Source organism: Triticum urartu, chromosome 4A (assembly GCF_056163025.1).
Source record: "Triticum urartu cultivar PI428250 chromosome 4A, HENAU_Tu73, whole genome shotgun sequence".
Classification (NCBI taxonomy): Eukaryota; Viridiplantae; Streptophyta; class Magnoliopsida; order Poales; family Poaceae; genus Triticum; species Triticum urartu.
In genome coordinates, this window is record NC_141876.1 from 424,709,391 (window position 1) to 424,781,479 (window position 72,089).

Sequence of the window (72,089 nt, forward strand, 5' to 3'; positions counted from 1 at the left end):
TGGCCAGACTCCTATTTTTGCCCGTTGTGTCGACGTAACCTGGAAACGGCGGAGCACCTCCTCATCACCTGCAACTGGGCGACGCAGCTCTGGGCGCGGGTAGCCAGTCGCTTCCATCTGTCGGGCTCCTGGCGACCATGGACGTCGCCTCATGAGTGGCTCTTCAACCTAACGGCAGGGGCGGCGCACGCCAAGCGCGGCAGGTCTATGGCCCTGCTAGGTCTTTGGTGCATTTGGAAGGAACGGAACGCCCACATCTTTGTGGATACGGAGCTACAAGTGGAGCAGGTTCTTGATCTACTGATCGACGAAGCTAGGCAATGGGCGCTGGCCAGTGGCCAACACCTTAACTGGGAGGAGTAGCATTTCGGCTCCCCCTTTTTTCTTTTCTTCTTTTGATCGTTGCTATGTTGCTTGCGGTCATCCCTGTACAGTTGGCGTCCAGCCGCTCTTCCGCTTAATGAAATCACAGTTCTCCTGCGCTCTTTCAAAAAAACACGGGAGCAACTAATTAAGTGTATCTCTTGTCAAAGCCCCGCTAAGGTCACTTTGATAAGCTCAGAGTGGACCACTTGATGCGCTCTGAGCTGCCGTCACATGACATGCAACACGAGAAGCATCGATTTACTTTTCATGAAGGCACAATCATGCCTCTCTTGAAGGTGAAATAACGCACGTGTGCACGTGCACGCTTATCAAGAGGCACAAATTTGCTTCTCATTGAGGCAAAGATTTGCTTTCGCGTGAGGCATAATTGTGCCTGTCAGAAAGGAAATGAAGATATTTTTTCTTTCATGAGAGGCACAAATTTGCTTTTCATGTAGGCACAAATTTGCATCTACAAGATGAACAGTTATGCCACTCGAAAAATAAAAAAATGTTTTTCTTTTTTGCTTTGATGAGATGCACAGATTTGCTTCTCATGCACGCACAAATTTGCTTTTGCGAGAGTCATATTAGAAAGCGAAAAAACATGTTTTTCTTCCACAAGAAGCACAATTTTGCTTCTCACGTGTTCTTCTCAAAAAGGGGGGAAACGAGTTGTTTTTGCTTTCACGAGAGACATGGATTTACTTCTAGTGGAGGCAAAGATCTGCTTCTGCGAGCTCGGAAAGGGAAAAATGTGTTTTTCTTTTCTTTCACAAGAGGCATAAACTTGATTATTGTGTAGGCACAGTTTTGTTTCTCATGAAGGCATAGATTTGCTACCGCGAGAGGCACAGTTGTTGTGCCTCTCGGAAAAGGAAAATAAATGTTTTTTCCACGAGAAGAACTGATTTGCTTCTCTAGAGGCACAATTTTGCTGATATTTTTGTTGTTTGCAGAGCGCCTTGTTCCTTCAAGGCCGACGTGGCCGATTTCTCTTTGAAGTCCACCTCTCATACTAGAGAGAATTCCTTATTTGACACTTTCTTAAATTTTGCTTCTTTTTTTGGCCCTAAAAAATTATTCTTTCCTTTTTTACATTCAAATTTTATATTGTTTCTTATATGACACTTCCGTCAGTTTTGCCTAGTAACGGTGTTAAGTCTGATCTAAAAAAACTGTTTTATCCCTAGTGTAGTATGTGACAATATTATTTACATGCAAACACAGAGGTAATGTGATATATATTTTGTTATGGTTGAATAAACAAACAAAAATATTACTAATCATAAAATGATATCGCAGGGGTCTAATAATTATTATTATATTATGAGTGGAACAATGACGACTCATTCAGTCACATTGTAGCGTATAAATTTGTAATACAGATTAATATTATGGTTAATAATCATCTAAACTACGCACACGAATCAGTGAGTCACTACCCATATGGCCATATATACACGAATCCGTAAGATAGTTATGAGAGTATTCCGTCCGGATCGAATCGATCCAATTGATTGAGAACTAGCTTCTACCATCCACGTACGCACATGAGACGAGCGTGCACTCTTTCGTTTCCAGGCAAATCAATCAAGCTGCTAGCTTCCTCTTGTGCTAGCTTTGCACGTACCCGTGTGCTAGCTCCTCTGACACGTCCAGGATCAGCGTGTCCCCAAATAATACGTTGCAGATACATTCGATACGGCGTCAATACAGCTTTTTTAGAGGAGGCACCAATATAGGTATCCGTGCAATATCACGTTGGGGACACGGAAGCCCAATACAAGCCCACGGCAGCAGTAAGCCTAAACAATTAAACATGCAGCGCACTCTATTCGTTAGTGCATGAGTACCATGGAAGGCTCTCATGGATAGAGCTGCAACACGATTGTGTGTATGGGCGGTAGAGGATATGGATATTTGAACGTGAGCTCTCCAACGTACAACACTTTCATTCATTTGTGTTCACGCGCCTTCTCTTCCTTTTTTTTCTGACACACTATCATTAGGGGTAAAATTATCTTTGTACGTCAAAGTTAACACAGCTGGATGAAAAGTTGGATGAAAGTGTCACATAGGGAACAAAATGAAGTTTAAGTGTCAAAAAAGGAAATATAAAGTTTTTTAGGCCAAAAAGGAAAGCAAATTTTAAGAAATGGCCAAATAAGGAATTCTCTCCTCATACTAATACGGAGGCGCTTATGTAATGCCCGTGTTTATTAGAAATAATAAGGTTTTGGTATTTGGTAATTAACAGAAATTAGCACACGTTGGAGTAGTAATTATTAGCCAAATTAGATAAAATCAATCATTGGAGATCATTGGTTAGTACTAAGTAAGAGTAGTCAACTAAATTGTTTAGTGTGGAAGGATATGCATTAGAAGAACATGCTTGTAGAGCCCTCGGGTAGGAGGGCCACATGTGGATGTGGTACAAGATATTTTGCAGCTCAAGCTTGCACTTATCTTTAGTATTTAATATTCAGTTGAGTCAGTGAGGGATGTATGATGTAAAAGTACAAGCAGCTATAAAATCTAGGGACACGCGGGCTGTAGATATTTCTAAGTTATGTACACCCTCCGTCCGAAATACTTGTCATAAAAATGAATAAAGAGGGATGTATCTAGAACTAAAATACATTTACATATATTCCCTTTTATTCATTTTGATGACAAGTACTCCCTCCGTCCAAAAATACATATCGAAGAAATGGATAAAAATGAATCTATTTATAACTAAAATACATCTAGATATATCTATTTCTCTAACAAGTATTTCCGGACGAAGAAAGTATTTCCGGACAGAGGGAGTACTTATCTGGCTCAATCCTTTCCCTACCATGCCTATAAATAGAGGAGCAAGAGCACGATGTAGTACTCATCCCAACATATAAACCAGTTCACTTGCTAGCTTTGCATGGAATAGAATCACACTGACCGGAAAGAGCGCTCGGAGGAAGCAGCGAGTTAGGCAAGCGGCAAATTTGACAATTTTGATCTCGGAATGAAATCAATTCACAAAATGAACTACACGTAAAACTATTTCACGGCACTGACCCTTTTGTGTAGCGCCTGCCACGCAGGCGCCACACACTACGATGCAACGCCCCGCTCTGGGGCGTTGCACGCCAGTCTACCGTGGCAGCCCTTGGGCCCGCACCCAGCAGTGCAGTGCCTCCGAGCTAGGCGCCACACATGTAATGTGCAGCGCCTAGCGCTCGGGCGCTACACTGTGACTTAGATAGGGGCTGGCCCCCCGTCCCCCACTACCCCACCCCACACACCCCAACCCGAGCTTTGCCCCCTCTCCCACTCTCTCCCCCTCTCAAATCCTCTCCCAAATCTTGCAAATTTAAAGAATTTGTCCGTGGATTTCGAAGTCAAACCCTCCCTCAAGGTAATCTTCTCCGATCCCCTTGTTTTGATCCAAGTAATGCTAGTTTGGGGAAACCCTAGTTTTGTTTGGATCTAGAGATTTGCATGGAGATGTGAGATCTTTGTTTGCCAATTTCCTATGATTAGGCTTTGTTAGTATGTTAGGGTTATTCTTATGGGTGTTCTTATGTTGGTGCTAGGGTTATGGTTAGGGTTAGGGTTATTGTTAGGGTTATGGTTAGGGTTAGGGTTATGGTTAGGGTTAGGGTTGTTGTTTGATATATATTTTAGGGTTTGTATTCCGTGTTAATCCTTAAATTAGTACTCATGGAAGCAATGTTACGTTGTGTTGTTTGAATGCTTATAGGGATGGGAAGAACATGTGTGTTTGTTCATCATGGGGACAAAGGTGCCTTCTTGAAAGACAATATTGAACCGGACCCGGATGAGCTTGATATGGTGTTTGATAGTAGTCCTAGCTATGCGAGAGCTCTTGCAACAAGTGAGGAAAGATTTGAATTGGATGGACCCTAGTGATATCGTTGAGTTGGAGGGAAGGCATAATGTAGGTTTTGGAATGCACATCTGTTGGAAGACAATGCGTGTCAACTCAGAGCAACGTTGGGTTGCATACAACGAAACAGTGGCCGATTCACTTGACAAGGCTCTTGAGTTATTTGCAACGAAGAAAGTTGATTCAAGTTTGCATTTGGACTTGAACCGGAAACCCTCCCCTTTGGTTGCTAGTAGACCCCCACCCTTGAAGCGAGATGAAATTGTTGAACCTCTTTTGACCCAAGAAGTGAGGCCAACATTGAGCCCGTTTGCAAACAACCAAGATGAAGCTTTGCAAGAGGACAATGATGAGTATGCGGACGATGACAATGAAGTTGATCTCCATGAAAACAATGTGGGTGATCTTGGCAAATATCATTTGCAAGAGACAATGGACCATTCCATCCCTTTTTCCCGTGCATATGCATCGGATTTGGATGACGAAGGTCCCGATGAACAAGTTGATGAGGAGGGGTTCACGGTGGAGGAGGCCGAAGCTTTCGAGAAGGTATTCGGTCGGGATCACAAGACACCATTGTTCAAGGATGTTAGTCTCGCGGATGAAGCCGTTGTGGATGGTCGCAAAACTATATCTCTTGGGGTTAGGCCAAGCTCTCACCGTGATTTGGGAGATGACTAGAACCGGATTGCTAAAGGGTCTAAGTTTGAAACCTTCTTGGAATTGAAGATGTGGCTCGACAACTACTCGGTTACGCATTATCGTCCACACAAGGTGGTGCACTCGGACGTCAATGTGCGCTACACGGTTGCATGTGCATGTGAAGATGAAATATGTCCGTGGATTGTGTGTGCAAGACCATGGAAAGGAGGTCCCACTTGGCACGTAGTGAGTTGTGTGCCAACTCACATGTGCCGAGGCAAAAGGGTGGATGGCAAGATTGTGTCCCAAGACCACAGACAACTCACGTCCGAGTTCATCGCTTACAGGCTCTCCAACTCAATATCCACACTTCCAACAATGAGCGTCCAACATGTCATTGACCTTGTGAAAGCCATCTTTCATTACAAGGTGAAGTACGACAAGGCATGGAAGGCGAAGCAAGCCGCATTTAAGATGCTGTATGGTACTTGGGAGGAAGCATACAACCGAATCCCTAGGTTGTTGTTAGCCATGGCCGCCACAAACCCGGGCATGGTTCATGTGGTCGAGCCTCATGGGCACCAAACAACGGTTCATGAAGGAAGGAAAGTCCGAGTATTTGGCCGTGCATTTTGGGCATTCGAGCAATGCGTGAGGGCTTTCGAACACTGTAGGCCGGTCATCGCCATTGATGGCACGTTCTTCACCGAACAATACAAGGGCACCTTGTTGGTTGCGATAGCAAGTGATGCCAATAACCGGGTGTTGCCATTGGCATTTGCTTTGGTTGAGGCGGAGAACAATGACAACTGGGAGTGGTTTCTGCGTCTTTTGAGGACGAAGGTGTTACCCGCTCAAAGGGAAATTTGTGTCATATCGGATCGGCATCAAGGAATTCTTAACGCGGTGGATATTGACATTCCCGGGCATGCTCCGTTGCACCATCGATGGTGCATGAGGCACTTTTGTTCGAACTTCTATAGGGCATGTGTAGGATCGAAAGTATGTCTAGAGGGGGGGGGGGGGTGATTAGACTACTTGACCAAATAAAAACTTAACCTTTTCCCAATTTTAGTTCTTGGAAGATTTTAGCTAATTTAGGACAAGTCAAGCAATCATCACATAATTCAAGCAAGCATGCAAAGAGTATATAGGCAGCAGAAAGTAAAGCATGCAACTTGCAAGAATGTAAAGGGAAGGGTTTCGAGAATTCAAACGCTATTGGAGACACGGATGTTTTTCCCGTGGTTAGGATAGGTGGTGCTATCCTACATCCATGTTGATGGAGACTTCAACCCACGAAGGGTAACGGTTGCGCGAGTCCACACAGGGCTCCACCCAAGGGTAACGGTTGCGTGAGTCCACACAGGGCTCCACCCACGAAGGGTCCACGAAGAAGCAACCACCCACAAAGGGTCCACGAAGAAGCAACCTTGCCTATCCCATCATGGCCATCGCCCACACAGGACTTGCCTCACTAGCGGTAGATCTTCACGAAGTAGGCGATCTCCTTGCCCTTACAAACTCCTTGGTTCAACTCCACAATCTTGTCGGAGGCTCCCAAGTGACACCTAGCCAATCTAGGAGACACCACTCTCCAAGAAGTAACAAATGGTGTGTAGGTAATGAACTCCTTGCTCTTGTGCTTCAAATGATAGTCTCCCCAACACTCAACTCTCTCTCATAGGATTTGGATTTGGTGGAAAGAGGGTTTGAGTGGAAAGCAACTTGGGAAGGCTAGAGATCAAGATTCATATGGTAGGAATGGAATGTCTTGGTCTCAACACATGAGTAGGTGGTTCTCTCTCAGAATATATGAGTTGGAATGGTGTGTGTGTTCTGATGGCTCTCTCATCGAATGAGAAGAAGGTGGAGGGGTATATATAGCCTCCACACAAAATCCAACCGTTACATAGTTTTCCAATCTCGGTGGGACCGAATTGATAAGCTCGGTCGGACCGAAAATGTAAACCTAGTGACCGTTAGAGATTTTCGGTGGGACTGACATGCAACTCGGTAGGACCGATGTGGTTAGGGTTTGGGCATAACGTAATCTCGGTGAGACCGATTACACAAACTCGGTGAGACTGAATTTGGTAATTAGCTAACCAGAGAGTTGGTCAGGCAAACTCGGTGGGACCGATTTGCTCTTTCGGTGAGACCGAGTGGAACTCGGTGAGACCGAAAAGTTACAAAGGGGAAACACTGAGTTTACATTGCAATCTCGGTGGGACCGATTCGCTCTTTCAGTGGGACCGAAAAGTTACGAAAGGGAAACAGAGAGTTTGCAACCCCATCTCGGTGAGACCGAGATCCCTATCGATAGGACCGAATTGCTAGGGTTTGGCAGTGGCTAATGACAAGTGAAACTCGGTGGCGCCGAATAGGAAGAATCGGTAGGACCGAGTTTTGCTTAGGGTTTAGGTCATATGTGGATATGGGAAAGTAGTTGAGGGTTTTGGAGCATATCACTAAGCACATGAAGCAAGAGGCTCATTAAGCAACACCTCATCCCTCCTTGATAGTATTGGCTTTTCCTAAAGACTCAATGTGATCTTGGATCACTAAAATATAAAATGAAGAGTCTTGAGCTTTTGAGCTTGAGCCAATCCTTTGTCCTTAGCATTTTGAGGGTTCCACTTTCACATCCATGCCATGCCAATCATTGAGCTTTCCTGAAATAATCATCTTGGAATAGTATTAGCTCAATGAGCTATATGTTGTTATGAATTACCAAAACCACCTAGGGATAGTTGCACTTTCAGCATGTGGCATTGTTTTGTTCACATCTTTAGAGTTGCTTTAGCTCAAGTCTTAGAGTAAAGCTCCCCCTAGATGTGATATCCCCCCTAAGAGGGATGAACTAACCTTGGGTTTTGTCGATGATGACTTCATGTAGATGTTGAAGATGTGGATGCTCAATGTTGATGTAGATCTCTTGGAGCTATCCATTTGAGTGAATTGCACTTTCAATACCTACATGGGTTAGTCCCACAAGGAACAAGCAAGGATATCCATAGACATAGAGTGATGCACACAAAAGATGATGTCCATGAAAACTTTTAGGTTACCTTGTCCCTTGTCTTACCAACAAGAGGGTTTGTGACTCCTTGAACTAGTGCAAGATGTGGAAGTTGATTGCACTTGTTCTTGCCAAAATGATAAGAGTGAAGTATGTTGGCGGAGTCCCCCTCAAGAACTCTCTAGTTCTTCTTCTTTTGGATCCACACCATCTTTATGGGAATCCTTGGAGTTGTAGTCATACTTGATGAAGTGGAACTTGAAGTAGTCTTGGGAATCCACTTGACTAAGGTCTTTGGAGCTTCTTCAAATGCATAAATTTCCTCTTGAAGCTTGTCCTTGCCTTTTTGCTTGTAGTCTTGTGGTGGAAGATCATCTTGAGCTTGTGTCCCCTTGAAAGAAGTATACTTCTCTTGTTGAGGGACAAACTTTGTCTTGGGGTATTGATCTTCTTCCCACTCAACTCCATTGGCATTGAACTTTCGTTCAAAACCAACACCTTGATTCTTCCGGTGCATTCCTTTCTTGCGCACAATTTCCTCGAATTGCTTACTCCCGGCAAGGCTTTTGTACACTCCTTTCTCTATAATTCCCTTCAATAAGCTATTTTCTTGCTCAAGTGTAACTTGGCTAAGAGTATCATTAGTGGAATCAAGAGAACTACTAGAAGCAACAATATTGGATTTAGCATGATCATTGTTACTACTAGAGGAAGAATCTTTCTTGTTAGACTTGACTTGAGGCATGTAAGTGGATAAGAGTAAACGCTTGGCAATGTAAGAAGAACTTTTCTTGCGGAGATCATCATTGATTGCTTTTAAGAACTCATGCTCTTGCTCAAGATTGAGATTTTCAAAGCGTAATTTCTCATGAGCTCTTAAAAGTTCTCGATGATCTTCGAAGATAGTGTCATGAGCTAACTTAAGAGTTTTTAGTTCTTTAGTTAGAGCCTCAATCTTCTCCTTATCATTGTCATTCGTTTTATCTTGATTAGCATGATTAATTTGTCTTTCATCATAGTATTCATCACTAGAGTTGTCAACAAGCAAATCATCACCTAACAAGTCATCTTCATCACTATTGAAATCAACATACAAGGGGTGTGTTACCTTAGGACCTTTGGCCATGAAGCATCTTCCAATTCCTTCATTTGGTGAGTCAAATATGTCGTAGGAGTTGGTTGACACAAGGGCTAGACCGGCAACACCTTCATCTAGAGTATCTTCGGAGCCGGAGTGATAACTTCTCTCGGAGTGGCTGTCGGAGTCGGAGCCGGATACCCATTCACCAACATGAGCTTGATGTCTTCTTCTTGTGTAGCTCCTTGATGATTTTTCCTTCCTCTCCGAATCCTTGCTTCTCCATGAGTATCTTTGTTCATAACGATCATCTCTACTCCTTCTCTCTCTTGGTGGTGATTCTTTGCTTCTTCTTTTTGGAGAATCTTCTCTTCTTTTGTAGGGAGCCGTACACTCATTGGAATAGTGTCCGGGTCTTCCACAATTGTAGCAGTTTCGCTCTCGACTAGAAGATCTTTTGTCATTGTAGGACCTTGACTTGAAGCTTCTATCTTTGCTTCTACTCTTGTAGAACTTGTTGAAGTTCTTCACCATTAAGCTCAATTCTTCATTGAAGTCTTGTTTCTCACTTGATGATGTAGGGGCTTCACATGAGGCTTTATAGGCACCACTTGATTTGTTGTGAAGTTCCTCTTTATCCTTAAGTGACATCTCATGAGCAACAATTCTTCCAATCACTTCCGTTGGCTTGAGATCTTTGTAATTGGGCATCATTTGGATCAATGTGCACACGGTATCATATTTTCCATCCAAGGCTCTTAGAATCTTCTTGATGATGAATTTATCGGTCATCTCTTCACTTCCTAAGCCGGCAATCTCATTTGTGATGAGAGCAAGCCTAGAGTACATTTCGGCGACACCTTCACCATCCTTCATCTTGAACTTGTCAAGTTGGCTTTGAAGCACATCCAACTTGGATTCCTTGACGGAGTCGGTACCTTCGTGCATATCAATCAAAGTGTCCCAAATTTCCTTTGCATTCTCAAGACGGCTGATTTTGTTGAATTCTTCGGGACACAATCCGTTGAAGAGAATATCACAAGCTTGAGCATTGTATTGCAACATCTTCAACTCATCCGCGGTAGCTTCACGGTTCGGTTCTCTCCCATCAAAGAAGTCACCTTGCAAACCAACACACACAATAGCCCAAACGGCAGGGTTATGTCCAAGAATATGCATTTTCATTTTATGCTTCCAACTAGCAAAATTAGTACCATCAAAGTAAGGACCTCTACGGTGATAATTTCCCTCGCTAGACGCCATACTCTCCTAGGTTGTGAAACCAAGGCTATGACCACCAAAGCTACGGAGATCAAGCAAATGGAGACCAAAGCTCTGATACCACTTGTAGGATCGAAAGTATGTCTAGAGGGGGGGGTAATTAGACTACTTGACCAAATAAAAACTTAACCTTTTCCCAATTTTAGTTCTTGGCAGATTTTAGCTAATTTAGGACAAGTCAAGCAATCATCACATAATTCAAGCAAGCATGCAAAGAGTATATAGGCAGCGGAAAGTAAAGCATGCAACTTGCAAGAATGTAAAGGGAAGGGTTTGGAGAATTCAAACGCTATTGGAGACACGGATGTTTTTCCCGTGGTTCGGATAGGTGGTGCTATCCTACATCCACGTTGATGGAGACTTCAACCCACGAAGGGTAACGGTTGCGCGAGTCCACACAGGGCTCCACCCAAGGGTAACGGTTGCGCGAGTCCACACAGGGCTCCACCCACGAAGGGTCCACGAAGAAGCAACCACCCACAAAGGGTCCACGAAGAAGCAACCTTGCCTATCCCACCATGGCCATCGCCCACACAGGACTTGCCTCACTAGCGATAGATCTTCATGAAGTAGGCAATCTCCTTGCCCTTACAAACTCCTTGGTTCAACTCCACAATCTTGTCGGAGGCTCCCAAGTGACACCTAGCCAATCTAGGAGACACCACTCTCCAAGAAGTAACAAATGGTGTGTAGGTAATGAACTCCTTGCTCTTGTGCTTCAAATGATAGTCTCCCCAACACTCAACTCTCTCTCATAGGATTTGGATTTGGTGGAAAGAGGGTTTGAGTGGAAAGCAACTTGGGAAGGCTAGAGATCAAGATTCATATGGTAGGAATGGAATGTCTTGGTCTCAACACATGAGTAGGTGGTTCTCTCTCAGAACATATGAGTTGGAATGGTGTGTGTGTTCTGATGGCTCTCTCATCGAATGAGAAGAAGGTGGAGGGGTATATATAGCCTCCACACAAAATCCAACCGTTACATAGTTTTCCAATCTCGGTGGGACCGAATTGATAAGCTCGGTCGGACCGAAAATGTAAACCTAGTGACCGTTAGAGATTTTCGGTGGGACTGACATGCAACTCGGTAGGACCGATGTGGTTAGGGTTTGGGCATAACATAATCTCGGTGAGACCGATTACACAAACTCGGTGAGACTGAATTTGGTAATTAGCTAACTAGAGAGTTGGTCAGGCAAACTCGGTGGGACCGATTTGCTCTTTCGGTGAGACCGAGTGGAACTCGGTGAGACCGAAAAGTTACAAAGGGGAAACACTGAGTTTACATTGCAATCTCGGTGGGACCGATTCGCTCTTTCGGTGGGACCGAAAAGTTACGAAAGGGAAACAGAGAGTTTGCAACCCCATCTCGGTGAGACCGAGATCCCTATCGGTAGGACCGAATTGCTAGGGTTTGGCAGTGGCTAATGACAAGTGAAACTCGGTGGCGCCGGATAGGAAGAATCGGTAGGACCGAGTTTGGCTTAGGGTTTAGGTCATATGTGGATATGGGAAAGTAGTTGAGGGTTTTGGAGCATATCACTAAGCACATGAAGCAAGAGGCTCATTAAGCAACACCTCATCCCTCCTTGATAGTATTGGCTTTTCCTAAAGACTCAATGTGATCTTGGATCACTAAAATATAAAATGAAGAGTCTTGAGCTTTTGAGCTTGAGCCAATCCTTTGTCCTTAGCATTTTGAGGGTTCCACTTTCACATCCATGCCATGCCAATCATTGAGCTTTCCTGAAATAATCATCTTGGAATAGTATTAGCTCAATGAGCTATATGTTGTTATGAATTACCAAAACCACCTAGGGATAGTTGCACTTTCAGCATGTGGCCTTAAGGAGTTGGCCGATGATCTTCAAGATTGTTCTCTCGCTTTCTCCGAGAAGCGGTTCGCCACTTTGTTGAACAAATTGCTCGCACACAAAAAACTTGATCCCGGGGGGTCAAGACTTTATCAATAGGCACATTCAACACCGGAACAAATGGGCACGTGCTTTTGATGAAGATGGCCGGAGATACGGTCAAATGACAAGCAATATGGTCGAATGCTTCAATAGGGTGCTCAAAGGTGCACGTGGATTACCCGTGACGGCAATAGTTCAATACACATTTGACAAGATGAATGCGTACTTTCTAAAGTACTCGATGGAAACTGATGCATAGATAGCGGGTGAGAACCCGCGCAAGTACAAGTACAAGTTCCCACCCAAGGTTGATGAATGGTTAGAATTTCAATCACGAAAGGCGGACTCAGAAGAAGCTATATTATATGACAACGAAGAGTGGAAGTACGAAGTGAAAGAGCCAGGAGGAACCACAAACGATGGCCGGCAACATGGAGGTCGGGCTTTCAAGGTGTCGTTAACACAATGTGATTGCTCTTGTGGGAGGCCATTGTTGCTTCATCTCCCATGCTCACACTTGTATACCGCTGGTCACGTTAGAAATGTGGACATCAATCACCCACGCACCGTGAGGGAGTTGGAGTTCTCAATCATGACGGTCAAGAAAACATGGGCTCCCCGCTTACACCCATACTTTGACCAATCACAATGGCCGGAGGACCGTGGAGTTCAACTATGGCCGGATCCGGAGTTGAAGGTTGTTAAACGGGGTAGACGTAAGACAAAGCGTCTTAGAGGCAACATGGACGGATGGGGCCATGGTGGCCGCCGCAAAGCGGGAAACGACCAATTCCAAGAGCCTCGTGAGAGCTCCCGTTGTGGGGAATGCAAAGGTCATGGCCACAACAAAAGAGAATGTATGAGCCAAGGAAAAAGTCCAAGAAAAATAATGCAAGCACTAGCCAACAAGGAGCTACACAAGGGAGCCAACCAAGTGGTAGCCAACAAGTGCCAAGCCAACCAAGAGGTAGCCAACAAGTGCGAAGGCAACAACGTGGTAGCCAACAAGTGCCAAGGCAACCAAGTGGGAGCCAACCTAGTGGTAGCCAACAAGTGCCAAGGCAACCAAGTGGGAGCCAACCTAGTGGTAGCCAACAAGTGCCAATGCAACCAAGTGGGAGCCAACCTAGTGGTAGCCAACAAGTGCCAAGGCAACCAAGTGGGAGCCAACCTAGTGGTAGCCAACAAGTGCCAAGCCAACCAAGTGGTAGCCAACAAGTGCCAAGCCAATCAAGTGTTAGCCAAAGAGGATCTAGGCAACAAAGAGGTCGGCAACTAGGACTTACAAGAGGCCGTGGTGGTGGTAGTCTAGGCCGTGGTGGTGGTAGAGCTCGTGGCGGTGGTGTTGGCCGTGGTGATGGTCTTGGCCTTGGTGATGGACTTGGTCGTGGTGATGGAGAAGGGCAAGGTCGTTACAGAGGAATGTTTGGATACCTCGATGGACCATTTCCGTATGTTGCTCACTAACTATAATGTTTCATATGTTCTTGTTTTTCATATGTTCTTCTTTTTCATATGTTCTTGTTTTACATGTGCTTCCATTTGTTCTTATTGTCTTTACTAACCATTATGTTTCACTCATTGTAGGTATGGCGGCTTCCCAACCCAACAAACCAACAATGAAGGAGTATGGCGAAGATGAGATGGCGGGATGGTGGGAGAAGGCTGCGAAGAAGCTTAGAGAGGAGGATGCAGCCAAGCTAAAGAAGAAGAAGGAAGAGGAGCTTGAGGAGACGCTCTCTCTTCCTTCTTCTTTAGCTTGTCAAGCTCCTCTTCCTTCTTCTTCTTTAGCTTGGCTGCATCCTCCTCTCTAAGCTTCTTCGCAGCCTTCTCCCACCATCCCGCCATCTCATCTTCGCCATCCTCCTTCATTGTTGGTTTGTTGGGTTGGGAAGCCGCCATACCTACAATGAGTGACACATAATGGTTAGTAAAGACAATAAGAACAAATGGAAGCACATGTAAAACAAGAACATATGAAAAACAAGAACATATGAAACATTATAGTTAGTGAGCAACATACGGAAATGGTCCATCGAGGTATCCAAACATTCCTCTGTAACGACCTTGCCCTTGTCCATCACCACGGCCAAGACCATCACCATGGCCAAGACCATCACCCCGGCCAACACCACCACCACGAGCTCTACCACCACCACGGCCTAGACTACCACCACCACGGCCTCTTGTAAGTCCTAGTTGCCGACCTCTTTGTTGCCTAGATCCTCTTTGGCTAACACTTGATTGGCTTGGCACTTGCTGGCTACCACTTGGTTCGCTTGGCACTTGTTGGCTACCACTAGGTTGGCTCCCACTTGGTTGCCTTGGCACTTGTTGGCTACCACTAGGTTGGCTCCCACTTGGTTGCCTTGGCACTTGTTGGCTACCACTAGGTTGGCTCCCACTTGGTTGCCTTGACACTTGTTGGCTACCACGTTGTTGCCTTCGCACTTGTTAGCTACCTCTTGGTTGGCTTGGCACTTGTTGGCTACCACTTGGTTGGCTCCCTTGTGTAGCTCCTTGTTGGCTAGTGCTTGCATTATTTTTCTTGGACTTTTTCCTTGGCTCATACATTCTCTTTTGTTGTGGCCATGACCTTTGCATTCCCCACAACGGGAGCTCTCACGAGGCTCTTGGAATTGGTCGTTTCCCGCTTCGCGGCGGCCACCATGGCCCCATCCGTCCATGTCACCTCTAAGACGCTTTGTCTTACGTCTACCCCGTTTAACAACCTTCAACTCCGTATCTGGCCATAGTTGAACTCCATGGTACTCCAGGCATTGTGATTGGTCAAAGTATGGGTGAAAGCGGGGAGCCCATGTTTTCTTGACCGTCATGATTGAGAACTCCAACTCCCTCACGGTGAGTGGGTGATTGATGTCCACATTTCTAACGTGACTGGCGATATAAAAGTGTGAGCATGGGAGATGAAGCAACAATGGCCTCCCGCAAGAGCAATCACATTGTGTTAACGACACCTTGAAAGCCCGACCTCCATGTTGCCGGCCATCGTTTGTGGTTCCTCCTGGCTCTTTCACTTCATACTTCCACTCTTCATTGTCATATAATATAGCTTCTTCTGAGTTCGCCTTTCGTGATTGAAATTCTAACCATTCATCAACCTTGGGTGGAAACTTGTACTTGTACTTGCGCGGGTTCTCACCCGCTATCTGTGCATCAGTTTCCATCGAGTACTTTAGAAAGTACGGATTCATCTTGTCAAATGTGTATTGAACTATTGCCGTCACGGGTAATCCACGTGCACCTTTGAGCACCCTATTGAAGCATTCGGCCATATTGCTTGTCATTTGACCGTATCTCCGGCCATCTTCATCAAAAGCACGTGCCCACTTGTTCCGATGTTGAATGTGCCTATTGATAAAGTCTTGACCCATGAGATCAAGTTTTTTGTGTGCGAGAAATTTGTTCAATAAAGTGGCGAACCGCTTCTCGGAGAAAGCGAGACAACAATCTTGAAGATCATCGGCCAACTCCTTAAGGCCACATGCCCTATAGAAGTTCAAACAAAAGTGCCTCATGCACCATCGATGGTGCAACGGAGCATGCCCGGGAATGTCAATCTCCACCGCGTTAAGAATTCCTTGATGCTGATCCGATATTACACAAATTTCCCTTTGAGCGGGTAACACCTTCGTCCTCAAAAGACGCAAAAACCACTCCAAGTTGTCATTGTTCTCTGCCTCAACCAAAGCAAATGCCAATGGCAACACCCGGTTATTGGCATCACTTGCTATCGCAACCAACAAGGTTCCCTTGTATTGTCTGGTGAAGAACGTGCCATCAATAGCGATGACCGGCCTACAGTGTTCGAAAGCCCTCACGCATTGCTCGAACGCCCAAAATGCATGGCCAAATACTCGGACTTTCCTTCCTTCATGAACCGTTGTTTGGTGCCCATGAGGCTCGACCACATGAACCATGCCCGGGTTTGTGGTGTCCATGGCTAACAACAACCTAGGGATTCGGTTGTATGCTTCCTCCCAAGTACCATACAACATCTTAAATGCGGCTTGCTTCGCCTTCCATGCCTTGCCATACTTCACCTTGTAATGAAAGATGGCTTTCACAAGGTCAATGACATGTTGGACGCTCATTGTTGGAAGTGTGGATATTGAGTTGGAGAGCCTTTAAGCGATGAACTAGGACGTGAGTTGTCTGTGGTCTTGGGACACAATCTTGCCATCCACCCTTTTGCCTCGGCACATGTGAGTTGGCACACAACTCACTACGTGCCAAGTGGGACCTCCTTTCCATGGTCTTGCACGCACAATCCATAGACATATTTCATCTTCACATGCACATGCAACCGTGTAGCGCACATTGACGTCTGAGTGCACCACCTTGTGTGGACGATAATGCGTAACCGAGTAGTTGTCGAGCCACATCTTCAATTCCAAGAAGGTTTCGAACTTAGACCCTTTAGCAATCCAGTTCTTGTCATCTCCCAAATCACGGTGAGAGCTTGGCCTAACCCCAAGAGATATAGATTTTCCACCATCCACAACGGCTTCATCCGCGAGACTAACATCCTTGAACAATGGTGTCTTGTGATCCCGACCAAATACCTTCTCGAAAGCTTCGGCCTCCTTCACTGTGAACCCCTCCTCATCAACTTGTTCATCGGGACCTTCATCAACCGAATCCGATGCATATGCACGGGAAAAAGGGATGGAATGGTCCATTGTCTCTTGCAAATGATATTTATCAAGATCACCCACATTGTTGTCATGGAGATCAACTTCATTTTCATCGTCCGCATACTCATCATTGTCCTCTTGCAAAGCTTCATCTTGGTTGTTTGTAAACAGGCTCAATGTTGGCCTCACTTCTTGGGTCAAAAGAGGTTCAACAATTTCATCTCGCTTCAAGGGTGGGGGTCTACTAGCAACCAAAGGGGAGGGTTTCCGGTTCAAGTACAAATGCAAACTTGAATCAACCTTCTTCGTTGCAAATAACTCAAGAGCCTTGTCAAGTGAATCGTCCACCGTTTCTTTGTATGCAACCCAACGTTGCTCCGAGTTGACACACATTGTCTTCCAACGGATGTGCATTCCAAAACCTACATTATGCCTTCCCTCCAACTCAACGATATCACTAGGGTCCATCCAATTCAAATCTTTCCTCACTTGTTGCAAGAGCTCCGCATAGCTAGGACTACTATCAAACACCATATCAAGCTCATCCGGGTCCGGTTCAATATTGCCTTTCAAGAAGGCGTCTTTGTCCCCATGATGAACAAGCACACATGTTCTTCCCATCCCTATAAGCATTCAAACAACACAACGTAACATTGCTTCCATGAGTACTAATTTAAGGATTAACACGGAATACAAACCCTAAAATATATATCAAACAACAACCCTAACCATAACCCTAACCCTAACCATAACCCTAACAATAACCCTAACCCTAACCATAACCCTAACAATAACCCTAACCCTAACCATAACCCTAGCACCAACATAAGAACACCCATAAGAATAACCATACCATACTAACAAAGCTAATCATAGGAAATTGGCAAACAAAGATCTCACATATCCATGCAAATCTCTAGATCTAAACAAAACTAGGGTTTCCCCAAACTAGCATTACTTGGATCAAAACAAGGGGATCGGATAAGATTACCTTGAGGGAGGGTTTGACTTCGAAATCCACGGACAAATTCTTCAAATTTGCAAGATTTGGGAGAGGATTTGAGAGGGGGAGAGAGGGGGAGAGGGGGCAAAGCTCGGGTTGGGGTGTGTGGGATGGGGGAGTGGGGGAGGGGGCCCCAGCCCCTATCTAAGTCACAGTGTAGCGCCCGAGCGCTAGGCACTGCACATTACATGTGTGGCGCCTAGCTCGGAGGCGCTGCACTGCTAGGTGTGGGCCCAAGGGCTGCCACAATGGACTGGCGTGCAACACCCCAGAGCTGGGCGTTGCACTGTAGTGTGTGGCACCTGCGTGACGGGCGCTACACAAAAGGGTCAGTCCCGTGAAATAGTTTCATGGGCAGTTCATTCTGTGAATTGATTTTGTCCCGAGGTCAAAATTGTCAAATTTGCCGAGAAATCCTTGGTACATGCATGTGAACACATGGATTAATGGCTCATGCATGGATGGTTGGTTCTGTGAAAATCCTAGAGACATTTATCTTGGTCTTGCATGTATTTCCTCTTGCTAATCCTTGTCTAGTAAATTTATCTAAAATCTGCTTTCACGATGGCAAATGTATTGTATCTGCCACAATTCAGGTATGGGACGTCTGAGTTCTCCGCTAAGAATAATCGTTCGGAAGCGTGTCGATGATGGATCCGTAGGAGCGATCAACACTAGTAAGTCGGGTGGTCGATTCTTAGGGGATCAAAGAGCTCTTCTCTACTAGCGCCTGTGTGGTTCTAGTCGAGACTGTCGACGTTGGAGTACCCCTCTTAAGAGTGTAAAAGTGTGAAATTTCACCCCCGTGACTCCCGGGTCAGGAAGCTTGCGGTCATATGTGATGCCAGTTATTTATTTTCTTTCCTTTAAAGTAAATCTCCATTATCTTCCTCTGCCATCAAACTCTTTCTATACAACTAACCCTTGTGTTTTTGTCACTATGGCCGTGAAAAGTTCCTTTTGTACCCGTCTGCTTGCTGAGTATGAGATCATACTCATTCTTGCTATTGTTGTTGATTTTGCAGAAGTAGCAAATGATGGATGTGCCGATGAGAATGATGAACAATAGTAGTAGCTCTACGGGTTGGGAATAAATAAAAAAGTTGCATGTATCATGACCTTTGTAATAGCTAGTAATGAATAAAGTTGGCTCTTGTACATAGTGGAAAATAATTTGTTTACTCGCCTAACATGCTAAGCATGTGGCGATTGTCACGGCTAAGACTCACTTGGGGTGTGACAATTTTATTGGCATCAGAGCCTAGGTTAGATAAAAAAGAATAAACACTAATGTGGTTTTTAACTAAGGGGATAATCTAGGTACGTAAAGTAGAAATTAATAATTAGTTGGATGCTTAGTTTTTGTGCTTAATTAGCATGTTTGATATGTCGTCTGTATGTATTTTTGAACTAACTGTGTGCTGAAAGCAGGGATGGATGAGTATACAGTCTTCCATCTCAACTTTGTGAGCATATTAGAGGAGGTAGCTGAACATTTTCCATTTGGATCCGCCAGTAGCGTCGACAGTGAAGCGTCTTGAGGGCGATGGGACCAAGGTGCAGTACATTTGCTGCTCACCCCAGATGATGATAGTTCTTATAGGGGGTGTTTTGCGCTGCACTGCATGTGGCTCGCATCCACCATGCAAAAATTGGTTGTTTGGTACACTGCATGGGCTTTTGAGCCTGACCTGATGGATGCAAAATTAGGCCTCTCAGCCAGGCTGAGGGGATCGCAAGTTTCAAGTGTCGCTCGCATGCAGGCTCGCCGCCTCGCTTGTTCCCTTCTTTTTCCATCTTCTATCCAGCGCCGCCGCCTAGACCTAGCGCCGCCGCCATCCTCGTCAAGCGCCGCCGCTGTCATTCGTCCTCCACCAAGCACCATCGCCGTCCTCGTTCATCCTCAACTAAGCTCCGCTGCCTCCATCCTCGACCAAGCGCCGTCGCCGCCCTCGACAAGCCGCCGCAGGCCGGATCCTGACGCCTCGCGCCGCCGTAGGCCGATCTCACCATCTGGAGCCGCCACCGCGTCCTCTCCAAGCGCCAGCGCCGGCCATGTCAAAGTGCCGCAGTCCTTGGCCGTCATCATCAATCGCCGATGCCGCCCTTGCCCAAGCTCTCCTGCCAGCCTCTTCAAGGGTAGCAGTTCTTGGCTGCCCTCATCAAGCGCCGCGACGGCCTTTTCCAAGCATCGTCAACAGCCTCGTCAAGTACCATTTGTGCCATCTTGAGTTCACCTCGTACATCCATATCATGCAAAGTTCACCAAACACTATCTCGCCTCATTCTTGCATCAGTCCAACCAGGCCACACTCACCCAGCATCCTCCATGCGATGCAGCGTAAAACTACCCACGGAACCAAACACGCCCTATAAGACCATCTATGGGTATGCTGAAGATGCAAAGATTCTGGCAACTTTGCTGCACGGGAAGCACACAAGTTTCTTCATTTTTCTGTTAACTTTGCTTTGGTGGACCTGCATATGTATGAGTGCTGGGAGGTACTACTAACTCTAGCACAGAAGGAGCAGCAACACCACATAAAGATGACACAACTAAACCAGTATCATGGGGCTTGCCGGCAGCATGAGTTGGAGTATCTTGAGCAAGAACATGATGACTGTGTTTATGAGATCAAGCATGACCTCAACCTCCAGATAGAGGACAGGGATCGTTGGCTCGAAATGGAACTGAGGCCAACTCCACTCTCGATCCCATCTTGTCCGGGTGCGTTCGTTTGGGGTAGAACGGACGAATAGCGCGGCCAACGCGCGGCCCCAAACGGACAAATGTCTGGATTTTGTCCATTTTCGACCCATCCCCGGCCCAAACTTGCGCCGAGTTTGGGGTGAAACGGACATCGCGCGGACTGGCCCGCCGCACACCCTTGTCCCCCCGTGGCCCGCCTGTTGGGGACACTAGCAGTCCCTTCGCTTCCAACGCTTCCACCCCCTCTCCCCGCCCCGCCCCGCTGTCGGGGCCGCCACTATTCTCTGGCCGCCTCCTCACCGCGCAGCCCCTGGCCGTCCATACCAAACCACGTCTCGACATGGCCGCCACCACGCTTGCGCTTCCGCCATAGTTTTGGCCGTCGATCGGAGGAGGTTTGGCCATCGCCATCGTAGCCAGCGGCAGAGGGGATACGACCGTCGGCAACGTACCACGGCGGTTTCCAACGAGTGCTCCAGAGCGGCCAGTAGCCAGCCGCCAACCACCCCTGCTGCATCGAGTTGATCATCGCAGCCTCTTTGCCACCACGACCACAAGGTGTTCGACACTTTTCCCATAAAGGTATGGGCAGTGGAGATGAGTTTATCTTCCATCACTTCATTTGTTCATCGGACGATTTTTCGTCGGATGATGAAGATCTTGTGGTGGCTGCACTGGTCATTCACGACCACATTCAACGGTAGCTTCCTCGGTATAGGGGGTCACTCCCTGGCCGTGCTCCCAACCTGAACCGCAACAGGGAGAGAAGCCACGCCCTGCTCTATGCCGATTACTTTGCGAACACCCCACTCTTCAAGCCGGATAAATACCGTCGCCATTTTCGAATGGCAAGACATGTGTTCAATCGTATCCGAGAGGGAGTGGTTTCTCATGACCCATACTTTGAGTGCAAGACAGATGCCCTTAGCAAGCTTGGATTCTTCTCTTACCAGAAATGCACGCGGCCATCCGCATGCTTGCATATGGAATTCCAGGCGATCTGGTGGATGAGTATGTGCGTATGAGTGAGACAACATGTCTGATGTCAATGTACAAGTTCTGCCAGGCTGTGATCGAGGTGTTTGGCCCGGAGTACTTGAGGCAGCCAACTGCCGCTGATACAGAGAGATTGTTGGCGACCAACGCAGCTAGAGGCTTTTCAGGCATGCTTGGCAGCATAGATTGTATGCACTAGGAGTGGAAGAACTGTCCATTTTCTTGGCAGGGCCAGTACAAGGGGCATGTCAAAGCATGCACTGTCATATTAGAAGCGGTGGATTCGCAGGATCTTTGGATATGGCATTCTTTCTTCGGCCTGATAGGTTCTCACAATGATATCAACATGCTGCAGCGTTCTCCAGTCTTCGCAAGGCTTGCAGAAGGCCACTCCCCACCTGTCAACTTTGAGATCAACGACCACCAGTACAACAAGGGATATTATCTAGCTAATGGTATATATCCTCAGTGGTCAACTTTTGTGAAGACAATCTCAAACCCCCAAGGTGAGAAGACAAAGATAATTTCCCAAATGCAAAAGAGTGATAAAAGGATGTGGAATGTGCTTTTGGTGTGCTTCAATCCCGATGGGGTATCATTCAAAACCCTGCACTGTTATGGGATGAAAGGAAGCTTTGGGAGGTGATGACTGCTTGTGTGATCATGCACAACATGATCATTGAGGACGAGCGTGATGACAATATCTTCGACCAAAGATTTGATTATCAAGGTGAAAATGTTGAGCCCCTGCACCAAGAACCGGCCACGTTTGAACAGTTTGTCCAATTCCATCGTGAGCTGCGTGATTGGCACACTCATTTGGATCTTCAAAATGACTTGGTTGAGCATGTGTGGGATCACATTGTGTCGGGGGTTGGGTGCGACATATGCCAATGGATGGCTTATCATGGTGGGAGCTGATAACCCACAAGTATAGGGGATCAATTGTAGCCTCTTTCGATAAGTAAGAGCGTCGAACCCAACGAGGAGCTAAAGGTAGAACAAATATTCCCTCAAGTTCTATCGACCACCGATACAACTCTACGCACGCTTGACGTTCACTTTACCTAGAACAAGTATGAAACTAGAAGTACTTTGTAGGTGTTGTTGGATAGGTTTGCAAGATAATAAAGAGCACGTAAATAAAAAGTAGGGGCTGTTTAGATGAAGGAATAACTAAGTTAGTTTTAGTAGAGAGCTTGTTGTTACGAGAAAGTTATTTGTCTTAGGCAATCGATATCTAGACCGGTAATCATTATTGCAATTTTATATGAGGGAGAGGCATAAGCTAACATACTTTCTCTACTTGGATCATATGCACTTATGATTGTAACTCTAGCAAGCATCCGCAACTACTAAAGATCATTAAGGTAAAACCCAACCATAGCATTAAAGTATCAAGTCCTCTTTATCCCATACGCAACAACCCCCTTACTCGGGTTTCTGTTTCAGTCACTCACGCAACCCACTATAAGCGAATCATGAACGTATTGCAACACCCTACAGCGGGGATCCCTCACGCTTGCGCGACACGGAGAGCACAATAGGACATCACCGATAATAAAACATGCAACTCAAACCAATCTTGATCATCAAATAGCCCATAGGATAAAACGGATCTACTCAAACATCATAGGATAGCCATACATCATTGGGAAATAATATATAGCGTTGAGCACCATGTTTAAGTAGAGATTACATCGGGTAAGAGAGAGGTTACACCACTGCATAGAGGGAGGAAGAGTTGGTGATGATGGCGGTGAAGTTGTTGGTGAAGATTGCGGTGATGATGATGGCCACGGCAGCGCTCCGGCGCCACCGGAAGAGAAGGGGAGAGGGTGCCCCTTCGTGTTCTTCTTACTTGACCTCCTCCCTAGATGGCAGAAGGGTTTCCCCTATGGTCCTTGGCCTCCATGTCATGGGAGGGGCGAGAGCCCCTCCGAGATTGGATCTGTCTCTCTGTCTCTCTCTGTTTCTGCATTTTTGATTCTACCCTTTCACTGTTTCTTATATTCCCGGAGATCCGTAACTCCGATCGGGCTGAAATTTTAACACGATCTCTATCCGGATATTAGCTTTCTTGCGGCGAAAGAAGGGCATCAACCGCCTTACGGGGTGTCCACAAGGGTCAGGGGCGCGCCTGCCCCCTGGGGCGCCCCCTGCCTCGTGGGCCCCTTGAGCATCGTCTCGCGTTGATTTCACTTCCCAAAAATCATATATATTCCAAAAAAATCTCCGTCAGTTTTTATCCCGTTTGGACTCCGTCTGATATGGATATTCTTTGCAACAAAAAATGCAACAAACAGGAACTGGCACTGGGCACTGGATTAATATGTTAGTCCCAAAAATAGTATAACAAGTTGCCAAAAGTATATGAAATTTGTAGAATATTGGCATGGAACAATAAAAAATTATAGATACGACGGAGACGTATCAGCATCCCCAAGCTTAATTCCTGCTCGTCCTCGAGTAGGTAAATGATAAAAAAGATAATTTTTGATGTGGAATGCTACCTAGCATAATCTTGATCACATATCTAATCATGGCATGAATATTAAGACACGAGTGATTCAAAGCAATAGTCTATCATTTGATATAAAAACCATAATACTTCTAGCCTACTAATAAAGCAATCGTGTCTTTTCAAAATAACACGGCCAAAGAAAGTTATCCCTACAAAATCATATAGTCTGGCTGTGCTCCATCTTCTTCACACAAAATATTCACATCATGCACAACCCCGATGACAAGCCAAGCAATTGTTTCGTACTTTTGACGTTCTCAAACCTTTTCAACTTTCACTCAATACATGAGCGTGAGCCATGGACATAGCACTATAGGTGGAATAGAATATGATGGTGGAGGTTGTGTGGAGAAGACAAAAAAGGAGAAAGTCTCACATCGACGAGGCTAATCAACAGGCTATGGAGATGCCCATCAATTGATGTCAATGTGAGGAGTAGGGATTGCCATGCAACGGATGCACTAGATCTATAAGTATATGAAAGCTCAAAGTAAAACTAAGTGGGTGTGCATCCAACTTGCTTGCTCATGAAGACCTAGGGCATTTGAGGAAGCCCATCGTTGGAATATACAAGCCAAGTTCTATAATGAAAATTCCCACTAGTATATGAAAGTGATAACTCAAGAGACTCTCTATATGAAGAACATGGTGCTACTCTGAAGCACAAGTGTGGAAAAAGGATAGTAACATTGCCCCTTCTCTCTTTTTCTCTCATTTTTTTCTTTTCTTTTTTTCCTTTTTGGACCTTCTCTTTTTTTGGCCTTTCTCTTTTTTTTCATCCGGAGTCTCATCCCGACATGTGGGGGAATCATAGTCTCCATCATCCTTTCCTCACTTGGGCAATGCTCTAATAATGATGATCATCACACTTCTATTTACTTACAACTCTATATTACAACTCAATATCTAGAACAAAGATATGACTCTATATGAATGCCTCCGGCGGTGTACCGGGATGTGCAATGATCTAGCGTAGCAATGACATCAAAGGACAGACAAGCCATGAAAACATCATGCTAGCTATCTTACGATCATGCAAAGCAATATGACAATGAATGCTCAAGTAATGTATATGATGATGATGGAAGTTGCATGGCAATATATCTCGGAATGGCTATGGAAATGCCATGATAGGTAGGTATGGTGGCTGTTTAGAGGAAGGTATATGATGGGTTTAAGGTACCAGCAAAAGTTGCGCGATACTAGAGAGGCTAGCAATGGTGGAAGGGTGAGAGTGCGTATAATCCATGGACTCAACATTAGTCAGAAAGAACTCACATACTTATTGCAAAAGTCTATTATCTATCGAAACAAAGTACTACACGCATGCTCCTAGGGGGATAGATTGGTAGGAAAAGACCATCGCTCGTCCCCGACCGCCACTCATAAGGAAGACAATCAATAAATAAATCATGCTCCGACTTCGTTACATAACGGTTCACCATACGTGCATGCTACGGGAATCACAAACCTCAACACAAGTATTTCTACTAATCCACAACTACCCACTAGCATGACTCTAATATCACCATCTTTATATCTCAAAACTATTGCAAGGAATCAAACATATAATATTCAGTGATCTACAAGTTTTATGTAGGATTTTATGACTAACCATGTGAATGACCAACTCCTGTCATCTCTCTAAATAGATATAAGTGAACCAAGAGAGTTTAATTCTTTCTACAAAAGATATGCCCATTCTCTAACAAATATAAGTGAAGCAAAAGAGCATTCTACAAATGGCAGCTTTCTATGTAAAGAGAAACAGGCAAATCCAAACTTCAAATGATATAAGTGAAGCACATGAAGCATTCTATAAAGCCGTACTCAAAAGATATAAGTGAAGTGCATAGAGCATTCTATAAATAAACCAAGGACTATCTCATACCAGCATGGTGCATAAAAGAAAAATGAAAACTAAATGCAAAAGACGCTCCAAGATTGCACATATCACATGAATGAAACGAATCCAAAAACATACCGATACTTGTTGAAGAAAGAGGGGATGCCTTCCAGGGCATCCCCAAGCTTAGACGCTTGAGTCTCCTTGAATATTTACTTGGGGTGCCTCGGGCATCCCCAAGCTTGAGCTCTTGCCTCTCTTCCTTCTTCTCACATCGAGACATTCTCGATCATCGAACACTTCATCCACACAAAACTTCAACAGAAAACCCGGTAAGATCCATTAGTATAATAAAGCAAATCACTACTCTAAGTACTGTTGCAAACCAATTCATATTTTGTTTTTGCATCGTGTCTACTGTAATATAACTTTTCCATGGCTTAATCCACTGATATAAATCAATAGTTTCATCAAAACAAGCAAACTATGCATCAAAAACAGAATCTGTCTAAAACAGAACAGTTTGTAATAATCTGAACATTAACCATACCTATGGTACTTGAAAAATTCTGCTAAAATTAGGAAAAATAAAAAATCTGTATAGAAAGACAGTTCAAAAAGAATCAGAACCAGTTGACGTTCCAGTAAAAAAATGTAAAATCGTGCACTACAGCCAAAGTTTCTGTCCTGCACCGCACAAACCAACAAGCTTTGTAAACATCCTAAAGGCAAACCTTGGCACATTATTTTTATAATACAATGGAATTGTACAAGGGGATAATTATTTTTGTTGAAAAGTTTCTGTAATCAAGATTCACAAAATTTCTGTGATCATGAACAAAGTTCAAGGCTAGCTCCCACTTCAACAATGCTTGTCTCTCTCACTTTCACTTTCCTTTTTGAAAAAGTTTTGGGTTCCCCTCTTTATTTTTGTTATTTTTAAAATATATGAAGGCACTCAACAGAAATAAATGACTATCTAAAACTTCCGGGTTGTCTCCCTGGCAGCGCTTTCTTTAAAGCCATTAAGCTAGGCATATAGTGCTCAAGTAATGAATCCACCCGGATCCCAAGGTATATCAAAGCCAATTTTAATTAACAATGATTTGTAATTTAGTAGTGAGCACAAAGTAACATATATCATGTAGCAATGAAGTCTAACTCTCTTCCTATGCATCGGCATGTCATAAAAGAACAATTCATGCACACATAGTGAAGGCCGATGCATAGTATAAACAGTTCCTTGCAATTTTATCGTATTGGAAACATAGACAGGTGGTGATATAGTTCCTCTTTGATAATAATTGCAAGTAGAAGAGCAAGCACATGCATATTATCGGCATGTCATAAAAGAACAATTCATGCACAAGTATAGGGGATCAATTTTAGCTTCTTTCGATAAGTAAGAGTGTCGAACCCAACGAGGAGCTAAAGGTAGAACAAATATTCCCTCAAGTTCTATCGACCACCGATACAACTCTACGCACGCTTGACATTCGCTTTACCTAGAACATGTATGAAACTAGAAGTACTTTGTAGGTGTTGTTGGATAGGTTTGAAAGATAATAAAGAGCGCGTAAATAAAAAGTAGGGGCTGTTTAGATGAAGGAATAACTAAGTTAGTTTTAGTAGAGAGCTTGTTGTTACGAGAAAGTTATTTGTCCCTAGGCAATCGATATCTAGACCGGTAATCATTATTGCAATTTTATATGAGGGAGAGGCATAATCTAACATACTTTCTCTACTTGGATCATATGCACTTATGATTGGAACTCTAGCAAGCATCCGCAACTACTAAAGATCATTAAGGTAAAACCCAACCATAGCATTAAAGTATCAAGTCCTCTTTATCCCACACGCAACAACCCCCTTACTCCGGTTTGTGTTTCGGCCACTCATGCAACCCACTATAAGTGAATCATGAACGTATTGCAATACCCTACAGCGGGGATCCCTCACACTTGCGCGACATGGAGAGCACCATAGGACAGCACCAATAATAAAACATGCAACTCAAACCAATCTTGATCATCAAATAGCCCATAGGACAAAATGGATCTACTCAAACATCATAGGATAGCCATACATCATTGGGAAATAATATATAGCGTTGAGCACCATGTTTAAGTAGAGATTACAGCGGGTAAGGGAGAGGTTACACCGCTGCATAGAGGGGGGAAGAGTTGGTGATGATGGCGGTGAAGTTGCTGGTGAAGATTGCGGTGATGATGATGGCCACGGCAGCGTTCCGGCGCCACCGGAAGAGAAGGGGAGAGGGGGCCCCTTTGTCTTCTTCTTGATTGACCTCCTCCCTAGATGGGAGAAGGGTTTCCCCTCTAGTCCTTGTCCTCCATGGCATGGGAGGGGCGAGAGCCCCTCCGAGATTGGATCTATCTCTCTGTCTCTCTCTGTTTCTGCGTTTTTTTGATTCTACCCTTTCACCGTTTCTTATATTCCCGGAGATCCGTAACTCCGATTGGGCTGAAATTTTAACATGATCTCTATCCGGATATTAGCTTTCTTGCGGCAAAAAAGGGCATCAACCGCCTTGTGGGGTGGCCACGAGGGTCAGGGGCGCGCCCGCCCCCCTGGGGCACACCCCCTACCCCGTGGGCCCCTTGAGCATTGTCTCGCGTTGATTTCACTTCGCAAAAATCATATATATTCCAAAAAACTCTCCATCAATTTTTATCCCGTTTGGACTCCGTTTGATATGGATATTCTGTGAAACAAAAAATGCAACAAACAGGAACTGGCACTGGGCACTGAATCAATATGTTAGTCCCAAAAATAGTATAAAAAGTTGCCAAAAGTATATGAAAGTTGTAGAATATTGGCATGGAACAATAAAAAATTATAGATACAACGGAGACGTATCAGGAGCGAGTAGAACGTCGCCGGTGCCTGGAAGCGGGATGAGGCGTAGGCACGTACGTCAGCGTACTTTACCCAGGTTCAGGGCTCTCCTAGGAGATAACACCCATAGTCCTGCTTTGCGGGGTCTCCGCATGATCACTAAAGCACTAGTTAGTACAATGGTGCTCCTCGAGATGTATGCTAGAGGTAGAAGAAGGCAAAGCTTGCTCTCCTCTCCCCCTAGGTGTGAGTCTCATTCTAACAGGTTCCAACCCCTTGCATGGGTGCCCTGGGGGGTTTATATAGGCCTACCCCCAGGGGTACAATGGTAACTTGGCCGGGTGTGGGACCCGGCTGTCAGTCTCTCTGGTCACCGGCTTCTCCGCCGACTGCCGGGGCCCACCGCCTGGTGGGCCCTGCCGGCTGGTCTGGTACGGAGCCGACAGGCCGCCCCCGCCGCTCACGGATCTTGCCGGCTGCGGATTACTCTTGCCGTGATGCTAATGACGCTTGCTTGGTCAGGGGAGCGTGGCTACAGTCCCGTCGCCTGGCGGGAGATTACTGTAGCCACTCCGAGTCTTATCTGGTTAATGGTGCACAGGCCCCGAGGAAGGAACGGGCCGCCTGCTAGAAGCCGACCTCTCCATGGTCCGACTAGTGAGGCTCCCGCCATCTTCCGGGCTCTCACTGACCGGTAGGGCCCGCCATCTTCGGGCCGTACCGACAGGCGGTCGTGGGAGCAGGGTTTTGCCTGACAGGAGTGACGTCAGGGGTGGAGTGGCAACAGTGCCGCGCCGGGCGGAGATCTCTGCCTATATGGAGCACTGTGGCCACGCCCGGCCCTGGATACGGGGGTGATGGGCTACACTGTTGCCTCACCCTGTCCTGTCTTCTTAATGGGGTTGCAGACTTTGAGGGCACCATGGGCCGCGTGCTGGGAGCCGGCCTCTCTGGAGGCCGCCTGCCAGGAGTTGTCCCATCTTGGAGCCGCCTTCCGGAGCATGGTCGTCTTCTGGTAGTCAGCCGTTCAGCCAGCCGGCCACCAGAAGGCGGAGCTTCGTCTTGACGTCTTGAGGGGCGCAGTTGGCCCGATGTCTTGAATGTTCTGGGACTCGGGTTAGGCTACCCGTGGCCCATTACTCCGACACATTGGCAACCAATAGATGTATTGGTTCATTTTATGTTCATTCAAGACAATTTCGATTTGGTTGTAAAACTATTTTATTAGAGAGAATTTCGATTGGGTTGTAAAACTATTTTTATTTCCAGACAATTAATATTTGTACATGCAAACTTGCTTTGATATGAAAATATGGGCATTTTTGGCCATGGCGGACATGATGGGGAAAACGGATGCGGCCGGGTGCTGGGTGCACGGCCACCGCATCCCAGGACAGGCCCGGACACAACCCCATTGCCCTACCCAAACAGACCGATTCCGACCAAACCAGACATCCTTTTGGGGTCGCGCAATGGAGTAGGCCTGAAGCTGGAGCCTGATCACTTGAAGGAGTTGAGCAACAAGCAGCAGAGCAAAATCATGGAGCTAATGACAGAGAACAGAAGCCTCTACCCCGTCCTCGCCTCCTTCTTCTTCCTCTCACCACAGTGCCCCCGAGTAGGGATGGCAATGGGTCGGGTTTGGGGCGGGTGGAGCTGGTCCAAATCCAACCCATGACTCATCTTCCTACCCTCTGCCCATACACCAAATTATCCATGGGCACAACTTGTGCCCATGCCCAAACCCACTGGATACCCATACCCACATACCCATGGAGCTCCATGGGCATAGAAAAGTCAGCATGAAGCCTTCCAAAGATCAAATTAACTCATCATCATTCACTCACAAATGACAACATAAGCCATGCATAAGTAGGAAACAAGTAATACGATGAGTCCTTAAGTGTGACATACCAGAGGTTGATTCTGCAGCATATAGCTCATGGCACAAGTTGCATATTTCCTCCCATTTCCCATTGATTCGCTCTTTCTACTATCACTGGCATATGGCCACACATGTCATACGGGTATCCATTGGATATCCATGGAGCACAAACTATAACCATGCCCAACCCGGCTGTTCGTGGGTATCCATATCCACGGACCCATGGGCGAAAATGTGCTCCATACCCTTGCCCAACCGGGTCGGGTATCGATGGGTATCCAGACCCATGGATAAAATTGTCATCCCTACCCCCGAGCCACGCCGGAGCGCTGCCGTAGCTCGTCCTCGTCGAGCTCGTCCATCCGAGCCCTCCTTGTTGCGTCCATTCCCAGCTCCCTCACCGCGTCCTCTCTTCGTCGATCTCTCCATGGCGCGCGAGCGAGGAGGAGACTGGGATGGGTCCAACGTCAATGAGGACCACATTACTTTCCTCTGCGAGATGCGGCATCTTCCCGGTGCCAACCTCGTGAAGGCACGCGTGCCGCTGGAGGGGGAGGTCTCGCCGGCGCCGAAAGAAGGTGAGCGGGTTGTCTTCCGCTCGCACTTCATCCGCGGCTTCGGCCTGCCGGCGAGTGACTTCCTCCGCTCATTTCTTGAGTTCTACCACCTCCAGCCCCATCACATCACGCCCAACACCGTGATGCTCCTGGTCGCCTTTGTCACGCTGTGCGAAGGCTACCTCGGCATCCTCCCCACCATCGAGCTGTGGGGAGCTTTCTTCTACACAAAGCTGGGCACCTCTGTCTGGGAGGTGGCTGCCTAGTGTGGCGCCTTTGTCGCGGTTCGCCGACCGTCGCCGACGAACACCTTCCCCACCATCAAGCTGCCACAGTCAGTCAAGATGTGGCAGCAATCCTACTTCTACATGGAGAACGTGGACCCGGCCGCCGACTTCATCAACCTGCCAGCCTACGCAGCCGGCCCGCCTGCCGAGCCCCGGGCCAGTTGGGGCTACAAGCCGAAGCCGGTATCAGCAGACAGCGCCACCGCCATCCAAGAGCTTCGGGAACTGACCGAGACCGAAGGCCTCAAGGCATCCGACTTGCTGGTCGCCTTCGTCGAGCGCCGGGTTCTCCCGCTCCAAGGTCAGCCGCACCTGATGAGCCGGATGAGCGGGCATCGCGACCCGTGACGGCTGAGCACCAAGGAGATGCCGGCTGCCGAGGTCGCGAACTTGGTGAACGAGATCTCCGGCCTCAAGCTGGAGGGGTCTTGGAGCTTCGGCAAGCGGCCATATTCTCACGCCGACCCGCCGCCTGCGGTAAGTTTCCCAACTCTTCTTTTTGATACTCGTCTTAGTCTTGATCTTGGTCTTGATCAGCCGACCTTTCATCATCTGAAACAGATCTATATGTTGGACGCGACAGCCGCCCTCGTAGGGGCGGGCGGCGACTACCAACCGGACCGGGCGGTGAGCGACGTGGACGACCCCGACTTGGGGGCGGCCGACTTGGAGGACACCGCGACAGGCGGCATCTACGAAGCCGGCGGCTCCGAAGAAGCCGTCATCGAGACCTGGCCTGATGAGGAGGGGGAGGATGAAGAGCCACGCCCTGTGCGGGGCGCCGACAGGGCAGACGCGGGCCCCTGCGTCGAGCCGACTGCTCGAGGCGGCACACGTAAGCGTAAGCAAGGCGACGTCTTGTTCGGCAGCGCGCCGAAGAAGGCCAAGAATCCAACTGCCGTGACCAGGCGGAAAGAGGCCGCAACGAAGGCGGCCAAGTACCAGAAGCTCCCAAAGGCGCCTCCTATGGTGTCGGCGTAAGTATCTTTCCCTTGTGTTCTTCTTTCTCGTTGATTCTTTCTGAACTTCCTTTGTTTTATTTCTTGATTTTAGGGCTCCGCTCTCTCTTGAGAAGTCAGCCGCCGCCTCGATCATGGGGTCGGCGGAGACTTCCACCACCACCCGGCGAATCGATCCGGCCGCCGACCTCCGGGAGGCGACGGAGCGAAACGCACGGGAGGCGTGCGAAGAGCGGGAAGCCGCCCGCCTGGAGAAGGCGGAGGCAGACAAGGCGGAGGCCGCCACTTTGAAGAAGCTGGAGGAGGCCGAAGCTGCCGACGCGGCAAAGAAACGGGCCGAGGAAGCCGCGCGTCGTCAGTCGACGATATTCGTCACCCCCTGAACTCCGCGCCGCCACCACCAGAGTTCGTGGCGCCGATTGGGGGAGCCGGCGACGAGCACCCGGTCATGGAGAGGGACGGCGGCGACGTCGCCATGCCGGACGTGATCGTGCCCCCGCTACCACCCTCCGAGGAGGCGCAGGACAAACAGCTGGCTGACCCGCCGGTGCCACCAGCCGGAGCCAAGCTGGTGATGGGCCCAACTCCAGAGGTCCGCACACCCTCGCACCGCCGATTTGCAAAAGCATCCTCGGCGCCACGCCCACTGGAGACTGGCGCCGCGAGCTCTTCGATCCCGGACGCCAAGGCGACAAGCGCCGCACCCATTGGGTGGGTTCGGAGAGGTGGGACGGGCCCTTTGAACAAGGCAATCCTGGACGTCCAGGCCAAGCTCCGCGCAGAGGCCGACGCGCTCAAGCACTGTAACAACGCGTTCCTAGAGTCGCGAGAAGCCATCCGGATACGCTTCTTGCTTTTTTGATTCTTGCACTGCTTCGTGGGGGCACGCCAGCGCACCCACTTGGTGTAGCCCCCGAGTTTCGGGCCGGCTGCTAAGCAGCGACACAAAACTTTAATTGGCAAGCTCTGAGTACTAATACTGTCTGATATCTTTGCTGCAGGATTATCACAACCTTCGTGCGGCCGCCTTCAACTCCAAAGTCCAGGAGTCGGATCAACGGGCCGCCGACTTGTCGGAGAGCCGGAGTAAGTCATTTTCTTTCTCTGCGGGGACGCGGTGGCGCACCTGCGGGCTGTAGTCCCCGAGATTTGGGCCGACTGCTGAGCAGTCGGGCCGGATCTTCCTGGCAACTGCTTTTCTCTTTGTTGATTGTTGACGTCCTTTTCTTCTTCTACTTTTGCAGAGGCCAACGCCACCCTCCAGTAGCAGCTGGGCGAAGCTAACACCGCGGTGCATGCCAGGGAGGCGGACTACAACAAGCTGGCCGAGGAGCGTGACCGGTTGGCCAAGCAAGTGGCAGAGTAGGCGGAGCTTCTCAAGAAGGCCCAGAAGGAGGTGGAGGACAAGGAGGCAGGTCTCCTTGCGGAGTTCGAGATCGAGCGCTCTGCCTGGACCGACAAGGAGGCAATGCTGACAGCCGGCTTTGGCGAGATTGAAGACATGGTCAATGGTAAGCTGCCTTCTTTACTCTTTCTTCAAGCCGCCGGCTTCTGGACGAGCCGACTTCTTGTTTCCGATCTGACTCTATGCTTTTTTGCCCAAGCAGACTTCTTCCCAGGTCACTCTGGTGCTGCCAACCAGGCTATTGAAGTCGATTGCGAAGGACGGAGGGCAGAAGGTGAGGAGATCGCCGCCAATGCTCCCCACACTCTTCGCGAGCAACTCCTCAGCATCCAGGCTCGTCCTCAGCCGACTCATCGGATGTTGCGCCGCCTTCAGGGTGTCGGCGCCCAGGCAGTCAGCACCCTGTGGCCCGATATGCCGGCTCCGCGCACGCCCAGCCGGACTGCCGACTGGCTGGAGGTGGCGGCCGGCCGCCTTTAGGCGTGGAAGGGCTCCTCGGCCCGGGCCGGAGCACGCCGGGCCTTGGAGTTCGTCAAGGCGTGGTACCCTGGGCTAAATCTAGCCCAGTTGACCATGTTTCGACAGGAAGCCCAGGAGGAGGTGGTGGCAGTGGAGGGCGATCTTGTCAAGCGGGCGGCGACAATCGCCGAGTACACCAACACCAGCATCTTCATCCCGAAGCTGGCTGAAAATGGCGCCGAGGCGCCACCAGAGTGGTTCGGGCTGAACCCGAAGGATGTCGAGGACTCGGCCGAGGTGATCGACTCCAACGACGAGGGAGAAGATGAAGAGGAGGACGAAGGTGAAGAGGAGGCGCCAGAGGTCGGAGCGAACGGCCAGCCTCAACTCGACCGCGCCTCCAGCAACGAGCCACGGCTGAGCGGGCCGGTTGCTGCTGAAGGCGATCAAGCAGGAACCGACCAGCCGGCCGCTCAACCAGCCGGCACCACCGACTCCACCGTTCCGCCGAACCCGTCTGCTGCTTCCTAGGCTGCCATTTTACCTTCATTTTTTCCTACTTATCAGTCTAGACAAACTTTGTTAACTTTGCACAATTCCACCCGGGGATGTATTTTAAACTCTTGTTGAATGTCGGCCAATGGCCTTTTGACATGTAAATATTTCTGCCGAGTACTATCTTTCCTTACTTCTGCTCTTTGGCCTTTTCCCTTTGTCGCCTTCCCTCGGTTACCGTCTTGCCAGCCGAACAGCCGTTCCACGGACTCTGGCTGGGTCAAGTACTTAGCCACTTTTGGGAAGGCAAGTACTTAGCCGATTAGAGTTTTCTAGCAAGTTAAGTAGGAGTCGGCCGGCCGACTACTTGACAGCCGGTTGGTGAGGCAGGAAGCCGACTTGGACTATGTGTATGCTTTGGGTCCTTAGCCATTTTTCATGCGGACACCCCTTCATCCTTAACTCATGCCGACCGAACAGTCGCTCTGCGAGCTGCGGCCTCTGGCAGGAGAGAGCTTAGGTGCCAACTCATTACTTGTCCGGCTGCAGGAAGCATTTCATAGTACAAGGCGGCAAATCCCTGGGTCGACTGGTCGAACCAGGTGCTAGGCGTACTAATGAAATAACACAAATGACATGCATGATACTTATCATATAGATAAAAGAGGTCAGTCCACGAGCTCTTCTCAGGGGACCCGGAGTCTCCGTACTTAATACAAAAGTTGGTGTGGTACATACTGCATCAACTGTAAAACCTTTGCAGGATGTTTGCATTCCATGGTCGCTCCGTCTCCTTGCCGGAGTCATCCCTTTTGCGCGCCCGAGGCTTCTGGGCGTCGATGAGGTAGTAGGAGTCGTTACCCAACACCTTGCTGATAATGAAGGGGCCTTCCGACGGTGCCGAGAGCTTGTGCTGGCCGGTTGTTCGCTGGATCAGCCAGAGCACAAGGTCTCCTTCTTGGAAGGATCTTGGCTTGACCTTTCAGTTGTAGTATCGTCGCAGGTTCTACTGGTAGATGGTGGACCGGCTGAGTGCCAATAGCTGGCCCTCTTCCAGCAGATCGACGTCGTCTTGTCGTGCTTCTTCTGCCTCCTCTTCGGTGTACATGGTAACTCTAGGGGAGTCAAATTCTATGTCCGTCGGGATGACTGCTTCGGCACCGTAGACGAGGAACAAAGGCATAAAGCCAGTTGACTTGTTCGGAGTTGTGCGCAGGCTCCAGAGGATGGCCGGCAGCTCGTCAAGCCAATAGCCGTCCGACTGCTCCAGAGGCTCGACCAATCTGGGCTTGATGCCGGATAAAATGAGGACATTTGCTTGCTCCACCTGGCCGTTTGACTGCGGGTGGGCAACGGAGACTAGGTCCAGTCGGATGCCCTGCGTTACACAGAAACAGGCCAAGGCGCCTTTGGCAAAGTTTGTGCCATTGTCGGTGATGATGATGTGTGGTATGCCATACCGGATGGTGATGTCGGAGATGAAAGTCACATCAGTCAGACCATTCAACTTTTTAATTGGCTTTGCTTCTATCCACTTGGTGAACTTGTCCACTGCGACAAGCAGATGAGTCATGCCACCGCGTGCCGTCTTGAATGGTCCCACCATGTCCAGGCCCCAGACGGCAAAGGGCCTGGCGATGGGAATGGTCTTCAGTGCAGAAGCCGGCTGATGTGGCTTTGAACGAAACTTCTGGCACCCTTTGCATTTCTGGACCAAGTGCTTGGCGTCTTCTAGAGCAGTTGGCTAGAAAAAACCGTGGCGGAAAGCTTTGGCCACGAGTGCTCTTGAAGCTGCATGGTGGCCACACTCGCCTTGATGGATATACTTGAGGATTGCTTGACCTTGCTCTGGCTCTACGCAACACTGAAAGACACCAGTGACGCTGCGCCTCACAAGCTCTCTGTTGACTATGGTGTACGCTACTGCCCAGCGTTGCACTTGTCGGGCCGAGATGTCATCAGTCGGCAGCTCTTTGTTCACCAAGAAGTTGAGGATGGGCTGAGCCCATGAAGGTGCTGCAATTTCTTCGGCCGCTAGGAATGCTACTTGCACAAGGGCGGTTGGGCCGGGAGATGGCGGGTTGGAGTCGGCTGCCGCTTGCTGAGTTGATGAAGTCCCCGGGCCGACTGCTGTAGTCTCTGGGTCGCCTATCGAATTCCCCGTGCCGGCTGCGGGAGTCCTCAAGTCGGATCCGACTGCTTCAGGAGGAGCCGGCACAAAGATGGAATCCGACTATGGCGATGGTCGGACAGACGGCTTGAGGAGGCGCTGCAGGGCATCGCCGGCTGGTATTGCTTGTCGGGTGGAGCCGATTCATGCCAAGGCGTCAGCTTGCTCATTGTCATTTCTTGGCACATGGAGGAACTCGCACCCTTCGAAGTATCTACCGAGTTGCTGGACGAGGAAGCGGTAGCTTGCCATGTTTGCATCCTTGGCATCCCAGCCACCAGACGACTGCTGGACCACTAGGTTGGAATCTCCATAACACAGGATCCGGCGAATGCCGAGTTCCTTGCCAACCCAGAGCCCGAGAATGAGTGCTTCATATTCAGCAACGTTGAGGCGGCAAAGTGAATCTGTAGCACATATCTTAGCGTGTCGCCTTTAGGAGAGGTGAGAACGATGCCATCTCCCAAACCGGTGTGCATCTTGGAACCATCAAAGTGCATTCGCCAATGAGTGGAATCTGGCGCTGGCGGCAGGTACTGGGTCTCGGCCCAATCGACGAGGAAGTCGGCCAGTGCTTGTGACTTGATGGCGGTGCGAGGCTGGTAATAGATGGTGTAGGGGCCAGATCTATGGCCCATTTGGCCACTCGGCCCGAAGCGTCTCGGCTTCCAATGATCTCGGCAAGTGGGGTTGTGCAGACCACAGTGATGGGGTGCTCTTGGAAGTATGGCTTTAGTTTCTTGGCAGCAAAGTACATGCCATAGCACATCTTCTAGTAATGAGGGTAGTTCTGCTTGGAGGCTGATAGTACTTCACTCAGGTAATACACCGGCCTCTGGACTGGTAGAGCTCTGCCTTCTTCCTTGCGTTCCACTACTATGACTGTGCTGACCACCCGGCTAGTGGCGGCGATGTAGAGGAGCATAGGCTCCTTAGGAGTCGGGGCCGCGAGGACAGGCGGAGTGGTAAACATCTTCTTGAGCTGAAGGAAAGCTTCATCCGCCTTGTCGTTCCACTCGAAAAAAGTGGTCTCCTTCATGAGCTGGTACAGGGGAAGAGCCTTCTCACCCAGCCGACTGATGAAACGGCTGATGGATGCCAAGCAGCCGGTAAATTTTTGCATGTCCAGCAGTCGGGCGGGCACCTCCATCCTCTCAATGGCCTTGATCTTCACACGGTTGCACTCTATGCCGTGCTCTGAGACCAGAAAGCCAAGGAGCTGGCCGGCTGGCACTCCAAAGACGCATTTCTCCGGGTTGAGCTTCATCTGAAATCGGCGCAAGTTCTCAAAGGTCTCCTTGAGGTCTTCTAGTAACGTTCCTCACTTTTCCGTCTTCACCACAACATGGTCCACATAGACGTGGGCGTTTCTGCCGAGTTGCTTGAGGAGACACTTTTGTATGCAATGCTAAAATGTGGCGCCAGCATTTCTTAAGACGAACGTCATGGTCAGGTAACAGAAGGCTCCGAATGGCGTGATGAAGGCGGTCTTCAGCCTGTCGGCTGGGCTTAGTTTGATCTGGCGATACCCTGAGTATGCATCCAAAAAGCTCAACAGCTCGCATCCGGCTGTGGAGTCAATCACCTGGTCGATTCTTGGCAGAGCAAATGGGTCTTTGGGGCATGCTTTGTTGAGGCTGGTATAATCAATACACATGCGCCACTGCTTGTTCTTCTTCAGTACTAGGACCGGGTTGGCTAACCACTCTGGAAAGAACACTTCTATTATGAAGCTGGCTGCTAGAAGCCGGGCTATCTCTTCTCCAACAACTTCTCTTCTCCTCCGACAGGTGGTGCAAGGGCTGTCTGGCTGGTTTGGCATCGGACCGGATGTGTAGCTTGTGCTCGGCGAATTCCGTCGGAACACCCGGCATGTCCTTGGGAGACCATGCAAAGATGTCCTGATTCTCACGGAGGAAATCGACGAGCTCACCTTCCTATTTGCTGTCAAGGTTTGCGCCTATGACAGCATGCCTCTTTGGGTGCTCCAGGTCCAAGGGTATCTTCTTTGTTTCCTTTGCCAGCTTGAACGAGCCTTCTACTTCTGACTCCCTGGGGTTGGGTGACATTTCCAGCTGCTTGCCGGTCATCGCCACAACCCGATCAAGGAGCCGCTTCTCAGCCGCGATCACGTGGGACTCGGCTAACCGGGTGCTCTCTGCTGCGCAGGCGAACGACTTCCTGTAGTCCCCTGCTATGGTCAGGATTCCCTTGGAGCTCGGCATCTTCATATTCAGGTAAGCATAGTGGGGGACCGCCATGAACTTGGCCAGGACAGGCCGGCCAAGTAACACATGATAAGGGCTCTCAAGGTCCACCACCTCGAACCAAACTGGCTCTCGGCGGGAATGATTTTTGTCCCCGAAGAGGACATCTATCAGAGTCTTGCCGATTGGTGAGCAGGAAAGGCCAGGAACTATGCCATGGAAAACAGTCCGGCTGAGCTGAAGATGTCTCTGCTTGATTCCCAACATCTCCATGGTATCTTTGTACAGAATGTTGATGCTACTGCCGCCATCTATCAGAACTCGGGAGAAGCGAGCAGCTCGCCTCTCGGTGGCAAACGTGGCATCCAACACCAGAGCATAAGAGCCGGGATTGGGCATCACCTCCGGATGGTCGGCTTGGCTCCAGCTGATGGGCTGCTCAGACCAATGCATGAATTCCAGGGTTCCTGATGCCACCGCATTTACTTCTTGTTGCTATTGCCGTCTGCTGCACCTATCATCGGCCATGCTGGTAAACATGACATAAACCCCATGTTCTTCAGGATAATCATCCTGTATGGCGCCGACAGGCCAAGCCGCCGGCTGCTGTGGGGGAGGAGGCGGCGGGCTGGCTGGTGGAGGGGGCTGGAGTCCGTCACCCTTGGCGATCCTGGTGAGCCAGTGGCACTTCCGAGTGGTGTGGTTGGACGGCTTCACACCGCTGTGGAACTTGCAGGGCGCATTGAGAGTCTGTTCGTACGAGAAAGCGGGCGGCTAGTTGGGCTTGCCGCCCTTCTGGCGTTTGGGAGGAAGCTGCCCTTCTGGCTGCTGATCTTCGACTGTTGCCACCTGCCGGCTAGTGGGAGCCGGCTGCATGGCCTTGCGCTTGTTGTCGTTCAGTTGCTGCTGCCGACTCGCCTCACCAGCCGAGGTTCGAGGAGCCTGAGGGGCCACCTTGCCTGACACATTGACTTGAATCTCCGCCTTCATGGAGGAGTCGGCCGTGGCATACTTGTCTGCTATGATTAGCAGTTCATCGAGGGTCGTCGGCTCGTTGTAGAGAAGCTTGTGCTTGAGGAGGGTGCCCTCTCGGCACCCGGCAGTGAAGTACTCGATGGCCTGCACCTCGTGCACGCCCTCGCAAGAGTTGCGCAACTCAGCCCAACGCGTGAGATAGTCGCGAGTCTACTCGTTGGGGCCCTGGACGCATAAGGAGAGCTGGCAGGGCTTGGGCGGCTGCTTGTACATGCTGGTGAAGTTGCAGATGAATGCTTCAGTAAAATCATCCCAGCTATTGACGTTGCAGGGCTTTAGGCTGTTCAGCCATGTCCCGGTCGTGCCCTGAAGCATGAGTGGAACATATTTTACGGCAACGCGCTTGTTGCCATTGGCGATGCTGACGGCTGTGGAATAGTCAACCAGCCAGTCCTCCGGCTTTACGGAGCCGGTGTACTTGGGTGTATCTCTTGGGAGAGTAAACCCATTGGGGAAGGGCTCATCTCGGATGCAGGGGCAAAAACAAGGCGGACCCATCTCATCTTCTTCTTCTAGCGCCAGGGATTGATTGAGGCAATCAATCTGATGGCGGGCGTCGTTTTCTCCGATTCCTTCTCGGTGGCCAAGGCGGTCGCCGAGTGATGGGTGATCAATAGGTGGCGGGGAAATGTGCCTCTCCCTACAGGGAGGAGGAGGCGGACAGTCGTCTCGCCGTCGCAATGCTCTTGGGCGGCCGTCTTGGTCGTGCTCAATGGTGACGTGAGTCTGGCTGCGGCTGGTAGCCGGCTCCTTGTCTCTTCTATCGCAAACGTCACTAGTCGGCGTCCAGGATGTCGCGCCTTCATCTCGACGAGGAGGCGGGTCATCGTTTTGCCGGCCGGGCGCTTCGGTGCGGCACCCGGCATCTTGCTGCTCAGCAGCCGCGTCGAGGAGCTGCTGGACCCGCTCCATCATGTGGTGACGCTCGTCGCCCTCGAGCTTGTCTAGCTCGTCTACTGCCGCCTGGGTAGCTTGTATGTTCTCTGCAGGCGTGGCGTATATGGGGCGATCCGTCACGAACATGCTGGCGACGGTCGCGCCATGCTGCCGGACCAAACCAATGCGGCTAGGCCCACCAGGAGCCGGCGTGCCGCCGACAGCACGGTCCATCTCCTGCTGGTAGGCCTCCGAAAGGCGTCTCATGCTGGCCAGCCAGTTGGTGCTCTTGACGAGCTGGACACGGCGTGCTTCTAGCGTCTCAGCGTCGGGGTCTTCCGGGATAGGCGCAGCCAGGTCTTGCATCGCTGCCTGCAACGGATCCTGGCCACCTCCGCCAGAGTGCTCGCCGTGGCTGATGACGAGCACCTCCATGACGGTGCTGTCGCCGTTGTCCGCGCGAGGAAGCGGCTCGTCGTAGACCACCACGTTGGAGGGGAACGCGTCAAGCGATGCCGTGTCGGAGTCGACCAACATCGGGTCGGTGGAGCCAACTAACTCCAAGTCAGCAGCAGGCTCGCTGGCGACGTGGAGCTGATCGAGGAGGCTCACAAGGTGGCTCTCGGGGCCATCGGTGCCCGCATTAGACGCGGGCTCGTCGGAGAGGCGAATCTCACCAACAAGATCGGCAAGGCAGCTCGCTGCGCGGGCAACCTCCGCGCCGTGCAGCGCATCGACGCAGACGCTGTCTGGCGTGCCGGGCTGGCTGTGCTCACCAGGAAGGAATAGGGTTCCCGTCCAGAACAGGTCTCCGGGAGACGGTGCACCTCGCCCCACGGTGGGCACCAAATGTCGGGGGTTGGGTGCGACATATGCCAATGGATGGCTTATCATGGTGGGAGCGAGTAGAACGTCGCCGGTGCCTGGAAGCGGGATGAGGCGTAGGCACGTACGCCGGCGTACTTTACCCAGGTTCAGGGCTCTCCTAGGAGGCAACACCCCTAGTCTTGCTTTGCGGGGTCTCCGCATGATCACTAAAGCACTAGTGAGTACAATGGTGCGCCTCGAGCTGTATGCTAGAGGTAGAAGAAGGCAAGGCTTTCTCTCCTCTCCCCCTATGTGTGAGTCTAATTCTAACAGGTTCCAAACCCTTGCATGGGTGCCCTAGGGGGTTTATATAGGCCTACCCCCAGGGGTACAATGGTAACTTGGCTGGGTGTGGGACCCGGCTGTCAGTCTCTCTGGTCGCCGGCTTCTCCGCGGACTGCCGGGGCCCACCGCCTGGTGGGCCCTGCCGGCTGGTCTGGTACGGAGCCGACAGGACGCCCCCGTCGCTCACGGGTCTTGCCGCCTGCGGATTACTGTTGCCGTGATGCTAGTGACGCTTGCTTGGTCAGGGGAGCGTGGCTACAGTCCCGCCGCCTGGCGGGAGATTACTATAGCCACTCCGAGTCTTATTTGGTTAACGGTGCATAGGCCCCGAGGAAGGAACGGGCCGCCTGCTAGAAGCCGGCCTCTCCATGGTCCGACTGGTGAGGCTCCCGCCATCTTCTGGGCTCTCGCTGACCGGTAGGGCCCGCCGTCTTCGGGCCGTACCGACAGGCGATCGTGGGAGCAGGGCTTTGCCTGACAGGAGTGACGTCAGGGGTGGAGTGGCAACAGTGTCGCGCCGGGCGGAGATCTCCGCTTGTACGGAACACTATGGCCACGCCCGTCCCTGGATACAGGGGTGATGGGCTACACTGTTGCGTCACCCTGTCATGTCTTCTTAATGGGGGTGCAGACTTTGAGGGCACCATGGGCCACCTGCTGGGAGCCGACCTCTCTAGAGGCCGCCTGCCAGGAGTTGTCCCGTCTTGGAGCCGCCTTCCGGAGCATTGCCGTCTTCTGGTAGTCAGCCGTTCAGCCAGCCGGCCACCAGAAGGCGGCGCTTCGTCTTGACGTCTTGAGGGGCGCAACCAGCCCGATGTCTTGAAAGGTTCTGGGACTCAGGTTAGGCTACCCGTGGCCCATTACTCCGACACATTGGCAACCAATAGATGTATTGGTTCATTTTATGTTCATTCAAGACAATTTCGATTTGGTTGTAAAACTATTTTATTAGAGACAATTCGATTGGGTTGTAAAACTATTTTTATTTCCAGACAATTATTATTTGGACATGCAAACTTGCTTTGATATGAAAATATGGGCATTTTTGGCCATGGCGGACATGATGGGGAAAACGGATGCGGCCGGGTGCTGGGCGCACGGCCACCGCATCCCAGGACAGGCCTGGACACAACCCCATTGCCCTACCCAAACAGACCGATTCCGACCAAACCAGACGTCCTTTTGGGGTCGCGCGATGGATTAGCCTGAAGCTGGAGCCTGATCACTTGAAGGAGTTGACCAACAAGCAGCAGAGCAAAATCATGGAGCTAATGATAGAGAACAAAAGCCTCTGTGAGAAGCTAGCGGAAAAGCTACAGGCTCATGAATAGGATGCGAACAATGGTACTTAGAGATATGAAGCAACTGTTCCTAGCTTTTATATAAATGGTTGTAGTAGTACTGTTTGTATATAACCTACTAGGAACTGTTCTGGTAGTAGCCTTTTGACTAGCTAGCACTAGCTTTTGTTGACAACTCTAGTAGTATGGGTGTCCATATAGAGTGGCTGAAGGGAAACGTGGATGGCAGCAACACATCTAGTAGACATGATGTGTAATTTTAACTGTACTACTGCTTTCCTCTTTAATAATCAGCTAGACATGGTATATATGTATATGATTCATGCTCTAATGTTGACAGCTTTATTTCTTTCTTCCTTGAGTATCATAGATGGCTAGTCACAATGGAGATTTCTCAGCATCACAGTCCGGTGATGGCCGGAATGCACTTGCAGCTCCCGCAGAGCAACCACTTCCAAATGAGTTGTTTATAAATATTTTTCAACATCAAGAACAAACCCGAAGCAGATGGAAATTATGAAATATATAGTGCAGCAGTTAGCTAAAGGAAAAGAGTAGTTCGATGGAGACAAACAGGGCGCATTACGTGAGTTTCGCTAACTTAATACTAGTCACAATGAATAGTAACTTAGACTAGTAACATATAGATTAGTAACATGCATATGTTATTAGTCTATGTTACTACCTCTATAGTGGGAGGTAACATATGTGTGGTGTCATGCAACATTTCATTTATTAGGTTGTAGACTCATTTTGTCTTGGTATGTGTGATGTTACAGTAACAAGCTATGTTACTACATGCCCCTTTTTTCTCATTAATTACTCGCCACATCATCTGTTTTGTCTAGAGATGTGTGATGTTATCACCTATGCTATTCCCACTGTGGGTAGTCTAAGCCTCTTGTTTTTCAAGGTAGTGCAAACCCAATTAAGGCTGAGGACTGGCTAACAGAAATAGAGAAAAGTTTTGATGTCATGCATTACCCTGATGAAGAGAAGGTTACATTAGCCACGTTTATGCTACAAGGTGGGGCATTTGATTGGTGGACAGTGCATAAAAAGAAGTATCCCGAGGGCTATCTATTCACATGGGTATCATTTAAGGAAGAGTTCTACAGAAATTATTTTCCAGAGAGCGTACAAAAGAAAATGGAGCTATCATTTTTACAGTTAAAACAGGACCAGAAATCTGTCACAGAATATGAAATATAATTTTCTAGACTTGCTCATTATGCCTCTGTTTATGTCCAAAATGATGAAGCTAAAGCTCGGCGTTTTGCACAAGGACTTCGCCAACCAATCAAGTCTCGAGTGGAGGTGTTCGAGCTCAAATCTTTCCGAGATGTTGCTAACAAGGCATTAACTGTAGAACAATATATGTGGAAGAACAAGACGAAGTGGAGCAACAGCGTAAGAGGATCAAGGTTGACCATGGAAATCAAGGGAATATACAGAAAAGGATGTAGCAGAATTGGTGTCCGAACAACCGCCCAGTAGCCCAGCCTAGGCGTAATAACTGTGTTATTTGTCATGGGAATCACAAAGCATTCCAGTGGGAGTATCGTCATGGAAATTTTTTAGGTGCGGCAGAGAAGGACACATGATCAGTCAGTGCCACAGTTCACCAGGTGAGAATATGTCAAAGTACATTGCACCAAAGCCGTTGCCAGCACCAAAAGCTCAAGTAGGGCATTTTGGAGACCGAGCTTCATGGAGCCCTTTATTTTGAAAAATTCAAAATTCATAAATTTCTGTTTAAAAAAATTCTGAAAAAATTACACATGTATGTAAGGATGTAAATTGTACGTGTGCAAACTTTCAAGATGAAATATCTTGAATTGCGAGCTGCACAAAAAAAATCATGAACTTTAAAGATGAACAGTACATATGCTAAAAAGCCTCAGATTTGTCTTTTTTGTGTAGCTCATATTTTATTGTATTTCGACCTAAAAATTTGCACACATATATATTATGTATCTAGCTATAGGTGTATTTATTTTCAGAATTTTTTGAAACTGAAAGGTTTGAAGTTTTTAAATAAAGACCTCCACAAAGCTTGGTCTCCGTTTGGCATTTTCGATATTCACAAAAGCTCCATTATACTTACATGCACCCCCTACTAACTCAACTAGACCCTCTCAACGCATGAATAGTTATTCTGGAAGCAGGAAGCAAACAAATCTCATGCAAAGGTTGTTTAGTATAATGTATATTAGGAAGTATAGGATAAATTATGATTTGTTCTTGCCTTGTCTTGTACTCCAAGTTGGTCATTGTACTCCTATATATATGTCCACGAGGCTCAAGCAATACAACAACTATTCCACCAACCCCTTTCTCCCTTCTAACATGGTATCAGCCTAATCGATCCTAAACCCTAGCCGCCGCCGCTTCCGCACCCGCGTGTCGCCCCCAGGGCAGTCGGCCTCCATGACCGCCGCCGGGGGCCGCGCCGCCCGTACCTACGGTTCGTCCGCTGGTCGTGTTGATCGACTGCCGTTGAGAGTCTTTTCCCGAGCCCTTGCTTTGGGTTTTTCTCTCTCCCGCCGGTCATCTCGATCAGCATTTTCTTTTTGGTTTTCCGATCTATGATTGATCGGTTTTCATCGCCTTCCACCGCCGTCGACCCCTGTGCGCCTCTACTCCGACACCGTCATGACTGGACGACTCCTTCACTGACCAGGCGGCCTCGCGCGATAGGCGGCTCCTCACGGCTGTCGTCTGTGCGCCGGCCAGCCCGTCGATCTACGCCGACCGTCTCCGTCTTCTCCGACCGCGACACCTGCATCGCCTCCACTCGACGGCCTCGCTCCATGCAGCGGCCAATCATAGCCGCCGCTCGCGCGCCGGCCCGCCAATCGATCCACTATTGGGGAACACAGTAATTTCAAAAAAATTCCTACGCACACGCAAGATCCATCTAGGCGATGCATAGCAACGAGAGGAGAGAGTGTTGTCCACGTACCCTTGTAGACCGTAAGCGGAAGCGTTATGACAACGCGGTTGATGTAGTCGTACGTCTTCACGATTTGACCGATCCTAGTACCGAAGATATGGCACCTCCGCGATCTGCACACGTTCAGCTCGGTGACGTCCCATGAACTCAAGATCCAGCTGAGGTCGACGGAGAGTTGCGTCAACACGACGGCGTGGTGACGGTGATGATGAAGCTACCGGCGCAGGGCTTCGCCTAAGCACTGCAATGATATGACCGAGGTGGAAATCTATGGAGGGGGGCACCGCACACGGCTAAGATAAACTTTGATGTGTTCTAGGGTACCCCCCTCCCCACGTATATAAAGGAGGGAGGGGGAGGCCGGCCGGCCCTCTAGGCGCGCCAAGGGAGGAGGAGTCCTCCTAGTAGGAGTAGGACTCCCCCTTTCCTAGTCCCACTAGGAAAAGAAGGAAGAGGGAGAAGGAGAAAGGAAAGGGGGCCCGGCCCCCCAACCAATTCAGATTGGGCTGGGGGGGGACCCTCCACCTGGCTGCCTTCTCTTCTCTCCCACTAAGGCCCAATAAGGCCCATTGACTCCCCGGGGGGTTCCGGTAACCCCCCGGTACTCCGGTAATTGCCCGAACTCATTCGGAACCAATCCGATGTCCAAACATAGCCTTCCAATATATCGATCTTTATGTCTCGGCCATTTAGAGACTCCACGTCATGTCCATGATCATATCTGGGACTCCGAACTACCTTCGGTACATCAAAACACATAAACTCATAATACCGATCGTCACCGAACGTTAAGCGTGCGGACCCTGCGGGTTTGAGAACTATGTAGACATGACCGAGACTCGTCTCCGGTCAATAACCAATAGCTGAACCTGGATGCTCATATTGGTTCCTACACATTCTACGAAGATCTTTATCGGTCAAACCGCATAACAATATACGTTGTTCCCTTGGTCATCGGTATGTTACTTGCCCGAGATTCGATCATCGGTATCTCAATACCTAGTTCAATCTCGTCACCAGCAAGTCTCTTTACTCGTTCTGTAATGCAACATCACGTAACTAACTCATTAGCCACATTGCTTACAAGGCTTATAGTGATGTGCATTACCGAGAGGGCCCGGAGACACCTCTCCGATATACGGAGTGTCAAATCGTAATCTCGATCTATGCCAACTCAACAAACACCATCGGAGACACCTGTAGATCATCTTTATAGTCACCCAATTATGTTGTGACATTTGATAGCACACTAAGCGTTCCTCCGGTATTCGAGAGTTGCATAATCTCATAGTCATAGGAACATGTATAAGTTATGGAGAAAGCAATAGCAGTAAACTAAATGATCAAAGTGCTAAGCTAACGGATGGGTCAAGTCAATCACATCATTCTCTAATGATGTGATCCCGTTCATCAAATGACAACTCTTTGTCCATGTCTAGGAAACTTAACCATCTTTGGTTAACGAGCTAGTCAAATAGAGGCATACTAGTGACACTCTGTTTGTCTATGTATTCACACATGTATTAAGTTTCCGGTTAATGCAATTCTAGCATGAATAATAAAAATTTATCATGAAATAAGGAAATATAAATAACAACTTTATTATTGCCTCTAGGGCATATTTCCTTCAGTCTCCCACTTGCACTAGCGTCAATAATCTAGATTACATTGTAATGATTCTAACACCCATGGAGTCTTGGTTCTGATCATGTTTTGCTCGTGAGAGAGGCTTAGTCAATGGGTCTGCAACATTCAGATCCATATGTATCCTGCAAATCGCTATGTCTCCCACCTTGACTTGATCACGGATGGAATTGAAGCGTCTCTTGATGTGCTTGGTTCTCTTGTGAAATCTGGATTCCTTTGCCAAGGCAATTGCACCAGTATTGTCACAAAAGATTTTCATTGGACCCGATGCACTAGGTATGACACCTAGATCGGATATGAACTTCTTCATCCAGACTCCTTCATTTGCTGCTTCCAAAGGAGCTATGTACTCCGCTTCACACGTAGATCCCGCCACGATGGTCTGCTTGGAACTGCACCAACTGACAGCTCCACCATTCAATAAAAATACGTACCCGGTTTGTGACTTAGAGTCATCCAGATCAGTGTCAAAGCTTGCATTGACGTAATCGTTTACGACGAGCTCTTTGTCACCTCCATAAACGAGAAACATATCCTTAGTCCTTTTCAGGTATTTCAGGATGTTCTTGACCACTGTCCAGTGATCCACTCCTGGATTACTTTGGTACCTCCCTGCTAAACTAATAGCAAGGCACACATCAGGTCTGGTATACAGCATTTCATACATGATAGAACCTATGGCTGAAGCATAGGGAATGACTTTCATTTTCTCTCTATCTTCTGCAGTAGTCGGGCATTGAGTCTGACTCAACTTCACACCTTATGACACAAGCAAGAACCCTTTCTTTGCTTGATCCATTTTGAACTTCTTCAAAACTTTATCAAGGTATGTGCTTTGTGAAAGTCCAATTAAGCATCTTGATCTATCTCTATAGATCTTGATGCCCAATATATAAGCAGCTTCACCGAGGTCTTTCATTGAAAAATTCTTATTCAAGTATCCTTTTATGCTATTCAGAAATTCAGTATCATTTCTGATCAGCAATATGTCATCCATATATAATATCAGAAATGCTATAGAGCTCACACTCACTTTCTTGTAAATACAGGCTTCTCCAAAAGTCTGTATAAAACCATATGCTTTGATCACACTATCAAAACGTATATTCCAACTCCGAGAGGCTTGCACCAGTCCATAAATGGATCGCTGGAGCTTGCACACTTTGTTAGCACTTTTTAGATTGACAAAACCTTCTGGTTGCATCATATACAACTCTTCTTTAAGATATCCATTAAGGAATGCAGTTTTGACATCCATTTGCCATATTTCATAATCATAAAATGCGGCAATTGCTAACATGATTCGGGCGGATTTAAGCATCGCTACGGGTGAGAAGGTCTCATCGTAGTCAACTCCTTGAACTTGTCAAAAACCTTTTGCAACAAGTCGAGCTTTGTATACAGTAACATTACCATCAGCGTCAGTCTTCTTCTTGAAGATCCATTTATTCTCTATGGCTTGCCGATCATCGGGCAAGTCAACCAATGTCCACACTTTGTTCTCATACATGGATCCCATCTCATATTTCATGGCCTCAAGCCATTTTGCGGAATCTGGGCTCATCATCGCTTCCTCATAGTTCGTAGGTTCGTCATGGTCAAGTAACATGACCTCCAAAACAGGATTACCGTACCACTCTGGTGCGGATCTTATTCTGGTTGACCTACGAGGTTCGGTTGTAACTTGATCAGAAGTTTCATGATCATCATCATTAGCTTCCTCACTTACTGGTGTAGGAATCACTGGAACTGATTTCTGTGATGAGCTACTTTACAATAAGGGAGTAGGTACAATTACCTCGTCAAGTTCAACTTTATTCCCACTCACTTCTTTCAAGAGAAACTCCTTCTCTAGAAAGGATCCATCTTTAGCAATGAACATCTTGCCTTCGGATCTGTGATAGAAGGTGTACCCAACAGTCTCTTTTGGGTATCCTATGAAGACACATTTCTCCGATTTGGGTTCGAGCTTATCAGGTTGAAGTTTTTTCACATAAGCATCGCAGCCCCAAACTTTAAGAAACGACAACTTGAGTTTCTTGTCAAACCACAGTTCATAACACTACAAAAAAATACACTTCCGTGATGATACGTGTTTGCCACAGTAGGTCGTGTTTTCTGTCATGCATGTACATCCATGACAAATTTATGACAGACTCAAGATAGTCATACCTGTGCTGTCGTAGAAGTGTTCCATGACATTGCCAAAATTATCATCACGGAAGTGTCCACTTCCATGACGATAAATCACGCGTCACAGAAGTGCTTTCGTCAAGGGTGACTGACACATGGCATCCACCGTAACAAAACGCCGTTAAGCTATCGGGTCAGATTTTGGATCCGATAACCCATTAACAGCCACGACCAATGCCGATTTTCCATGTGTAAAATTCTCATTGGCTGACTGATCCACGCGTCAGCTCCGCGTTGGCACAGGTGTCACTCATCCAACGGTCGAGATGGGCCTATGATATGTTGACACGTGGACCGGCCCAAAAGTGGCCCAGAAAGTTTAAATGGGCCGGCCCAACCGAAGGCCCATAAGATTTAGCGGACCATAATGGGCCGACCCAGCTAAAGGCCCACAAAATTTAGCGGACCATAATGGGCCGGCCCAGCTAAAGGCCCACACGATTTTGTAGACCATAATGGGTTGGCCCAATTAAAGGCCCACAAGATTTTGTGGACCACAATGGGCCGGCCCAGCTAAAGGCCCACAAGATTCTGCAGACCATAATGGGCCGGCCCAGCTAAAGGCCCAACATTCTCTGTCAAATCGGCCCGTCAATGGCCTGTCCTAAACTTGTCATCAACGCGGCCCATGGTGACTTCTGGCCCGTTAACAGTCTGCTAAGTAATTGGGCCGAATTATGGCCCGGTGTATTTGCGGCTTGTTAAAGGTCCAGCTTCATTTGGGCCCATTTACAGGCCATCAAAACTTTCGGCCCATAAACGACCGATAAGGATTTGGGTCATATTCGGCCATGTCTGACATTCGGCCTGTTAGAGGCCCACTATAGCTTTGGGCCACTTTCGGCCTGTTGTCATTTTCGGTCTGTTAACGCCGGACGTAAACCATGGGCCATATGTGGCCCAACGTCATATCGAGCCCATTAACGACCCATATAAAAATGACGATAATCTAGCCCGACCGTAGTTTCGGCCTGTTAAAGGCCCGTGTATTAGGTCGGCGCATTTATGGCCCGTCCGAATTTCGGCCTGTCAAAGATCGGCATCGTAAATGGGCCACCATTTCGGCCTGCTAAGTCTAGTGGGTTATTTGGCACAATCAGGGCCCAATCTCACTTTCGGTCTATTAAAGGCCCATGTTTTCTATGGGATTGAGATATTTACACCTGTAAACGGCCTATTTTTACTGAGGGCCCAAATTATGTTTAGGCCTGTTAAAAGCCCACTATGGGCACAGGCCTACCAGAAAAATATGAAAGCTTATGCTGATTTAGGCCCAAATATTTTTAGTGGGCTACAAGCCAATTTCGGCCCGTAATTGTTTTTAGCCCAATTGGAATGGGCCCGACGAATGTTGGCATGTTGGGCTACTACGAAGCTTTCGGTCGAATACATTACTAAGATAAACCTACACTATACAAAAATAGCATCGTAATTACTGCAGCCTGATGCAGCATCATAAATGTTGTATCACAACAAAATAAATTCCAACCATACAAAAAAAGGCATGTTGGCATAAAGTTTACAGTCCTTCCAGATAAAAGCACCATCAGATGTCTAGAAGCATAGATTATTTGACCTGAGTGCTAATGTTTCAGGCTGTAGAATCTGATGGAGCAGCACGATCTCCACCCTTTTTCCGCCATTGCTCTTGAACAATGAAGCGAATGTCTGATAGTCTGGTTTCAAAACCATTCATATCTTGACGACATTTCTCAACCACTATTCTTGTTTCCGAAACAACGTCCATTAGGGATTGGACTTGTGTCTAGAGCACAGATATATCACTCTGTCTAGCAGGAAGATTTTGTTTAGTAGGCGATTTGGACGAGGTTACCTTGACAACCAACCCAGAATTACGCAGGAAGGTGCTTTTTGCACTGTTAGTGGAGAGATACTGACGCATTGCAGCAAGAGGTGACATTGTGTCTGTAGTAGCCTCGTTACCTTCAGGTGGTTGTGGCTGTTCAATCATTTGTTCCATAGCTTCCTGAAAGTTTGAACTTGTAGATTATGAAGGAAATATTCCCTAGAGGCAATAATAAAGTTATTATTTATTTCCTTATATCATGATAGATGTTTATTATTCATGCTAGAATTGTATTAACCGGAAACATAATACATGTGTGAATACATAGACAAACAGAGTGTCACTAGTATGCCTCTACTTGACTAGCTCATTAATCAAAGATGGTTATGTTTCCTAACCATGAACAAAGTGTTGTTATTTGATTAATGAGGTCACATCATTAGTTGAATGATCTGATTGACATGACCCATTCCATTAGCTTAGCACCCGATCGTTTAGTATGTTGCTATTGCTTTCTTCATGACTTATACATGTTCCTATGACTATGAGATTATGTAACTCCCGTGTGCCGGAGGAACACTTTGTGTGCTACCAAACGTCACAATGTAACTGGGTGATTATAAAGGAGCTCTACAGGTGTCTCCAAAGGTACATGTTGGGTTGGCATATTTCGAGATTAGGATTTGTCACTCCGATTGTCGGAGAGGTATCTCTGGGCCCTCTCGGTAATGCACATCACTTAAGCCTTGCAAGCATTGCAACTAATGAGTTAGTTGCGGCATGATGTATTACAGAACGAGTAAAGAGACTTGCCGGTAACGAGATTGAACTAGGTATTGGATACCGACGATCGAATCTCGGGCAAGTAACATACCGATGACAAAGGGAACAAGGTATGTTGTTATGCGGTCTGACCGATAAAGATCTTCATAGAATATGTAGGAGCCAATATGGGCATCCAGGTCCCGCTATTGGTTATTGACCGGAAACGTATCTCGGTCATGTCTACATTGTTCTCGAACCGTAGGGTCCGCACGCTTAACGTTACGATGATAGTTATTATGAGTTTATGCATTTTGATGTACCGAAGTTAGTTCGGAGTCCCAAATGTGATCACGGACATGACGAGGAGTCTCGAAATGGTCGAGACATAAAGATTGATATATTGGAAGCCTATATTTGGACATCGGAAGTGTTCCGGGTGAAATCGGGATTTTACCGGAGTACCGGGAGGTTACCGGAACCCCCCGGGAACCATATGGGCCTTAATGGGCTTTAGTGGAAAGGAGAAAGGGGCAGCCCAAGGTGGCCGCGCGCCTCCCCCCTCCCCTAGTCCTATTAGGACTAGGAGAGGTGGCCGGCCCCCCCTCTCTCTCTTTCCCCCTCGGGGAATCCTAGTCCAACTACGATTTGGGGGGGGGGAGTCCTACTCCCGGTAGGAGTAGGACTCCTCCTGCGCCCTCCTCCTGGCTGGCGGCCCCCTCCCCCTTGGCTCCTTTATATACGGAGGCAGGGGGCACCTCTAGACACACAAGTTGATCTTCGTGATCGTTCCTTAGCCGTGTGCGGTGCCCCCATCCACCATATTCCACCTCGGTCATATTGTAGCGGTGCTTAGGCGAAGCCCTGCGACGGTAGAACATCAAGATCGTCACCACGCCGTCGTGCTGACGGAACTCCTCCCCGACGCTTTGCTAGATCGGAGCCCGGGGATCGTCATCGAGCTGTACGTGTGCTAAGAACTCGGAGGTGCCGGAGTAACGGTGTTTGGATCGGTCGGATCCGGAAAACGTACGACTACTTCCTCTACGTTGCGTCAACGCTTCCGCAGTCGGTCTGTGTGGGTACGTAGACAACACTCTCCCCTCTCGTTGCTATGCATCACATGATCTTGCGTGTGCGTAGGAAATTTTTTGAAATTACTACGTTCCCCATCAGTGGCATCCGAGCCTAGGTTTTATGTGTTGATGTTATATGCACGAGTAGAACACAAGTGAGTTGTGGGCGATATAAGTCATACTGCTTACCAGCATGTCATACTTTGGTTCGGTGGGCCCGGACCGACATTACGCGTACGCTTACGCGAGACTGGTTCTCCCGACGTGCTTTGCACAAAGGTGGCTAGCGGGTGACAGTTTCTCCAACTGTAGTTGAACCGAGTGTGGCTACGCCCGGTCCTTGCGAAGGTTAAAACAGCACCAACTTGACAACCTATCGTTGTGGTTTTGATGCGTAGGTAAGATTGGTTCTTGCTTAAGCCCGTAGCAGCCACGTAAAACTTGCAACAACAAAGTAGAGGACGTCTAACTTGTTTTTGCAGGGCATGTTGGGATGTGATATGGTCAAAACGTGATGAGATATAAGTTGTTGTATGAGATGATCATGTTGTGTTAAAGTTATTGGCAACTGGCAAAAGCCTTATGGTTGTCTCTTTATTGCATAAGATGCAAGCACCAAATAATTGCTTTAATTTATCACTATGCGATAGCAATAGTTGCAAGAGCAATTGTTGGCGAGACGACCACGTGACGACACATTGATATAGATCAAGATGATGGAGATCATGGTGTCATGCCGGTGACGATATAGATCATGACAGTACTTTGGAGATGGAGATCAAAGAAGCAAGATGATGATGGCCATTTCATGTCACATATTTTGATTGCATATGATGTTTATCTTTTATACATCTTATTTTTGCTTTGATTGACAGTAGCATTATAAGATGATCTCTCACTAATTATCAAGAAGTGTTCTCCCTGAGTATGCACCGTTGCCAAAGTTCGTCGTGCCCAGACACCACGTGATGATCGGGTGTGATAAGCTCTACGTCCATCTACAACGGGTGCAAGCCAGTTTTGCACACGCAGAATACTCGGGTTAAACTTGACGAGCCTAGCATATGCAGATATGGCCTCGGAACACGGAGACCAAAAGGTCGAGCGTGAATCATATAGTAGATATGATCAACATAACGATGTTCACCATTGAAAACTACTCCATTTCACGTGATGATCGGTTATGGTTTAGTTGATTTGGATCACGTGATCACTTAGAGGATTAGAGGGATGTCTATCTAAGTGGGAGTTCTTTAAGTAATTTGATTAATTGAACTTAAATTTATCATGAACTTAGTCCTGGTAGTATTTTGCAAATTATGTTGTAGATCAATAGCTCGCGTTATTGCTTTCATATGTTTATTTTGATATGTTCCTAGAGAAAAATTGTGTTGAAAGATGTTAGTAGCAATGATGCGGATTGGATCCGTGATCTGAGGTTTATCCTCATTGCTGCACAGAAGAATTATGTCCTTGATGCACCGCTAGGTGACGGGCCTATTGCAGGAGCAGATGCAGACGTTATGAACGTTTGGCTAGCTCAATATGATGACTACTTGATAGTTTAGTGCACCATGCTTAACAGCTTAGAATCGGGACTTCAAAGACGTTTTGAACGTCATGGACCATAGGAGATGTTCCAGGAGTTGAAGTTTCAAGCAAATACCCGAGTTGAGAGATATGAAGTCTCCAACAAGTTCTATAGCTAAAAGATGGAGGAGAATCACTCAACTAGTGAGCATGTGCTCAGATTGTCTGGGTACTACAATCGCTTGAATCAAGTGGGAGTTAATCTTCCAGATAAGATAGTGATTCACAGAATTCTCTAGTCACCATCACCAAGTTAGTAGAACTTCGTGATGAACTATGATATGCAAGGGATAACAGAAACGAATCCCGAGCTTTTCATGATGATGAAATCGATGAAGGTAGAAATCAAGAAAGAGCATCAAGTGTTGATGGTTGACAAGATCACTAGTTTCAAGAAAAGGGCAGAGGGAAGAAGGGGAACTTCAAGAAGAACAGCAAGCAAGTTGCTGCTCAAGTGAAGAAGCCCAAGTCTGGTCCTAAGCCTGAGACTAAGTGTTTCTACTGCAAAGGGACTGGTCACTGGAAGCGGAACTACCCCAAGTGATTGGCAGATAAGAAGGATGGCAAAGTGAACATAAGTATATTTGATATACATGTTATTGATGTGTACTTTACTAGTGTTTATAGCAACCCCTCAGTATTTGATACTAGTTCAGTTGCTAAGATTAGTAACTCGAAACGGGAGTTGCAGAATAAACAGAGACTAGTTAAGGGTGAAGTGACGATCTATGTTGGAAGTGGTTCCAAGATTAATATGATCATCATCGCACACTCCCTATACTTTCGGGATTAGTGTTGAACCTAAATAAGTGTTATTTGGTGTTTGCGTTGAGCATGAATATGATTTGATCATGTTTATTGTAATACGGTTATTCGTTTAAGTAAAAGAATAAATTGTTGTTCTGTTTACATGAATAAAACCTTATATGGTTACACACCCAATGAAAATAGTTCATTGGATCTCGATCTTAATGATACACATATTCATTATATTGAAACCAAAAGATGCGAAGTTAATAATGATAGTGCAACTTATTTGTGGCACTGCCGTTTAGGTCATATTGGTGTAAAGCGCATGAAGAAACTCCATGCTGATGGGATTTTGGAATCACTTGATTATGAATCACTCGATGCTTGCGAACCATGCCTTATGGGCAAGATGACTAAAACGCCGTTCTCCGGAACAATGGAGCGAGCAACAGATTTGTTGGAATTCATACATACTGATGTATGTGGTCCGATGAATATTGAGGCTCGTGATAAGTATCATTATTTTCTGATCTTCACAGATGATTTGAGCAGATATGAGTATATCTACTTGATGAAACAAAGGTCTGAAACATTTGAAAAGTTCAAAGAATTTCAGAGTGAAGTGGAAAATCATCGTAACAAAAATGAAAAATTTCTACGATATGATCACAGAAGTAAAATATTTGAGTTACGAGTTTGGTCTTCAATTAAAACAATGTAGAATAGTTTCACAAACTCATGCCACCTGGAACACCACAGCATAATGGTGTGTCCGAATATCATAACCGTACTTTATTAGATATGGTGCGATCTATGATGTCTCTTACCGATCTACCACTATCGTTTTGGGGTTATGCATTAGAGACAACTGCATTCACGTTAAAATAGGGCACCATCTAAGTCCGTTGAGACGACAACAATCTGAACTGTGGTTTGGCAAGAAACCAAAGTTGTCGTTTCTTAAAGTTTGGGGTTGTGATGCTTATATGAAAACAGTTTCATCCTAATAAGCTCAAACCCAAATCGGAGAAATATGTCTTCATAGGATACCCAAAGGAGACTGTTGGGTACACCTTCTATCACAAATCCGAAGGCAAGACTTTTGTTGCTAAATTCGGAGTTTTTCTAGAGAAGGAGTTTCTCTCGAAAGAAGTGAGTGGGAGGAAAGTAGAACTTGATGAGGTAACTGTACCTGCTCCCTTATTGGAAAGTAGTTCATCACAGAAATCTGTTCCTGTGACTACTACACCAATTAGTGAGGAAGCTAATGATGATGATCATGTAACTTCAGATCAAGTTACTACCAAATCTCGTAGGTAAACCAGAGTGAGATCCGCACCAGAGTGGTACGGTAATCCTGTTCTGGAAGTCATGTTACTAGACCATGACGAACTTGCGAACTATGAGGAAGCGATGATGAGCCCAGATTCCGCGAAATGGTTTGAGGCCATGAAATCTGAGATATGATCAATGTATGAGAACAAAGTATGGACTTTGGTTGACTTGCCCGATGATCGGCAAGCCATAGAAAATAAATGGATCTTCAAGAGGAAGACGGACGCTGATAGTAGTGTTACTATCTACAAAGCTAGAATTGTCGCAAAAGGTTTTCGACAAAGTTCAAGGTGTTGACTACGATGAGATTTTCTCACTCGTATCTATGCTTAAGTCTGTCCGAATCATGTTAGCAATTGCCGCATTTTATGAAATCTGGCAAATGGATAAACAAAACTGCATTCCTTAATGGATTTACTAAAGAAGAGTTGTATACGATGCAACTAGAAGGTTTTGTCGATCCTAAAGGTGTTAACTAAATATGCAAGCTCCAGCGATCCATCTATGGACTGGTGCAAGAATCTCGGAGTTGGAATATACGCTTTGATAAGTTGATCAAAGCATATAGTTTTATACAGACTTGCGGTGAAGCCTGTATTTACAAGAAAGTGAGTGGGAGCACTACAACATTTCTGATAAGTATATGTGAACAACATATTGTTGATCGGAAATAATGTATAATTTTCTGGAAAGCATAAAGGAATATTTGAAAGGAGTCTTTCAAAGAAAGACCTTGGTAAAGCTGCTTACATATTGAGCATCAAGATCTATAGAGATAGATCAAGACGCTTGATAAGTTTTTCAATGAGTACATACCTTGACAAGATTTTGAAGTAGTTCAAAATGGAACAGTCAAAGAAAGAGTTCTTGCCTGTGTTGCAAGGTGTGAAATTGAGTAAGACTCAAAGCCCGACCACGGCAGAAGATAGAAATAGAATGAAAGTCATTCCCTATGCCTCAGCCATAGGTTCTATAAAGTATGCCATGCTGTGTACCAGATCTATTGTATGCCCTACCACTGAGTTTGGCAAGGGAGTACGATAGTGATCTAGGAGTAGATCACTGGACAGCGGTCAAAATTATCCTTAGTGGAATAAGGATATGTTTCTCGATTATGGACGTGACAAAAAGGTTTGTCGTAAAGGGTTACGTCGATGCAAGTTTTTGACACTGATCCAGATGATTCTAAATCTCAATCTGGATACATATTGAAAGTGGGAGCAATTAGCTAGAGTAGCTCCGTGCAGAGCATTGTAGACATAGAATTTTGCAAAATACATACGGATCTGAATATGGCAGGCCCGTTGAGTAATTTCTCTCACAAGCAAAACATGATCACTCTTTGGGTGTTGATCACATAGCGATGTGAACTAGATTATTGAATCTAGTAAACCCTTTGGGTGTTAGTCACATGGAGATGTGAACCAATCACATAAAGATGTGAACTATTGGTGTTAATCACATAGCGATGTGAACTAGATTATTGACTCTAGTGCAAGTGGGAGACTGAAAGAAATATGCCCTAGAGGCAATAATAAAGTTATTATTTATTTCCTTATATCATGATAAATGTTTATTATTCATGCTAGAATTGTATTAACCGGAAACATAATACATGTGTGAATACATAGACAAACAGAGTGTCACTAGTATGCCTCTACTTGACTAGCTCGTTAATCAAAGATGGTTATGTTTCCTAACCATGAACAAAGTGTTGTTATTTGATTAACGAGGTCACATCATTAGTTGAATGATCTGATTGACATGACCCATTCCATTAGCTTAGCACCCGATCGTTTAGTATGTTGCTATTGCTTTCTTCATGACTTATACATGTTCCTATGACTATGAGATTATGTAACTTCCGTGTGCCGGAGGAACACTTTGTGTGCTACCAAACGTCACAACGTAACTGGGTGATTATAAAGGAGCTCTACAGGTGTCTCCAAATGTACATGTTGGGTTGGCGTATTTCGAGATTAGGATTTGTCACTCCGATTGTCGGAGAGGTATCTCTGGGCCCTCTCGGTAATGCACATCACTTAAGCCTTGCAAGCATTGCAACTAATGAGTTAGTTGCGGGATGATGTATTATAGAATGAGTAAAGAGACTTGCCAGTAACGAGATTGAACTAGGTATTGGATACCGACGATCGAATCTCGGGTAAGTAACATACCGATGACAAAGGGAACAACGTATGTTGTTATGCGGTCTGACCGATAAAGATCTTCATAGAATATGTAGGAGCCAATATGGGCATCCAGGTCCTGCTATTGGTTATTGATCGGAAACGTATCTCAGTCATGTCTACATTGTTCTCGAACCGTAGGGTCCGCACGCTTAACGTTACGATGACAGTTATTATGAGTTTATGCATTTTGATGTACCGAAGTTAGTTCGGAGTCCCGGATGTGATCACGGACGTGACGAGGAGTCTCGAAATGGTCGAGACATAAAGATTGATATATTGGAAGCCTATATTTGGACATCGGAAGTGTTCCGGGTGAAATCGGGATTTTACCGGAGTACAGGGAGGTTACCGGAACCCCCCGGGAACCATATGGGCCTTAATGGGCTTTAGTGGAAAGGAGAAAGGGGCAGACCAAGGTGGCCGCGCGCCTCCCCCTCCCCTAGTCCTATTAGGACTAGGAGAGGTGGCCGGCCCCCCTCTCTCTCTTTCCCCCTCGGGGAATCCTAGTCCAACTAGGATTTGGGGGGGAGTCCTACTCCCGGTAGGAGTAGGACTCCTCCTGCGCCCTCCTCCTGGCCGGCGGCCCCCTCCCCCTTGGCTCCTTTATATACGGAGGCAGGGGGCACCTCTAGACACACAAGTTGATCTTCATGATCGTTCCTTAGCCGTGTGCGGTGCCCCCCTCCACCATATTCCACCTCGGTCATATTGTAGCGGTGCTTAGGCGAAGCCCTGCGACGGTAGAACATCAAGATCGTCACCACGCCGTCGTGCTGACGGAACTCCTCCCCGACGCTTTGCTGGATCGGAGCCCGGGGATCGTCTTCGAGTTGTACGTGTGCTAAGAACTCGGAGGTGCCGGAGTAACGGTGCTTGGATCGGTCGGATCGGGAAGACGTACGACTACTTCCTCTACGTTGCGTCAACGCTTCCGCAGTCGGTCTGCGTGGGTATGTAGACAACACTCTCCCCTCTCGTTGCTATGCATCACATGATCTTGCGTGTGCGTAGGAAATTTTTTGAAATTACTACGTTCCCCATCAGATTAGTGTACCAGATAAGTTACTAATGAGACAAAAACAAACAAAGTAGGTTACATGTTTATACATAACTTATTTTGGTGAACTATTGTAATACATTAGCATGTATTGTAGTGCCAACTACATAATAAAATCACTTTCGGAACATATGTCCATGTAGCATGCCTATTGTATTGTCTATTTCCTCACATTCGTTGACATCTAAGGATAAAGAGACATGGTTTAAAGTAGGATGAACATAGTATGACATCATTCATATCATGGGCAAACAGATATAAAACAAACAGGCTATTTTATCATTGTGTGCGCACGTGAACATAACAACTAGATTACAGATCAAGACCAAAAGAATATCCTTCATCTCTTTTAAACCATGTAAGGTGAAATGATACGTTAAGACAACTGTGAATAAAAGTGAACAGAGTAACTGACATTGGCTGCAAACCAAGTAGTTAAATGAACACATCATAGTACCAATCAGTTCAAGGCAGGAGGAGTAAGGACTTACAACAGCGGCTTGAACTGGTGTGCTCAGGCCCTTCATCTTGCCGGTGTGGCAATCCTTGAAGATTTGCACTGCATTCGGTTCAGGTTCTTTTTGGTCCGCACGGGCTTTCCTCTGTATTTGGAACAAGTCAATATAGATACGATAATATGGCACAAAAAGAAGAAGGAAGTAGCAGCTATTTACAAGAGCCTCGCAGTGTGCAATATAGCTATGAGATCCTGTTGTCTGTTGGAATTTCACTTTAGAATGGTTGGTTTTGTTCTTCAAACAGTTAGCCTAGAAGAAGATACACTTGTAAGGCACATACATAAATACAAGTTCAATATGTGGCCTGATCAAATACATATAGCCTACCTGATACTTTGGATCAGACCAGTGTTTAACGAGGGTTGTCCAGTCTTCATCTGTAATATATTCCACTGGAGATGTTTGAGCGATTTCATTGTTAGCCTTGCCTTCAAAGTGAGATTTTCTAAGGTGGTACCGATACTGTCGCAGAGCAGACTGAAAAACATGAGTGCATGCTTGTTTAGTTGCATCATCTTTCAGATCCAACTTGAACCTCATTTGTTGAAAAAAGAATGTGAGTCTTATTAGGAGGAAGCTAGAAAGTATGAGACAGAGCAAGAAAATATTACTAATTGCGATGAATAACATTACTTACGGATAAATGGTCAAGGAAGGTGTTAAACTTGGTATTGTCTTTCTCATTCCTGTATTGGATCCACTTTGGGAGGATACGTGCATGACACCTAACGGCAACTGCTGCCTCTGATACTAACTTGGCTGACTCTGTAGCATCACGTGGCCTTTTTAAACCTGCCTCAAAATGGATCTCCATTCTTCCTCCTTTAGATTTTGTTAATCTGTCAAGCATTATCCCCGATGTCTATTTCCGCTTGCACCGTGGTGCTAGTTCAACAACGAATATGGAAAGTTTTAGTGTACATCAAACTGTGAGAGTACATATAAAGGAGCATGCAACTGCAACTTGACTCGGTCAGGTACCATCTTGGTGTTGATGCTCATGAGGTTCATCTGATCTTGCTAAGTCCTATTGTGTCAGCAGTGCCTTGGAAGTAGTGTTAGGTGTGAAGGCAGCTTGGGAACTGGCCAGTTCCGGAGCAAACGAACAAGTAACTGGTTGAGATGCTGGTACAGTTGAAGCGGATGCTGCAGCTGGTGGAGCAGGTGATACTGTGTTTGTAGATTTAGCTGGTGGACTTGGACCTTCTACTGCACTATAAGTACCAGCAGAATCTCGATGGCAGCACCTTTTCCGTTTCACCCGACGAGTAACAACACTCCCTACTATATTATTTTCCTTGCTCTTTTTTGACTTTGCCATGTCAAGCTGTACCCACAACACAAAAGAATAAAATCACTCTTCAGAACTTATTGATGCATGATACAGACAAGCAATACTTTGATCTAAGACAACTGTATGAGGATGGAATATGTAAGAAAAACAGGACGGCATGACATATTCACAGCTACGATGTGCAAACTAAGCAGAACGATTTTCAAGAAAATAAAAGTAATGCAAGCTAGACACCATATGAAAGATGTAACCAATATTACTCTGCCAAGTTAAAAGTGTCGTGTCATAAGTGGCAATTCGAAAAATTAGAAGCAGTACAACGTAGAAATCAATGCAAGATGCAACCACTATCAAACTGCCATGTTAAAAGCATCCAATCATGAGTGACTGATGCGGGATACACAACAGCAGTACTTTGATGTAAGAACATGGTATGATAGATAGATGCAGTGTATTCTAGACACAGAAAGCCATGTCATATGCACATGTATAACGTATAAACTCAGCAGGTGCAATTTAATCAAAATAGAAGAAATACAGGCTAGACAACATATGCAACATGAAACCAATTATCACATTGTCAACTTAGAGCAAGCACCTGCGATGGTGGAGTACGGGAGATGAACTCATCATGTAGACTTGGGACTTCAACTTCATTAGCAGTAGCAGTGGCAAATCTAGAGAGTCTCTGTTTGCGTCGGTGTGGAGGACCACCAACATCCCCTAACTTACTCTTTTCCTTCCTATTTTCTGATATTGCCTTATGAAGTCAAAACCACAAGAAGATGAATAAAATTAGCTCTACATAACTGGTTGATGCATGATACAGACGAACACTACTTTGATGTAAGGCAAGTGCAGGATAGGAGGATGGAATATATACAAAAAAGGCAGTGTTTCATATTCACACGTACGATACGAGGATGGAATATGTATGAAAAAAAGTAAGCGGAAGGCATTTCAACAAAATTAGAAGAAATGAAAGCTAGGCACCATATGAACATGCAACCAATATCACTCTATCAGATAAAAAGTGTCTCGTCGTAAGTGCCATTTCAAGAAATTAGAAGCAGTACAAGCTAGAAGACAATGCAAGATGCAACCTACATCACAGTCCCAAGTTAAATGTGTCTTATGGGTAAGTGATCGTTTCAGGTATAAGTTGTAAGCTACGCAGATGCAATTCAACATAATCAGAAGCAATACAAACTAGACATCATACGGAAAACGCAACCACACATAACAGTTCCAAGTAAGAGCAAGCACCTGTGATGGTGGAGTAGGGGAGATGTGCTCATCATGTACACGTATGTTCTAGAAACAGGAACACGTGTCATATTCAGAGGCATTATGTGTAAAGTAAGAAGATGCAATTCAAGTTAGAAGCAATACAAGATAGACATCATACGCAACATGAAACAACATATAATAGTGTGAAGTTAGAGCAAGCACCTGTGATGGTGGAGTAGGGGAGATGTGCTCATCATCTACGCAGCTACGTTGACTGTCCAGCCTTGTGTTGTCTTGCGGATCTTGTTGGGAGGATGGCGGAGTAGAATCTGTAGAGACCCCCTATTTGAGTTGCTCCGAAGGACCACCATCATCCACTGCCGGACTAATTTCCTTCAGCTGTAATGATTTTGCATTGTGAAGTCAAACCGATAAGAAAAAGGAATAAAATTCGCCCTTCAGAACTCATTCATGCATGATACTGACGAACACTACTCGGATGAAAGGCAAACACATCATGCGAGGATGGATTATGTATGAAAAAACAGGATGGTGTGACATATTCACACCTATGATGTGGTAACTAAGCAGAAGGCATTTCAACAAATTAGAAGCACTGCAAGCTAGACACCATATGAAAGATGCAAGCAATATCACTCTGCCAAGTTCAAACTGTATGGCATTTCAACAAATTAGAAGCAGTACATGCTAGAAATCATATGCAAGACACAAGCAATATCAAAGTGGTGACTTAAAGGTGCCTTATCATAAGTGACTGATGCGGGATATGCAAGAATAGTAGTCTGATGTAGAAACAGGAACACATCTCATATTCACAGGCATTATGTGTAAAGTAAGCAGATGCAATTCAACAAAGTTAGAAGCAATACAAGCTAGACATCATACGCAACATGCAACCACATATAATAGTGCCAAGTTAGAGCAAGCACCTGTGATGGTGGAGTAGGGAAGATGTGCTCATCATCTACACAGCTACGTTGACTGTCTAGCCTTGCGTTGTCTTGCGAATCTTGTTGGGAGGATGGCGGAGTAGAATCTATAGAGAACCTCCGTTTCAGTTGCTCGGAATGACCACCATCATACAATGCCTTGCCAATTTCCTTCAGCTTTATTGACTTTGCATTGTGAGGTCATACCGACAAGAAAAAGGAATATCATTCGCTCTTCAGAACTCATTCATGCATGATACTGACGAACACTACTCTGATGAAAGGCAAAGTCATGATACGAGGATGGAGTATGTACAAAAAAATGGACGTCTTGACATATTCACACCTATGATGTGGTAACTAAGCAGAAGGCACTTCAACAAATTAGAAACACTGCAAGACACCATATGGAAGGTGCAATCAATATCACTCTGCGAAGTTAAAACTGTCTCGTCATAGGTGGTGTTCATCAAACTAGAAGCAATACATGCTAGAAATCATATTCAAGACGCAAACCAATATCACACTACCAACTTAAAGGTGTCCCATCATAAGTGACTGATGCAGGATACACAAGAAGAGTAGTTTCATGTAAGAACACGGTGTGATAGACAGATATAGTATGTACCAAAAACAGGAAAGCGTGTCATATTCACATGTATCATGTGTAAGCTAAGAAGATGCAGTTTACACTAATTAGGAGCAATACGAGCTAGACACCATATGCAACATGCAACCAGATATCACACTGCCAAGTTAGAGCAAGCACCTTGGATGGTAGAGTAGGGGAGCGGAGACTTGGACCTTGTAATCCACTATCAGTACAAGGAGAATCGGTACAGATGCTCCGTTTACGTTGCTGCAGAGGACCACCATCATCGCCTTCCTTACTCTTTTCCTTCCTCTTTCTTGATTTTGCCTTGTCAAGTCAAACCCACAAGAAAAAGGAATAAAATTTGCTCTTCAGAACTCATTGATGCATGATACTGACAAACATTACTTTCATGTAAGGCAGCCGCATGATAGGAGGATGGAATATGTATGAAAAATAGGATGGCGTGACATATTGACATGTATGATGTATAAAGTGTAAACTAAGCACAAGGTGCTTGAACTTGTTAGAATCGATGCAAGCTAGAAACCATATGAAAGATGAAACCAATATCACTCTGCCAAATTAAAAGGGTGCCCTAACAAATGTATTTGACCAAATTAGAAGCAATACATGGCAACAGGCTAGAAATAATATGCAATATGCAACGAATAAAGGTGACTCATCGTAAGTGATTGATGTAGGATACAGAAGAGAGGTAGTTTCAAGTAAGAACAAGGTTAACACATAGATGTAGTGTGTACCAAAAATAGGAAGGCATGTCATATTCACAGGTATAGTGTGTAAATTAAGCAGATGCAATTTACCCTAATTAGAAGCATTACAAGCTAGACACCATATGCAACATGTAACCACATATCACACTGCGAAGTTAGAGCAAGCACCTGTGATGGTGGTGTAGGGAAAGTGCGGTCTTCAGGTATAGAGTTACGTTCAATATCTTCATTTAGGCTTGCTGTTTCTTGAGAATCATGTGGAGAGGATGAAATTGCATTCTTTATAAGAGTATTGCGTCTCATATTAACCCATGCGTGTGACTGTCTCATCATAAGCGATGGACGCAGGATACACAAGAACAGTAGATGTAAGAACATGGTGTGATAGGCAGATGTAGTATGTACCAAAAATAGGAAGGCGTGTCATATTCACATGTATAATGTGTAAGCTAAGGAGATGCAATTTAACAAATTAGGAGCATTGATGAGGGATACACAAGAAAAGTAGTTTGATGTAAGAACATGGTTAATAGAAAGACGTAGTATGTACCAAAAACAGGAAGGCATGTCATATTCACAGGTATAATGTGTTACCCTAATAAGAAGCATTACAAGGTAGACACCATATGCAACATGCAACCACATATCACACTGCCAAGTAAGAGCAAGCACCTGCGATGGTGGTGTGGGGGAATTGCGGTGATCAACTAGAGAGCTACGTTGACTATTGATAACCCACAAGTATATGGGATCGCAACAGCTTTCGAGGGTAGATTATTCAACCCAAATTTATTGATTCGCCACAAGGGGAGCCAAAGAATATTCTCAAGTATTAGCAGCTGAGTTGTCAATTCAACCACACCTGGAAACTTAGTATCTGCAGCAAAGTGTTTAGTAGCAAAGTAATATGATAGTGGTGGTAGCGGCAACAAAAGTAAAGACAGCAAAAGTAATGTTTTTGGTATTTTGTAGTGATTGTAACAGTAGCAGCGGGAAAGTAAATAAGCGTAAACCAGTATATGGAAAACTAGTAGGCACCAGATCAGTGATGGATAATTATGCCGGATGCGGTTCATCATGTAACAGTCATAACATAGGGTGACACAGAACTAGCTCCAATTCATCAATGTAATGTAGGCATGTATTCCGTATATAGTCATACGTGCTTATGGAAAAGAACTTGCATGACATCTTTTGTCCTACCCTCCCGTGGAAGTGGGGTCCTATTGGAAATTAAGGGATATTAAGGCCTCCTTTTAATAGAGGACCGGAACAAAGCATTAGCACATAGTGAATACATGAACTCCTCAAACTATGGTCATCACCGGGAGTGGTCCCGATTATTGTCACTTCAGGGTTGCCAGATCATAACACATAATAGGTGACTATAGACTTGCAAGATAGGATCAAGAACTCACATATATTCATGAAAACATAATAGGTTCAGATCTGAAATCATGGCACTCGGGCCCTAGTGACAAGCATTAAGCATAGCAAAGTCATAGCAACATCAATCTCAGAACATAGTGGATACTAGCGATCAAACCATAACAAAACTAACTCGATTACGTGATAAATCTCATCCAACCCATCACCGTCCAGCAAACCTACGATGGAATTACTCACGCAGGGCGGTGAGCATCATGAAATTGGTGATGGAGGATGGTTGATGATGACGACGGCAACGAATCCCCCTCTCCGGAGCCCCGAACGGACTCCATATCAGCCCTCCCGAGAGGTTTTAGGGCTTGGCGGCGGCTCCGTATCGTAAAACACGATGATTTCTTCTCTCTGATCTTTTTCTCTCCGAAAGCAAATATATAGAGTTGGAGTTGGCGTCGGAGGGCATCCAGGAGGCCCATGAGGTAGGGGGGGCCCCCCACCCTCGTGAACAGGGTGTGGACCCCTGGTCTTCATCTTTGGCGAGGATTTTTTATTAATTTTTCTAAGATGTTCCGTGGAGTTTCAGGTCATTCCGAGAATATTTGTTTTCTGCACATAAAACAACATCATGGCAATTCTGCTGAAAACAGCGTCAGTCCGGGTTAGTTCCATTCAAATCATACAAGTCAGAGTCCAAAACAAGGGCAAAAGTGTTTGGAAAAGTAGATACGACGGAGACGTATCAACTCCCCCAAGCTTAAACCCTTGCTTGTCCTCAAGCAATTTAGTTGACAAACTGAAAGAAAGAAAGAAAAAACTTTTACAAACTCTGTTTGCTCTTGTTGTTGTAACTATGTCAAGCCAGCATTCAAGTTTTTAGCATAGATCATAACTAACCACATTTGCAATAATTCTCAGGTCTCATAATTACTCATATCAATAGCATAATCAACTAGTGAGTCATAATAATAAACCTCGGATGACAACACTTTCTCAAAACAATCATAATATGATATAACAAGATGGTATCTCGCTAGCCCTTTCTGAGACCGCAAAACATAAATGCAGAGCACCTTTAAAGATCAAGGATTGACTAGACATTGTAATTCATGGTAAAAGAGATCCAATCATAGTCATACCCAATATAAATTAATAGTGATGAATGCAAATGACATCTATGCTCTCCAGCTAGTGCTTTTTAATAAGAGGGTGATGACTCAACATAAAAGTAAATGGATAGGCCCTTCGCAGAGGGAAGCAGGGATTTGTAGAGGTGCCAGAGCTTGGTTTTACAATAGAGATAAATTGTATTTTGAGCGGTATACTTTCATTGTCAACGTAACAACTAAGAGATGGCGATACCTTCCATGCTAAACACATTATAGGCGGTTCCCAAACAGAATGGTAAAGTTTATACTCCCCCTCCACCAACAAGCATCAATCCATGGCTTGCTCGAAACAACGAGTGCCTCCAACATACATCAGGTCCCAGGGGGAGTTTTGTTTGCAGTTAATTTTGATTTAGTTTGCATAAAGCATGGGACTGGGCATCCCGGTGACTAGCCATTTTCTTGTGAGTGAGGAGCGGAGTCCACTCCTCTTGAGAATAACCCGCCTAACACGGAAGATAAGGACAGCCTTGGTTGATACATGAGCTATTCGAGCATACAAAACAGAATGTTTATTTGAAGGTTTAGAGTTTGGCACATACAAATTTACTTGGAATGGCAGGTTGATACCGCATATAGGAAGGTATAGTGGACTCATCTGGAATAACTTTGGGGTTTAAGGGATTGGATGCACAAGCAGTATTCCCGCTTAGTATAGGTGAAGGCTAGCAAAAGACTGGGAAGCGACCAACTAGAGAGCGACAATAGCCATGTACATGCATTAAAATTAATAAACATTAGATGCAAGCATGGGTAGGATATAATCCACCAAGAACATAAATATCGTGAAGGCTATGTTGATTTGTTTCAACTACATGCGTGAACATGTGCCAAGTCAAGTCACTTAAATCATTCAAAGGAGGATACCACCCCATCATACCACATCATAACCATCTCAATAGCATGTTGGCACACGAGGTAAATCATTATAACTCGTAGCAAATCAAGCATGGCACAAGCAACTATGATCTCTAATTGTCATTGCAAACATGTTTATTCATAATAAGCTGAATCAAGAACGAGGGACTCATCATATTTACAAAAACAAAAGAGGTCGAGTTCATACCAGCTTTTCTCATCTCAGTCAGTCCATCATATATCATCATAATTGCCTTTCACTTGCATGACCAAACGGTGTGAATAATAATAAGAGTCTACGTGCATTGGACTAAGCTGGAATCTGCGAGCATTCAATAAATAGGAGAAGACAAGGCAATATGCGCTCTGAGTTAAATCAACAATAATGCATATAAGAGCCACTTCAACAATTTAATTATGGTCTTCTCCTACTGACACCCAAAGAAAAGAAAAGAAATAAAACTATTTACACGGGAAAGCTCCCAACAAGCAAAAGAAGAACGGGAAATATTTTTGGGTTTTCTTTTTAATTATTACTACTACAGCAGAAAAATAAACTACTACTAATTTTTTTTGTTTTTCTTAAGGTTTAACAGACATACAAGAAGAAAGCAGGAAAACGAAAACAAACTAGCATGGATATTACAGTGAAAGAGTATGAGCACCGACATCTAGAAATGAGTGTGTGTGAACATAAATGTAATGTCGGTGAGAAATACATACTCCCCCAAGCTTAGGCTTTTGGACTAAGTTGGTATATTGCCACGGCTGGCCTGATTGATATCCATAATAATAGTTGTTGGGGTCATACTGTGATGAGGAAGAAGAAGGCTCCGATTGCCACTGGCTGGCAATCATCTCCGGATCCCACTGATAGTTAGACTGTCGTGAAGGATCAAATTATGGTTCCGGTTCTGGCTCCTCGGCTGGTGCAGGGTTCTGGTAGGCGTGAATAGCCATCAACGGAATAAGGTACGTGCCTACAGTCAAATCAAACAAAGAAGGAGCAGGCAGGATAGTAGTCTCAGGATGATGTTTGTTAAAGAACAATTGATATTTAAGCTCTCCTGCCCTATTCTTAACAATAAAATCATGTGCCACCATACTTTTATGATCTAGATAAACACGGGGCAGCACCTTTTCTTCCTTCTCGGCATGCCTAATAGGTATGTTAAAATGTACGGCTAGGCGTGTAGCATAGACGCCTCCAAAGATGGGGCATTTGGTACGGTTCATACTTAACCGTCTAGCAATAATACCGCCCATACTAAAAGTGTTATCACTTTATAAACCATGGAGCAGAATAATTATATCAGGGATACTAAGGTTTTCCACAGTTTCCGCGTCCAATTAAACAACAACTAGCAAATAATGCAAAGTAACGTAAAATAGGAAAATGTATGCTAGTGATTCGTGCATCGGAAACCTTCCTAGTTTCTCCTAGAGTGATAGTATCAATAAACCCAACCACATCATCATGATGTGTTTCTTCTGTCTTGCCCTCAAAAGGGACTAAACAAATCCGACAGAAATCATAAAGTGACATCTCCTTATGCTCATCATATAAATGAAACTCCACCGTAGGTGGTGAGTTCCTAGAATGAAAATGAAAGTTTTGCACAAAAGTATTTGTGAGTAAGAGATACTGATCGCATTGGTTGTGGAGGAAAGCGGTGAGGCCTGCATTGTGAGCCAATTCATGAAAATCTTTATAGATACCGGCTGCTCTCAAGAAATCATCAGAAGGCCATTCACACGCCCCGAATCTCCGTGGTGCACGATAAATTATACTTAGGCTTCGGTGCCTTTTCCTTTGAGCTTTGGCTCAATGAGCCCCTCAAAAATCTCCTCATTATTTTTCAGAAATAATTTGAAATTCTTAGTAACTTTAAACAAAAGTGAACCAACTTCAATAAAACTGATAGCAACTACTCCTACAAGTGCCTAGAGCCTATATCAAGCATTAGAACTACTTGGAACCATATAAATTTGACATGCAAGCTCAAGAACATGGTCACCTATGCAGCACAAATTTGCAAAGAATAAAGCACTAGAACAAAAAATAATTGGACCAATGGAGGAATCACATACCAAGGAACAATCTCCCCAAGCAGTTTTGCGAGAGGTGCTTTAAGCAAGGAGATCAAAAATCACAGCAAAAGTGGCTGGAACTCGTGCTTGAGTTGGTTTTTCGGGTTTGTGTGAGACAGAGGAAGAAGATGGGTGCTGGGATAAGTGGAGGAGGGCCACCATGGGCCCACGAGGCAGGGGAGCGCGCCCGAGAGGGGGGCGCCACCACCCTCGTGGCCAGGTGGCAGCTCCTGCCGCGGTAATTTTTGCACAGTAAATCCTCAAATATTCCCAAAAAAATCATATTAAATTGGCATGTAATTCTGAGGACTTTTATTTTCGGGA

General features: G+C 46.5%; 3 protein-coding genes and 1 pseudogene across 3 annotated transcripts; 3 read left to right on the forward strand and 1 right to left on the reverse strand.

The window, feature by feature from the left end:
- Positions 1-5,167: 5,167 nt before the first annotated feature.
- LOC147976041 (uncharacterized) lies at positions 5,168-13,820 on the forward strand. The gene is made up of 2 exons (XM_087520696.1): positions 5,168-5,902; positions 13,785-13,820. The coding sequence occupies exons 1-2, from the start codon at positions 5,168-5,170 to the stop codon at positions 13,818-13,820; spliced, it is 771 nt and encodes a 256-aa protein (XP_087376822.1).
- A 7,703-nt stretch (positions 13,821-21,523) lies between these two features.
- LOC147976042 (uncharacterized) lies at positions 21,524-29,809 on the forward strand. Its single transcript, XM_087520697.1, has 3 exons — positions 21,524-21,752; positions 21,891-22,135; positions 29,699-29,809. The coding sequence occupies exons 1-3, from the start codon at positions 21,524-21,526 to the stop codon at positions 29,807-29,809; spliced, it is 585 nt and encodes a 194-aa protein (XP_087376823.1).
- A 4,431-nt stretch (positions 29,810-34,240) lies between these two features.
- LOC147976043 (uncharacterized) lies at positions 34,241-34,873 on the forward strand (annotated as a pseudogene).
- Positions 34,874-38,944: 4,071 nt separating this feature from the next.
- LOC147976044 (uncharacterized) lies at positions 38,945-39,613 on the reverse strand. The gene has a single exon (XM_087520698.1). The coding sequence runs from the start codon at positions 39,611-39,613 to the stop codon at positions 38,945-38,947; it is 669 nt and encodes a 222-aa protein (XP_087376824.1).
- Positions 39,614-72,089: the final 32,476 nt, after the last annotated feature.

Bases quoted from the DNA above. Each gene is read 5' to 3' on its own strand.
- LOC147976042 (XM_087520697.1), top strand. From the start codon at position 21,524: ATGCACGCGGCCATCCGCATGCTTGCATATGGAATTCCAGGCGATCTG. The intron at 21,753-21,890 runs GTATGCACTAGG...TCGGCCTGATAG, and splicing joins CATGCTTGGCAGCATAGATT to GTTCTCACAATGATATCAAC. The intron at 22,136-29,698 runs GTGTGCTTCAAT...ATGGGGTTGCAG, and splicing joins GGATGTGGAATGTGCTTTTG to ACTTTGAGGGCACCATGGGC.
- LOC147976044 (XM_087520698.1), bottom strand. From the start codon at position 39,613: ATGCCCAATCCCGGCTCTTATGCTCTGGTGTTGGATGCCACGTTTGCC.
- LOC147976041 (XM_087520696.1), top strand. From the start codon at position 5,168: ATGTGCCGAGGCAAAAGGGTGGATGGCAAGATTGTGTCCCAAGACCAC. The intron at 5,903-13,784 runs GTATGTCTAGAG...CACTCATTGTAG, and splicing joins GGGCATGTGTAGGATCGAAA to GTATGGCGGCTTCCCAACCC.